Raw genomic sequence first — 72089 nt, forward strand, 5'->3', positions numbered from 1 at the left:
GGCACAATAAACCATCTCATTGAGTTAGGCTGTGCAGGCTGCTTTTTGGTCCTGCATTGTGTCCACCTGGGCCTTGGGTTGGGCACCCCAGTCCAGAGCATGGCAGCCCTTCTAAAAGCCATTTGCTACATGCAATTTCCTCAAAAGATTATGTGATTTATATAGTTCCACTTTATTAGGGGATGGAGCCCCTATCCCTGATTATTTTTAATCAGCAGTAAGCATTATGTAACTAACTGTGCTAAAAGGGCTAGCAGGGATAGAGAAGTATATGCATAATAGCACTTGGCCTCATAGAGTCTGTTGAAGAAATAAAACTAATCAATCTATAGCAATGAGAAAACAATTGATTCATCCCCTCAGATGCTGGTTTTAAGTACAATAGCCATGCATAAAAGAATGGTAATGAGAAACTGCCTCAGAGAGAAAGTAAAATTTGAGCTAGACATCACACGCTGTGAAAGTTGAATATTCCAGGTAAAATACAGGATAAGCAAAGGCAGGAAGGTGCAAAAAGCATGGCACATATATAATTTAGGGAGAAGTGGTATGATACGCCAAGTGCAGTTTATGGAGTAGTTGGAAGTAAGTTTTGGTCGGGGAAGGTGAGAATGGGGATTCAGGTGACCTGGAGAGATGGGCAGAGGAATCTGGATTTGATGCAAACCCAATCAAAGTCATTTGGGGATTGGAAATGGGGAATAACATAATGAAAGTGGAGACTTAAACAAGGTGGGTTGCAAGGTAGACAAGAAGGTGAGCAATGACTAGAGTTTCAATTGGGGTAGCATACTGGAAAAAAAACAATAGGAATCTCATGCATATTTTAAGGAACTAATAATAAGACTTTAATTCAATAGTACAAACATTTATTGAATATATCTATGTACAAAACACTATTAAAAGTATTGCAGAAAACCTTAAAAGAAACAAGGCTGTTTCATTAGCTTAAAATCTAAAATGGGGGTTACAGGTATATTGCAGTGAGTACAGTACTTAGCCAGATAGGTCCATACATGCTTCTTGAAAAAGTCCTAATGGTATTCAGAAGGGATAGATATTTATTTTATCTGGATAATTAGGCAAAGTTTCATAAAGACTCACTAGACTATGAAAAAATGAAGATCAGGAAAAACTAGAAACATTATGGACATGGCGTACTTGAGAAATGGAGGCAGAATTGGAAGTTGGGTTATAAGACTGGTTCAGGGTGGGGGATGGGGGATGTAGATAGGACAGGAAAACGTGGGAGGTACAAAATTAGGGAAGGTCTAATCTTAGGAGAAAATTTGGACTTTCTCAGGAAGGCAATGGGGAGTCATAAAAGGTTTTTGAGCAGAGAAAGTTTTGATAAAATTTATGCATGGTAATAATGACCCCGACTGTGCATTAGAGACGGGTTTGGGAAAGGGCTTGGAAGAGTGGCTGGTGATGAGGACGTCATCTTGAAGTAAAATGAACTGGGAACCATAAAAATAGTCACAATAAAATAAACAATTTAAGAATTCTTGCAGATGTAGAACCTTAAAGGCCTGTGTATTAACTGGACATAAAATTGAGTGGCAAGAATGAGGCATTTAACTAAGATTTCTTGTTTGTGTGAGTGGGTGGTAACATTTGAACTGAAATAGTGAATATGGAACTAAAGCAGTTTTGAGAAGTATGATATGAATTCTATTTTGAGCATACTGAGTTTGAGGTGCTCATAGGCCATCATTATGGAATATCCAAAAGGAACATAAAATATTTGCTTGAAACCTGTAGGAAAAGTCAAGACTACAGCTTGTAAATGAGTTTTGTCCACAGAGGGGTGTGAAGATTGAATCTCTGGCATTTAATGAGATTGTTTCAGAATGAGAACATACAAAATATGGCTAAGAATTAAACTTTAGCCTAGGGGATAAAAATATGTATGGGCAGAAAGGAGGAGAAAGCACTGAAGGAGTGGTATTACTAAAGCCAGGTGTTGAGAGGCTATGTAGATGAAGAGCTGGTCACATGCACTGCTGAGTTAGGATTATGACTAAGAAATACCATTGGATTTAGCAATCAGGAAACCCATGGCAACTTTATTGGGGTGTCATTTTAAGTAAACGTGTGAGAGTGAAAGTCAAATTGTACCAAGTGACAAAAAAGGGAAGCAAAGCAAGAAAGCCATTGAGGGTACAATTATTCTTTCGAAGTTTTGAGCATTGAAAAAGAGAAAGGAACCATGCTAACTTGCAAGTGCAATAGAATTGGAAGAAAGAACTCAGAGCAATTTTATATGAATAGGGGAAGAAATCACTGGGGGGAAAAAGAGATTGAAGATTTAAAAAATGTGGAGATAATTGATGAAAGAGAAATAGGTAAATATACTATCAAAGCAAGCTGACAGGTTAGCTTCAGTAAGAAATAAAACACTATTTTCCCCTCTCAGACATTGTTAGACTAAACTCATTTAATTTTTTAACAAGGTTATTGGACTCTTAAAGTTATATAAATTGTGTATAGGGAACCCGTTGTTAGGGGCTCAGCTAGCTGCATGCTGTCTGTGACCCACAGTTTGAGCCCAATTAATTCAGTTTTATATTTTATGAATTGACCCCATTGTCTCAGGCTTGGCTTCTCTTCCTCAAATAACAGTCTATCGGACAATCTGTCGGACTGTATGGTTGGCTTTCTATTTTATTTTAGTACTTGTGAACCAGCTCTAAGATCACCTTGAACTCCATAGTCTTCATGCCAGCTACTTTCCCCAGCAAAGATCTCCATGACCTCTCTCTGGGCCCAGTTTGTCTTGGAGGAAACAGCAGAGCCTTGGAGTCAATGCTGAAATGCACTGTTTGAGAACTGAAGAGTGCAAGCACAGGCTGATGAGCCTGGCACAAAAATCCCTCTAACTTTGAATGTTGGAGTTCTTTCGCGAAAGAGGTCTGATTAAAAGAGGAAAGGTTTGTCTTCAGATCTGTTGAAATTGATGTGATCATGGAGCATCCAAGCACAGATATGCTTTAGGTGGTTGTAACTATGGCATTGGTACCCAGATAAGAAGGCTGCAATTCCTTCTCTATTATAAAAATTGACCCTATTATCCACCCCTAAAATTAACTCACAAATATAATGCATATATCTATGTGACTTGGGGTGAACTTCCTCCCTTTCTTTCTGCCTCCCTCCCCACTCTCTCTCCCTCCTCTCTCTCTATATGAAGATGATGCGAATAAAACCAAGGGTAATACGTACCCGCTACATACTTATGTATGTACACATATATGTATGTACAGAAATACATATACTACATAAGTGTATATGCATATATATAAGTATGTAGATAGGTATATATTATCTTCAATTCCATCTACATCCTTCTCAATATCTTATTTTTACATGGATGTGTCCCTTTCATATGTGACCAAATTAGCCTAAGCCTCCAAAGGGTAAGCATCATGTGTCTGCATAATTCTCTCCAAGCAAAGAGTATTAAGTGCTCAATTAATTGTTTCTGACAATGGTGGTGACTTGCTTCCAAAACAATTTTATTCAGGTTTAGTCTTACTGTATTTGGTTTCAATAAACAAGTTCTCAATAGGTCACAGCTTCCTGCTAAAGGGCTGTGGCTTAGGGTGTGCTGCTGCACCCGGTCTGCAGCAGGCAGGGTGAGCACAGCCTCTCAAAAGGTTGTGGGAGGCTCTAAGCTTACCTTGTAAGACCCAACTTTTTATCTCTAGGGGAAGTCATTTTAAAATAACGAAAGCCATAAAACATCCCTGGGCTTTTCTTTATTGCCTGCATATCCACTTACTGCTGAAAGTGTAAGTCATTAGGAAGATTCACTCCACCAGAGGACGGTGGAGAACTGACTGAAATGGAGCGAAACCATAGGGTGAACTGGAGGTTTTCTATTCGGACAAGTGTTGAACTAGTACATTTGAGAGGCCTGTGGGAGTGAGCAGATTTGATACACCCTTTGAAAGGGGGGCATCCAGGAAGTCCTTCTGATGTGGGAACTGCAGCTTTCGCCCCTTGTTCCCCTTTTAAGGAGTTAGACTGATATCAGCCAAGTGTAATAATGACGACAAACTATGATATCTGGTTATGCTGATTCACCAACGCAGCTCAAGTCCTTCCTGTAATACTGACTGGTCTGAGCCACTGAGTCTCAAAACAAACCTTGTATCCCGCCCCCCAGGCAATGTCCTCTGCTGACCAAGTGCCTCCTGCAGCAGTGGTTAAGAGCTTGGCTTCTGTGATCAAATGGCTTTTATATTGCCTGTGTTCAACACCACTCCAGCCCCCATGGGCTCTGTGACCTTGGGAAGGTTATTTGGCTTCTGAGTCTTTATTTCTTCTTCTGTAAAATCATGTGTGGAATTTCTTCTGTTTTTCCCTATACCTCTACCTACTACCCTTCTCCAATCCTTTACCAACCAGGAGGCAAACCACTACAGATAGAATTGAAATTTATTGTCTAAAATGGGACACATGAGAGTCAAAAAGGAGGGGACTGTTTATGTCAGAAAAAAGATGTAAACTGATATGGTTCCATGCAAACCCAAAAATGTGGTCATCATAAAATGGGCTATGTTGGTGGGCTCATTTCCCCTCCAACACTGCCTTTTAATTGTCTGCCAAGAGTGTAGAAGAAAAGAAGAGAGTGATACCAGGGTATTTACTTCCCTGATTTTCTCTTTGTGATATTGCCAAGGGCTGGCTATGTCCATTAACCAAAGGTCACCAGAGTTATCAGATGGATTTCTCCATGCACCTTTTCCCTGGTTTCAGTAACTGCTTCCTTCTCTCAGCCCTTGAGACGTAGGGGTGGTAACTGTATCTTCTGTGAATAGCCTCAGGGTACCTCGCTATCAGTAACTTGTCATTTCCCTACACCACACCCAGAACTTTGTAAATAGATCCTTTATCAAGCTCCCCTAGGATGATCTCAATGAGCTATTTATTTATCACAGGACCTTGAGTGATGCAAATCCACATTGAAGTTGTGCTTATCTCCTAGAGTTCATGATTGAGGTAACCCATGAAACATGCATAATAGCAAGTAATCCTGAAAAAGCAGCAATTACAAATTATAAATTGTACTTTGCAAAACATTTTTGCATAATTCAGGTCATTTGGTCCTCAAAATGTGTATGACAGGAGGGTAGCATTATGTTCACATTTAATAGTTAAGGAAATTAAAGCTAATCAAGTTAAATGACTAGTCTAAGATTATGGCTCCAAATAACAGATTAGAGAGACTTGAACCCAGGCCTTTTGAGTCCTAACCTGTGTTCTTCCTACTGCACTACATTGTGATAATGTTTTAATCAAGAAAGTCTCATTGGATAGTTCTTTAACCTTCTCAGATGTAATTGTGAGATACCATCATAAGCACTGAGCATATGGATTTGCTGTTCATTTTTAACATTCCAAAAGAAATCATGATTAACTTGTTGGGACAGAAGGAATGCGAGATGGCAGCAAAGAGGAAGAGAAACTACTGCAGTGGTAAACTCCAAATGGCCCCTGTCCTCACTAGCCTGTTCTCATAAATTTGAAGTCATGGTTACATTTATGCTGTGCCTCTGAGTGATCAACTTACATATTGCCCAAAGGCCTGTCGAATGCTTCTGGAAATCCTCCAAGAGTGCCCCACAATCTGTCCATTAGCTGAAGTCACTCAAAGCCTCTGCCCAGTTTCTCCTCCTCTGCTCTTGCTCCCTTTTTTGACATCACTGTCTTTAAAACAGCTTAAAGATGTACTGGCCAGTGTTGCTCCATGGTTAGAGCTTTGGCCCACACACTGAAGGGTCGCAGAGTGGTGGTTTCGATTCCTGTTCAAGGGCATGTACCTGGGTTGCAGGTACGATCCCCGGCACTGGTGCAGGAGGCAACCAATCTATGTTTTTCTCTCACATCGATGTTTCTTTCTCTCTCTCTCCCTCCCTTCCACTCTAAAAAATCAATGGGAAAGATAAATATCCTCAGCTGAAGGTTAACAAAAAAATAAAACAGCTTAAAAAGCCTTAATATGCTTCTCAGGATCAACCTCACCATCTTTCCCCCAAAACCAAGTGATTGTTATGGACTAAAGGCACAAAGTAGAATTTAGAAACCCCACCACGCTCCTGCTATTTATTGACTTGGTGTTTAGCTGTGGGCAAGTTACTTAACCTTGCTATGTCTTAGGTTCCTCATCTGGAAACAAAAAAGAATTAAAAATACTCTCCTCATGGCAGAGTTATGTGGATTAACTAATTAATGATTGAAACGTTCCATATAAAGGCTAAGTAGTCTTACTATTCTTGCAGCAGGAGACTAGTGATGTGTGTTCAGTGGTGCTGCAGGCGTCCTTTTGTTACTCAGCCCTCTGTGAGTGCCCCTACCTGCCCCCAACCTCACCTGGGCCACAGCCTGCATGTGACCTCAGGAACAATGTTGTGAAATGCAGGCCTCATGCCCACCCATCCCAGCACATCCATCGTCAGAAAGCAGTGTCAGCTACTCATCTGACAAGGGTCACCACTAGACAACAGCCCCCTGGAGCACCATTTGTGTGTGTATCCATTCCTAGATAGCCCCGTTCTCTGAGAGAATGTCATAGAAATAGGCTGGTTTGCTATCTGCTCCCAAATGTATAGTTGGTGTGTATACGATGTGCATGCACACACACACACACACACACACACACACACACACACACACACACAGCAAGAGACATATACACAGACTTCCTACGATACTTGTATGTCCAAACTGGCACCTTATAACTCACAGAAACAACTATATGTACTTATTAGGGAAGCGATAGAGTAGTTAACCTCAAAGACCTGAAACTCCTAATATTGAGATTGGGAATGTATCACATAATTCTTTTGGTAGATTTATGTTTTGCTTAGACTACTGTTAAAGTTCGCTTGCTTTCCTTGAGCACATATCCACTGTCAGGTGGCCAGCCCTCTCATTTCCACGTCTCTGCTCAATCTATTCACTCTGCTGCAAACCCTTTCCTCGCTGCTTTCTCCTGCTCCTCTACATTGTAATCCTTTTTTTGGAAATAGAGCTCAAGTAGCCTCTCCAGAATTCCATCCCTGACTCTCACAGACTTCAGTATTTCCCACCTCAATGTGGCTTGAACACTGGAGTACCATTCATTTGGTCCTTAATATTTTCCACCTATATTGCTGTTTGCCTTTTGAAAATGTATCCCAGATGTTAACAAGGGTCTCTTGGCAGTTTTAGAGCTAAATAGCATCCATTTTAAACTCCATTTAAAACCTAATGGAAATTCCAAACCATCCTCAGGATTTCCTCAAAGTCCTTTAGGGGTTACATTTCAAATGGTCACTGCTGACTATGGGTTTATACCCCTTTTCAAATATTTCAGGTTATAGATCATTTTACTGCTGCAGAGTACTGTCTTTGTTCTGTTTTGGTTACACCTACATAGAAAATTCAGCCCCTTCTCAGTTTCCACAGAGCCTCCGTTGCTCAATGAAAGCATTCTTAATGCAGTAGCCATCACTGATGAATTGAGAACAATGGAGGAGGGATCCACTTCCCAGCAACACAAACAGCTACAAATTGAATGTGGGAGATCCCTCTTCCCTAGGCATCTGACCTTTAGGAACTTTTTGTTGACTCTTCATGCCCCCAGCCTCACACCCTCTATCTGGGGTCTCTCTTCCCCCATCACTCTTTTCTCCCTTCCTTTTTTTACAACAGAATGTGTTTTCTATAATTTTCTCATGCATGATTTTTGTTATTTGGCTCCTGGAGAGTTTTGTCACCAGGGTCTTATCTTCTATCCCCAAACTTCAAGATATTTTTCCCCAAAAGATAGCTCCTTCTCAAGGAAAATGTAGGCCAACTGCTAATGCCATGATTCCACGCTGCTAAATGCCCTCCCTATCTAGTTACACGATTGGCCCTTCTAGGCCAGATCTTCCATCCTATTTTAATATTCCTAGTGCTCAGTACAACCTGGGGTCTGTTAGGACTGACTGATGATGGTGATGTCCCACTGTGTGCAAAGCTCTGTGCCTGGTATGGGGACTACAGAGGGGACTCTCAGGTGGATTCTGCCTTCAAGAAGCTTATGGTCTAATAAAAGAGTTAAGAATGTAGGTGTAATGATGATGATGATGATGATATTGGTGGCCACTAACAAGAGAATCAAGGAAGCAGGAAAGAAACTGCCTTGGAGTTGGGAAGAATCAAAGGTTGCCTTGGATAGATAAATAATTACATGAATGTTTGCACATTGATAATTAGGAATAAATTATACTTGGAAACAGATGTATCGAACTGTCTTCACAGTGTAGGGTTTCTCATCATGAAAATCTGTTGCCCAAATATTAATTAAGCAATTGATTTTCTTTTATAAAGTTTACCATTTGCCATCACTTTTAAGTTTTTATATTTTAAATCAATATTTTTTAAAATTATTTTAAATAGATATACAATTTAAAAAGAAGATTACAGACTACTACTAAGTATCATTCTGCTTAAGAAATAAAATATTGCCCTGCTGGGCATGGCTCAGCAGTTGAGCATCGACCTATGATCCAGGAGATTGAGGTTTGATTCCCGGTCAGGGCACATGCCCGGGTTGCGGGCTCGATCCCCAGTCAGGGGCATGCAGGAGGCAGCCGATCAAAGACTCTCTCATCATTGATGTTTCTATCCCTCTCTCCCTCTCCCTTCCTCTCTCTGAAATCAATCAAGATATATTTTAAAAATAATAATAAAAAAATATTAACAATACACTTGAAGCCCTTGGTATCTCTACCCTAGCATAGTCTTTTTTCTCCCTATCAGAGATAACTAATTTGTAATACTTTTCTTTTTTTGTTTTCTCAAATTTCACTATAATAAAAACTTGTACCACAGGCCTTTCTGGAGACAGACTTGTGGTTTCAAATTCTCAGAGCCTTTGTTTAACCCCTATTACTCAGGCCAGGATGGATTCCTAGTTGTCTTTCTTTGCAGTGGGCAGATTTTTTATTAGTCCACACTTTTATGGAAGGCGGGACCCTTTCATGGTTCTGGCTTTACAGTGATTTAATCATTCCCACTGCCCACTACCTGTGGGTTGGAAGCCTGCCTCACGTGCTGGGACTAATGGAGGCTTGACGCATAAACCCCAGAGTTATTCTCCCTCCCCATCCCCAGCTCCCTTTCTCCCCACGGGGAGGCAGAAGCTTCATCTTTCATTTACATTTCTGATTTCTCTCGGCCTTCATTTCTAGCCTCTGTGAATCTTTCTTACGAGCTTAGCTCTAAATTTATCTTTATTCAGGGTTTTTCGGTCATAGTGTCAAAAATGTAACTGTCCCTGTAGATTTTTTCAGTTCAATGGTCCACTTTGTAACTCCAGATTGGAACAGCTTTGTTGTCATTCACCAAGCTGCCGCCTCTAGCCTTCTAGACATTCTCTGCTGCACAGGGCACATTCCCACCTTGCTCCTCTCTCTACCCTGAACACTGTTTTCCAGAAACGGGCTTCTTATGATGCGTTAGCTCTCAATTCAAGTCTTTTTTCATCACAGAGGCCCTGGTTGACCACTCTATCCAAACTGGTCTATCAGTGAGATATCCCTATCATCTTATTTTACTGTCTTTACAATACAATTCTCTGTTTGAAATGATCTTTTCATTTTTTTCTATTTATTCATGGAGTGTCATTTCCACCTGCCATAACGTGAGATCCTGGAGAAGTCACCGGGACTGATTCACTGTGGTATCACCGTGCATAGCCATCCTGTCTCATCCACAGTCCCACACGCGAACTAACCCCACTAGTTCTCAACCTTGACTGCACATTAGAATTAACTGGGCATTTTTAAAACCCTCATGCCCAGACTGAACTTCAGACCAACTAAATCAGAATTAAAATTGGGTGGGGCATGAGCATCAATATTTTTTTTAAAAATGTTTTTATTAATTTGAGAGAGAGAGGAAGGGATAGGGAGAGGCAGAGCGGGGGGGGGGGGGGGAGAGAAATAGAAACATCAATGTGACAGAGAAACATCCGTCAGCTGCCTCCTGCACATCCCCTACTGGGGATCAAGCTCGAAACCCAAATATGTGCACTGACCGGGAATCAAACAGGCAACCTCTTGGTGCTTGGGATGACTTAAGCGTCAATATTTTTATAGTTCCGCAGGTGATTCCCAAGTGCAGCTGAAGTCAGTAGTTGCTGCTCTACCACATTCCCACCAAATGCTTAACTGCCCTGAGCTTGGATGTTCTTGCCCTTGAAGCTCCAAGAGGGGAAGCACTGTGACGCTTTCCCACATCATTATATTCCCAGCATTTAGCTCAGAGCCAGAGGACTGGTGCGCACTAAACAGTGGGCTCCAAAAGCAGTACACGGAACTTGAAGGGTACTGATCAATAAAAAGAGTTTTCTTTTCCTTACTTTTGATTCCCATATAAGGGTCGTTTCCTACACACACTCCTGGAAATCTCCCTGCCCCATTAACTGTCCTCTTTATCCGAGAAGGTAGATGGCTACTCTGAGTGATGCATGTGGGGTGAGAAAAGGGGCATGACTGGCTCAGCTCTGACTTTCCTCCTCTCAGGAGTGAGAGCAGAGAACACACGGAATTACACACCCTCCCTCCTCGGGGAGCATCACCCTTGCGGGGAGGCCTCCCTGTCCAGTGCTGCCTGGGACACGAAATCTGCCTTATTCTGATGCTGGCCTTCACAGTAAGAGCATCCTACCTGTTGAACTTCATCTTTAGTAAGGTTAATGCTTTGATCTTTACCTGCCATGCCTTTGTTGTTCTTACCCCAAACCTCAGAACTCCAGTGGGAAGGGAGGGTGCTACCTATTAGGGGCCCCCTCAGAATTCCAAATATAGTCAGTCCTTACTTAACATGCAACTTTAAGCAAAATAATGGAAAATGAAACCAGTTTACCATAAGCTAATTGATATAAACAGCAGTTAAGTTCCTATGGCATCTCGTCAGTGTTATAACAAAACGATGTTTAATGAAATGATGTGACTCCGAGATCTGCTGTACTCATAATTGAACTGATTCTGCCACATGAGACATTATAATCTCTAGTATTCATAATACACTTTCGGCATAAAAGAAAAAGCCCCCTTCTTCCTAACAACCTCTTGAATATTTAACAATGACTGCAATCCCCCTCCCAAGTTTTTTTCTTTATACAGGTATATTATTCCAGATTCTTCAATAACATGTTTTGGGGTGACTCTCACAATCTAATCTCACAAGGCATTTTGCTTTATTTCTCTTTTTCTTAAACTGCACTGCCCAGCAATGAATCCTACTGAAATGAAAAAGAGATGTTTATTTATTCTTGAATAAACCTGCCTTAAAAAATTAGATTGAAAAAGTTGAAAAAGCTAAGTATGTATGTACATCTCCATTTTTTGTGTCTGTTATGTTTATATGTTCATTTACTTTCCTAAATAAAATGGAAAGGATCAATCTATTATCTCATACAGAACTGATGATTCAAAAGTGGTTTTTCCATTTTATATTGATGGAATCATTTATGAATCATTCAATCGAAGTTAAAAGAACAAACACATGAGAAATTTTTTCAAGCCCACATTCACAAGAAACAGTTTGAAATAGAAAGCATAAAAATATGTTTGCAGGCTCTCCATATTTTTTAAAGTAGATACATTATAGATGATAGATGATAGACAGACATACTGAGCTATATTACGTCCATACATGCATATCCTTCTATAAGAATTAAATTTACTAGATTAGAAATATAAGCATATTCAACTATGTGAGCTTAGTGAATAGAAGCAAAATAATGAAGTAACTCAATAATTCTCTGCTTCTAAAGAAAGCAAAACAACAACAACAAAACACTAAAACGGGCAAATGATTATACCTTGCAGCAAAAGATCACTTAAGCCGGGTGAGTCTATTTACTTCTTGAGCACTTGCCAACTGTGAGCCCGCGGTTTTGACAGCAGTGCCTGATTAGATGGGGAAGATCAGCAGAGACAAAGAGAAGGAGCTGCTGCTATACTATCATTTCTTGAGTCATGGGGAGGGGCTCAAGCAGGAAATAACTGAAATTTTCATTAAATGTTGCCGCTAATAAATCTTCCTATTCATGAGTGTCCCTCTCAGTACCTAATGGTAGCTGAGATTTGGCAAACAAAATTATGTTACTGAAATACACAGCGATTTCCCAACATTGGAATTCAACGTAGCCCAGCAGAACGACGAATTGTAGGCCCAGAGAGAAGTACTGCTGAGTCCAGCCATGAAATTTTACACAGGAAAGGAATGCACATCTGTTCTTAAATGACAATAAACCAGAAAGATAGAAGATTGATTCAGGAACCTCTGCAAATGTTATAGCTGTTAAAGTACATGAGGACTTAGAGGCATTGCCTTCGATAAGTGTAGACACCAGGCTAGGAATCTATTCAGCAGAAAAACAAGCTAACAAGCAGTTCATGCTACCTGAATTGTGCTATCTAAACATAAAAAGAAGGGGCTGGGAATGTGGGGGTGGCTCACTTTGAAAGATTTTGAATCTAGCCCTGTCCGGGTAACTCAGTTGGTTAGAGTCGTTCTGAGGTTGTGCGTTTGATCCTCAGTCAGGGCACATACAAGAAGCAACCGATGAATCCATAAATAAGTGGAGCAACAACTCTCTCTCTTTCCCTCTCTTTCTCTCTCTCTCTCCCTCTCCCCCTTCCTCTCTCTGACAGATTCTGAATCTGCTTCCATAAACATCTTTGAGTGCTGTCTGCCGGGACTCAGGCAAGGTGTTTCACGTCTTTTCTTTCTTGTGACTCACAACTGAGTAATTCTGAAAATATCTGCAAGTAAAATGGTTCTTCCTAATGATAGAGTCAGGAGAGAGAACACACATGTCCTAGTAAACATTAACAACTGCAAATATATATTCTCTACCACTTAGACTGAAATGCCTGAAATTAACATTAGTGAAAGCAAGTCATCTACACAATAAAATATTAAGTAGTTATTAATTAAAATAAAAACAAAGACTCTTGTCTCATGGCCATGATACCGGTGTCAAAATGTAACACAGCAGTGTGTAAAATATAACCTTATTTTTATAAGTATGGGTTTTATTTGCGTGTACCATTTTTTACCTAAAAATAATCAGTCAGGATATACATAAAAATGTTTATAGTGATTATATCCGAGTGATGGATAATTTTAATGTCGTTCCTTATATTTTTCTAAAATGTTTTATTTCTTTCAAGATTTAAGACATGATTATATTTTTTAACACACACAAAAAAAATGGGTAGAGGTAGATCATGAAGAGACTGAAGTCAGAGGAAGTGGCTGAACTGGTATTTAAATCCAGGAATGATGCTTTGAGGCCCCTGTATATTCTACTCTAATACAGGTGACTCCAAAAAATCAAAAGTACAATAGGAAGGAAAAAACAAGTGTGACAACAATAGAAAGCTAGGAAAAAAGGAATAGAAATAAGGAAGGAAGTCTAGTAGCAGAACTCAAAACTTAATTCTTCAGCCATTTACATCTCTCCCTTTTGTTGTCATTAGCCAAAAAGAAAAGTAATGTTCAGGTTAATCGGTATCACAGGTTCATTTGACAGCTATTACTTCTGTACTGTCTAAATTATTACAAAAGTATGCCTCTGTGGTAAAATACAGTGGGGTAAACATCGGGGTGTGTGTGTGTATCTTCCTTAAAGTCATTCTTATGTAGACTAAATAAACTTGAGATCAACAGAGCAAAATACATATGTATAGGTTTTGAAGATAGTCACAACTTCGAAAACTTATTAAAATGTATTATATATTTCTAGTGTGGCTTTTAAAAATGGAGTTAAATGTATTGATATTCATACAATTTTGTTAAAATGGTAACAAATCACTCCCATTTCCTCTCTACATATGTATACGAAGATAAAAACATACGTTCTGTAAGTCCTTTGTCTTTAGGTCTATTTTGCTTCCATCATCCTCAGATGCTCTTATACTGTACTTGCTAAGCTGTTTTAAGTCAGAGCCCATGCAAATGTTCAGGAACTCTAATTCCCTGTCTGAAAAAAAAATGTGCTTGTCCTCAACAGTTTCTGCAGATTGTCAGTTAAGGAGAAGCCAACTAATATTTTTTGATGGAGACATGAAATTCTTAAATTTATTATAACAAAAAAAGTATCTTCCTTCTAGTACAGGGTACTACTGATTACAGTAGAGTTCCGTGTAAAAGTAGCTTGTGGGCTACCAATAACTACCCAGGGAATAAAAACACAGAAAGCTATTTTTTAATGTAACCTGTGTATAGTAAGTCTGTAGTCTAAAGATAACTCTATTTTCCAAGTTCTTACCTATTGTTATTTTAGATATGGGTGATACTAAAATTTTTTACCAGATAAATAACATGCAGACAGTTTAACATCTAGAAGCCAGGGTGTCCAAAGTGGGATGTAAGCAGTATTTAGAAAGAAAATATGAGAAAGCATAGGTTGTTGTTGTTTTTTTAAAAAATATATCTTTATTGATTTCAGAGAAAGGAAGGGAGAGGGAGAGAGAGATAGAAACATCAATGATGAGAGAGTCGTCATTGATCAGCTGCCTCCTGCATGCCCCTGACTGGGGATCGAGCCCACAACCTTGGCATTTGCCCAGATTGGGAATCGAACAGCCATCTCCTGGATCCTAGATCGATGCTCAACCACTGAGCCACGCCCAGTCGGGCAAAAGCATAGGTATTTTTAAAATCTTCATTATTCAATTCTCATTTTTATAACATTTTATAAAGTTCATGATGTGTTTATTACCTGTATTAAATATATATTATGTATATTTAAAAATAAATATCAATATATTTGGGGAGTTCGAGAGCATTCAAGTTTGTAAACCATTGCTCTTAGAAAATAAGACATGTAGAGAAGAGGAGAATAAATAGTTCAGCCACCCTGGTCTAATAGGCTTTAAGTAGGTAGAAAAATTACCTGGGAAATAAAACAAATAAATCACTCAGAAAAAAAGCTACATCAATGCAGGACAGAGATTTTCCCAAAATAACTGAATGAAGGAAATGGCAAATTGCAACACTAATAAAAAATTTTAAATTCAGGCAGGGGAATCATTAAGCTAACTGATTGGCCTATTTTTCTATTTGGAGCAGTTCAAAATCCCTTACCTAATGGAAATGGAATTGTGAGAAAAAGGTTACAGAATTTTTAGAAAGTAAGTTATAATATATTTGGTCAATTATTTTGCCTTGTTGCCTTGACTGAGAAGTCAGCATAGACATTACCACAAAGTTTAAAACTCCAGACAGGACATTGTAGACATTAATACCACCTCACAAATTGTGGCTGAGTCTGTGTCCCTCCCTCCCAACTGCGTTTAAAAGGGTAACTACTTCTCCAAAAGGCAAAGTTCATATTGTTGAGAAAAGTAGAGGAAGCAGAGCAGGAGGAGCGCCCTCCTGCAAGAACAACTAGAGATAGTAGTGTCACCCTGGTCATGTTAAGGGCCCTGTTGAGAAAGGAAGAGGGGATGCCATGAAGAAGGCCTTGGGCATCGGGGAGCTAAGGATGGGCTTTCACCCTCAGTCACACCACCCAGAAAGTAGCAAAATTAAAGAAGCAGAAGTTTGCTTGCAAAGTATGAAGTCTTCCAGATGGAGAATTCTGAGGCAGGCCATCTAGGTCTAGGCCCTAGGAAGACAGAAACACCAGTCAAGTTAGTAGAAATATAGATGCAAAATATTAATGTCAGAAACCCAAGCAAACTGCATTTGGAAACTCTCCAATATGGAAGGAATGCCCCAAACCCACCGGCCTCAGTGAGGCTGAAAAGTCAAATTCTATACTCACATGCTGACAAGTGTTTTCTCTTCAAGTCAACGTCTTAGGCTTTAACAGCTGAGACCAAGTCATTTTAAAAATACAATAAAAGCCAGAGCTATAAAGACTGTGGAAACTTACTTAACAGCGTGAGCTAAAGATAACCAGGAATTTGCCACAGGGAACTATTTAATGCTTTTGATGGAGCTGCCGCATATAGAGCCTAAGGTAATTGATGTACAGAAAGAACAAGCTAATAAATACCAGTTCTAGAATTTCTATGATTTAAGGGGGATGGGAGTGTTAAGTTGATGGATAAGTCCCACAGTTCTTTTCTTTTATAAGGTCTGCTAAGCCAAGCTGGCAATCATATTTCAGATTCATTCATACGGTCCCTGTAGATGAATTAAAAGCAAGTGTCATGTGTCTGGACACTCACCAAAATTAGAGCAAAGTTTGTGTACACGCACTCGGTGTTAAGAAATGCATTAAACTATGACTTCTGGTGAATCCATTTAGAGTGTTTTTTCTATGCCTGGAAATGTGGACTGTTTCTAACCTGCAGATTTACAACAGCCTTCAGTAAATTCTGCCTAATAGAAACAATAACAGGAGGGAAGGGCTGAGGGAGTAGGGAGATGAGAATGAGTGTTACTAACCTCTTGGGGCCTTGTGTTTTCTTATTTTACATTCTGTTTTTTGAATTCTGTTTTGTGAGTGTGTGTTCGTTTTTATTTTAGATGAGGAAGTTGTTTAAGACAGACTTGCACATGCTGTGACTCTGAAATTGAGGGCATAAACTCACTAAATCAAAAACACCCTGAATCAGATCAGCCATGCATTGATTCGCTATCCTGCATAAGACACCACCCCAAAACTACGTGACTTGAAACAATAATACTTTATTATTTCTGGTGATTGTAGAAATCAGCAAGGATGTGATGTTGATCTGGGCTGACCTTGATGGATTGCCACTGGTATTCCTTGTATCTACAGTCAGGCAGAGGCTGGGGACTTTGGGATGCCCCCGGCAAGGATGACTTACCTTAACTCAAAATTGTTTTTCATTTCCTAGCAGACTGTCTCAGGCTGGGTATCATGGTAGTGGCAAGGTTCAGAGAGAAAACGACAGTGCAGGGCTCAATGTCTCTTGAAGCCAAGACTGGGAACTGGCCCACCATGACTTCACCAACATTCTATGGGTCAAAGCAGTCAAGGTTCGGATTCAACCAGGACTTGAATCATAGCCCAGATTGAAGAAGTGGGGGGAAAGAGCCTCTACGGGAGCAGCTGCAAATTCTTTCACGAGAAATGTAACTATAGGGAAGGGTAAAAAATGGGGTAAATTTTTACAATCTATCTGTAAAAAAAACACAATGAAGACATATCAACCCATCTGTATATCAGTTGTACTAACATTTGATAACAAGAAGGATGAGATGGTGTTAATCTTGTCTTGAACATATCTAGGCGCATTGAGGAGCTGATGATTAAGGGCAGATGTCCTGGGTCTAGATTGCTTAGATTTGAATCCTGGCTCTACAATTTAATATCTGTGTAATATTGGGGAAATGTCTTATCTTCCAGTGCTTAAATAGTGTCATCTGTAGAATGGGAATGATAGCAGTACCTTCATCAAAGTGCTGGTGGGAATATTAAAGAATGTATACAGCCTGGCACACAGTCATTTCATAAATGTATGATATTTTATTATTATTGGCATTTGTAGGAAAATACTAACAAAGATGTAAATTGCAAGAATGGAGAAGTCCAGTGGATTTCTAGCTGGGATTGCAAGTGATCAATAATTTCTGAAGGAAAATACAGTGCCAAGCGCATACTAGCTATGCAGCCTAGGTTTTATCTGTCGCTAAGTTATTTCACTGAAATCTTGCTGATCCTTCTAACAAGTAAATCAGCAGACTATATAAATGCTCTGTACTTCACTTTTTGAAAAATAAATGGGATTCTGAATTCACTTTAGTTCACTTTTTTAAAAGCCTTTATCAAAGCAATCTATAATTACAGCAGCACTCTCCAGATAGGACCAACAAGAAACATTTTAAAGCAGGTCTTTCATGGAATTAGAAAGGAATGTTCCCATACCTTCTTCTCCCAACCTCACTTCCAATCTTTTTGCCCAGTAACCAGTAGAGCCATAAAGGAACCAGATCAAAAGTTCTGCAATTTCAAGTTAATGTATCACAAAAAGGACATATTCTTCCCATGGGTAGAAAAAAGGAGGCAAAGCCAGCCTCCTAATCACAGATCACAGCCAGGGAGCATGTATCAAGCACCTATCGCCTGGAAAGAAGGATGGCAGTGCTTCTGTGAGATGAAAATAGAGGAGGAATCTAGGAAAAGAAGGATGCCAAGTCACCAGAGAAACCAGTTATGCTTCCAGGGAGCCAAAACATAAGCATATGCCTGTGTGCCCAGGGCTCAGAAGAAATCAGTATTGATAGAAAACCAGGATTCAGATCTAAAAGAAATCATCTTCTTTGTATATCCTGTCTGCAGTTTTGATTTTTTTTTTTTTTTTTAATCTCAATAGAATTTGCATGAACTGTTTCAACTCATTCTCCTTGCACAGATACAGCACATTTACCAGCGTGCTGACATTCTAGTGGGAGTAGAATTTGATATATGCCCTTTGGGCTTCTTCAGTAGAATAGACCACTCTCATAAACTTTACTTTTGAGCTTCAGGGAAGAAGAAGCTAATATATTTTAAGCACTTGCTATGTAGCAAGAAACTGCCAAATGTTTTCAACTATGATCTGCCACTTAATTCTCACCATAACCCTACGAGATATTAACCCCATTTTACAGATGAGAAGACAAGCTCAAGGGGCCATGTGACTTGACCTACACCACAAAGCTAGCATTCCACTGGAGCCAAACCAGAGCGAGCACTTGCCAATTAATTGTGAAAGGTAAACATCAAGCTGGCGGGTCACCCCTCTCACTCCATCACTTTTTATCACCTTTTGTGATACGTCCTGAAAACCTTCACCGCATCCATCTCCATTCACACAGCATAAATGCCCCAGACAGAAAGATCTAGCAAAGTTCTCAAATCAGTTACCAAAACACCACACACACACACACACACACACACAATGAAATTCAGAAGTTGGAAGGAAAAAAGGGGTGAAGATGAAGGTCTGTGCATGACAGAGATTTGAATGTAAGTGAAACTTGGCTTGTGTCTTCTGTGCTCATAACCCTGTGTCTTTCAGAGACCTATGTTCAGTTTCTGGTTTACTGCCCTGTACTGGGCAGTGCCTCAGAAAAGGAAGCATGATAGACCAAAATGAGCCCTATTAATCCTTCAATCTCAGGAATAGACAGTGCACCAATTACAAGGAGTTGCAAATATATAAACTTGACTATCTTGTGGACTCAAAGGGAGATTAGCCCTTTGATTTTAAATTTTCCTTTAAGGCACGGATATCTTGTAAATTGAATTTGATCTTTTTATGACTTTTAAGGAAATTCAGGTGGTTTAATTCTGATTGCCAAGTCTGTACCTCTGGAAGTGGAGCCTCTGTAGAGAGACTGAGAATTTTACAAGACTCATTTCTTAGGTGACCAGTGGATTATGAGATGAGCAAGAGTAGGCTAAAGGCAGATACAAATGCAACTTTGTATTTACTATGAGGGTCAGATGTGTTAGTTCTCCAAAAAGTTCTGGGAAGTCTCTGAGTCTCATGAGTAGGATGTAGGAACGAAGCATGATGCTAAATGTTCAATATAGGTTATCTCATTTAAATTGATTTTGTGTTTTATGCTCATGTTCACAAGTAGCTGCTCATGAAGGTGGTTTGGAAAAGCATGTGTGCTTGTATTTGCCCGTTTGGCCTCAAAAACTGAGCTGAGAGCAAAGTAGGGTGGTACTGTGGTGGCTGGTAAGAGCTCTATGACTGTATGTCATGGTTTGTCAACACGGACACTTGAGAGAACAGAGAGCCTGTGGCCTTGTCTTTTGGTGACTTGTCTATACATGGAAAAAGACAAGAAGTCATAGGATGAAGAAGTAGAGGTTATTGATGAAGGCAAAGTTTGGTAGTGATCTGAGTTGAGACTGAAGTCAAATAACATACTTATGGTTCAGTGTTTTTATTTCTTATTTTTCTGAGAGGAATAAAGGATACCCACATCTGTTAGTCTAAAAACTAATTGAAATTACTTACTGAAGTAAAGGTTGGAAAGCAGAGCAAATGTTTTTAAAGAAAGACACATGAACAGAAACCTGCTTACAGAGAGAACTTCAGTTTCTTGTGAGACAAAGGCCAAGCCTAGGCCAGCGTAGGTCTCCAATTGTTTGATTCTCTAGTCGCTTGGTCAGCTTTCTCTCCCAGAAGATCAAATGTTTGTAGTAGAGTTGGATTGATTGTAACCATTTTGGGGAGGAAATTCAGATTCACTGCCAAATTGTGCCCAGGAACACATTGCCACTGAACTCATTTCACCAAGCAAAGCAAGCTATAGATCAGATACCACACGGACTCTTGCAGGCCTCCTCATGATGGAAAAAGCCTCATACACTAAACATTAGGTTTTTCCCAATCAGTCGACATTACTCACGTTAGCAAAGACTTCTCACAGTTCAACGATTCTCTTGTTAATCAGGAAAGAAGTATCTATATTTATTTAATGGCTGGTCTCTTCAGCAGGTGTTATTTCGAGATGATTTCATTTTTATATTGCATGAACTTTAAGCAATGGCTATCTGAAATATTTATTTTCAATCCTGTTCAGTGTTAGTGGGGGATATCAAATTGACAGGCTCGGAGAACAAACAAGGAGATATCTCAACAGAATAAAGTTGCAAATATTCCTTTAGTTTATGGTCTTCAAAGCTACCCAGTGACCCTGGTTTCTTCTGGAGAGAAGATTGCACAAGCAAGTTAGTTTGTGCTACAGGTTGGACAAATGTCATTATTTTGGACGAGGGAATTCTTGGGGCTCACGGGATTGCCAAGGAATCCTTAGCTTCATCTCCATCCTTTGCTTTACAATAGGGGGCTATTAAAGATCACTTGTTGCCCCAAACATGTTTGTATTTCCTTTCCATCTCTCTAAATCCTGGCGATCCTTGAAGGCGTAGAATCCATTTCACATCCTCTGTGAAGATTTGCCTGAGCACTCCAACCCATGGCAATTATATTTTCTTCCAAACTCCTCTGGCTCTAGGAGGAAAAACATAATAGTGATTAAATCATGGTGTAGACCTGCGCTCCAGCTGTGATTCATACTTGCCATGTGTTGTTGGGAAGGTTATCCCTCACCTATAATTCCTGATTTCCTCACCTATAATTCTGGTTTAATGGTACTTTACCTCATTGCATGATTATGAGGATTAAATTAAAGGTGTCATGAGTAAAGACCTGACCCATAAGCTCTCAAGCAATTTATCATATTCTAACAATATGTTAGAAGTACTGTATGTTTTATATATTCTCTACCTGAAGGAGATTCTAAACTCCATCAGAATCATGTGTCTTATTTACTTGTGTTTATACCCTCTCCTACCTATCTTAGTGCTTTGCAAATCTGAACTGCCCAGGCAGTGCAGACTGTTGGCTTGATATTTTAATAGATGTAAGTGGTTTGGGCAGAGAGAATGGGGCTATATCCTAGAGATAGATACAGTCTGCAAACATGCACTCCCATTTTGGTTGGTATATGTGGCCAAGGTATGGTACGTACAGTGGAGAGAAAATAACCTCAGCAGTTTGAGTGGTCCTTGCCTCAGCTGTGACAGAGGGGGGGATGAGAAAAGGCAAATGGCATAGATGAAAGGGTCTAGAATGCCTTTAAGAAGCAGTTTAACATGCAGATTTTTCTGGTTTATTCAAGTCAATGAAAGCTGGACGAATATTTGCTCCCAGAATGCTCAGAGTGTAAACCTGGGGATCTCTTGGGATCTGAGGTGGAGTAGAGACCTGCAGGTTGCCTTAGACTTGAGTGATTCATGCCAGAGCCTAGAGGAGAGATGCTTCTGTTAATGTGTAGCTGGAGGAGCATTTGGCAAGGGGCAGTAATGTACTACCATGGCGATTATAAGACCAGCAAGTTTCAAGGAGTAAGACATTTGGCCCTACAACCAGTGGCTATGGTAGCATCCCTTTGTTATATCTGGGAATGTGACCAACAAAAGCATAGAAGATATTTGTTTGGCAAAACATCCTAGATTGGACAGAGATTGATTACTTAACTGATGCTGAAATACAGCCAGCCCCATATTTGGGCATCATGAATTACTCAGTCTTATATTGAACTCTTCACAATTTTTCTATCCCACCTTGTACACTCACACTGAGCTAATACCTCTCCCTGCTGCCTTTCAGAGTGATTCCCTCTTCTGTGGACTGGCTGTATCATACCACTCATTCCACAAACAATGCCTTGTGCACCTTCTGGGAACCAAGTATGATATTAGGTAATAGAGTTACTTAGATAAAGCACACAGCCTCTGCTCCCAGAAAACAGGGAGGTCTTCCAGGCAAGACAAACAAGAAAAGAGTCACAAGCATAATAAAATGCAATGATACAGCTATGCATAAAGCACTGTGGGCAGAGGCGCACCTAATCCAGACAGCTGCAGGGAACAGAGGTCAGAGAAGCCTCCTCAGACGAGTCCCTCTGCACTGAGTTTTGTAAGATGAGGAAGGCAGAAAGAATACCAAGGCAGGAGTAGTAAGGGCATACTCCAGTCAGAAATTCATTGGCTATAACTATAGCTCAGAGCATAAGAGAAGAGCTGAGCAGACACAGGAGCCAGACCGTGAATGCCATGTGTGCCATGCTACAGGGAATGGGCTTGATTCTGTTCTCAGAAATTCTAAGGCATAAAAATGGACAAAAGTGATTAGATGTGCCAGCAAAAGGCTAGAAAGAAGCTGGAAGGAAATAACAGGGGAGGAGAGAATCTAGGAGAAAGAAATTTTGTTTGATCATGATAAGTAACATTGTGATTAACAACTTGGGAAAGGTTCAGATGAAGACAAATAGTGGGGAGTTAGGTGTTGCTCCTGGTACTCAGGAGCTAAACGTAGAAGCTGGGGAGACATCGGTAATTAAAACCACAGAAGTGGATTTTACCACTCAAAGAGTGTGTAGGATGAGAACAGCAGAGATCAAAATTCTGGGGCAAGCATTTCAAAAGGGCACTTGATAGATATTTAAAAAGAATGGCCAGAGAGGCAAGCAGAGAGTCATAAGAAATGTTTATGGGAGCCAAGTAGATAGTTTTCTGAGATGAGAAAGTAATCAACAGAAACAAATGTGACTTGGCTAAAGATTGACTTTCAGTTTGATGTTTTAAGCCTCATCACAATTCTCTAATAAAATACTTCCAATTTGATTGTTAACAGTTGCCTTGCCCCACCTCGATTAGAATTTCAGATTTTCTGTGACTCAAAGGGGAGGTAGAATCGCCAGAGCATAAGCAGGTATTAATTGACCTGCAGCTTCTTTTTAATATGAGAGACAGCTGGCAGCAACAATAAAGTTACAGGGACAGTATATTAGAGACTTGATCCAACTTGAAATGGTCCCCCGCTTAGTGTTTATCCTGAGAGTTGGCTCAGCCCTTTTTACTGCTGATGGGGAGAAATATTCATAGCATTTTTTCAGTCCCCCAGACTGCAGATTCCTCATCTCAACACTTAACTGCCCAACAGCTGCTCATTCTGTGCCCAATTCAGGAAGATTTATTTTCAGTGACCATGAAAATGACAGACTAACCATGTCTCAAGAGGATTGGTTCTTTCAGAACAACTTCCACCTTAGTCTGGCAAACCTGAGAAAACTGTCACGTTTGTCCCAAAGACATGTCAAATGTCAGGTATTAGACATTTTATTAAATAATATGTATAATGACAATTCATTAGTTTCATACAAAAAAAGAAAAATATGACATATATTTCTGTAATTTCCCTTAGAGACATCTGATAGTCTCTGATAGTATTTTGGGAATATTAGTTATCTATTGCTATATAACAAACCACCTTTAAGTTGAGTAGATTGAAACAACAGTAAATATTATTTTCTGTGATTCAGTGGGTTGATGTGGTATTTTCTACGTACACTTCACCTGAACTCACTCATGGAGTTGCATTCAGCTGTTGGGTTGGCTGAGACCGAAACTTCGAAGTGGCCTCACACTCACCTGGCAGTTGATGCTGGCTGTGGGCTGGGCACCTGGGTTCTCCTCCACACCATCTCTCATTCTCCTGCAGGGTAGGCCGGCTTCCTTGCATGACCATCTCGGGCTAGCTGTGCAAGAATGTGAAAGTGGGTGGAAGCAGCAAGGCCTAGAAAGCCACACAGAGTCACTTCCACTGCATTTTATTTTCCAGGCAGGTCCCAAGCCCGCCCCAGATTCCAAGGTGGAGAAATAGACTCCATCTCTTGCTGGGAGAGCTGCACAATGTTCTTCTTCATTACCTTGTGCTTGTGTGTGTTTAGTATTACTTATACAGAGTTATCGTACTGAAGATGCAATATTAGCATGAAAACGAAAAGCGAGTTCTCTGAAATCATAGTAAGTGAATTAGAATCCCAGTCCTCCCAGATCCACCAGCTCTACTGCTACTTATCTCAGTGGGCTATATGAGTATTTGATGGCATCTTATAAAGTGCTTAAAAGAGTATCTGGTATATGAAAAACACTCTAATTATTAGCCTTTTTTGTTTATTAGTATTTTCAGTGTCTTGTTTTTCTATTCCACATTATAATATAAATATTTTTGTATGTTATTATAGATTTTTGGGTGTCCCAAAAAATGTATATACACTTTAACAGCAGATAGCTCAATTTTGAAAATGAAATGTATTTTAATAAACACTGCCTTTATAATTATTCAAAGTGTGTGTATATATTTTTTGGGACACCCTATATAATTTAAATTTCTACCTAGCAGTTCTTTATGTGGCTATGCCATAATTTTCTTAATCATCTCCTTTATAGTATATTTAGTCTAATTCCCATTATTAGCTATTATATATGGAATGCAATAATAATTTTTAGGTATAAAGCTAGTTGTATTTTGGGAGTATACACAGGCCTATGTGAATTTACCTATATTTTTTGTGGTTATTTCCATAGCACAGATTGTCAGGATTGGACTTACTGGTAATGAATTTTTTAAGGCTTATACATATTACCAAATTCCCTCTCAGAAGTGCACAACAGTTTACTCCCCACTGACAAGGTCTGAGAGTTGTCGCTTCAGATGTGGTGTTACCTCCAGAAGGAGCCCATGAGAAATCTGGACTATTCATTCCATTTTCTCCTCCCAGTGAAAAGAGATTAAAGTTCAGCAGAAAAGCAGCCTTAGCTGCCATTCAGAAATGTTAGGGAAAATATGTGGGGGATAGAAGTAGACATATCTAGTGAAAATAGAAAACACAATATTCACATTTTAAAAAATAGTTGCCATCTGTCCTTTCAACAATGAACTAAAAGATACACACTTAAAGTAGTAGTTAAAATTGCTATTTTTATTTAGTTGGCTAGTTTGATTTTCTTTATGATAATGTGTAAATAATGGGAAAAGAGTAATGCCAGACATCAGAATTTCCGCAGCAGCCAAAATGCCCAGTTAAACCCTATGCAAAGCAGAAGAGGATAATGGGTGGACGTGACATTTACAGAGAGTTTTTGTTCCCATCATTAGATGCATGATTCCAACACAATGACAATAAGTCCTTATCTTCCAATCATATTTTAATAGAGCAAATTTGCTATACTCATGAACATGAGTAGACTCTTGGCAGTGCAGGTTATTTTAATGGACACATCACTTTAAGTTAAACCTTCTCCATCTGTTCAGCTCTCTAATTACCAATGCATAAAGTACATAATTCACAATTACATCATAAAAATAAAATCTACATTATATCAACTTATGTCAGAGCTTTTCAATCTACGCTATTTGGCACCTGTTGTGGTATTAATATTTGCTCCCTTACAACAAATCAGAGGCAAACACATCACTTTCTCAATTATAAAAATCTGAAAAAAAGTACATACTTGCAAGAGAAAAAGGAATTATCTAACATACCGTTTCTTTTTATAGTCATGTCATATTGTTTAGTATCACTTACTTTCTGCTTTAATCAGTCAGTCCAGCAAGGTTCAATCCCTCTCTGAGCTGGGCCTTTACAACTTTCATTGGAGAGAGTGAAAACTAAAGTCACAAAAACTGAATATTTTTACATACTTCAATGGTAAAGTTATTTCTTAGCTCACTTTAGAAATACAAATGATATAATTGAAAATATACAGAGAAAATAAATTGTATATCATATATTAATATATATTAGTATATTCATATATTATGTTATATTATATTATATATTATATTATTATATTTATTATATTATGTTAATTATAATATTATATTATATTATATTATATTATATTATATTATATTTTATATTATATTATGTTTCCTCATCCCAGGGAGGATTGGATTAGTCAGGAAATCCATTAGAAAAAAAGCACAGGAGGACACTGAAGAGAGAAGTGAGAAGAGTGGGAATATGGTAGATGGGCTAGTTCATCCACTTGCCTCCCCCATCCCCTCTTTCACCTTAGAGTGTGGAGATTGAGGGATGTATTGAATTCCCTGAAGACCATGCCCCTGGCTGCTCTGCATTGCTCTGGGATTCCATATGCTTAGCTGTTATCTTTGCCTAGGTTTGGCTGGGATATAGTCCTTCAATTTTTAGAATTGCTAGCATCTGTTTGCCTTTGCCTATCTGGTTCATTCAAGGACAAGGTACTTTGTGTCCCCTTGTGTAGTGTCACCATAGTGACACACTCCCCTGAAGGCCTAATGAAGGCCTTGTTTCTGGTGACAATCACATAAAACTTGGACAAAGAGTTGGAGAGTGCTGAGTGATTCAGACAGCAGGAAGGAGAACTCCAGTTCAAGGAAGCCAGAAGCTTTCCTTTTGCTGTAAATTAGAGTGATACCACTTAAGTAAATAAGGCAAGGGAATGTGACTTAGGTGCTGGCTTCTATGCCAGTATAAACACTGTTAATTTTTTATTGTTATTAATTCTCCTGAACAAATCACTCAGGAGATATTGGCACCTTGTAGATGTACAGAGTATCCTGTTAATCAGACATGCAGCAAATTAGTTGATTCATCTATTTCTCCATAATATTTTACACACATCTCCTACAACACTCATCAACTAATATTATTTCTTTACATGTTTGTCTTTCCAATAAGACCGGGAGAACCCTTAGGTTAGTGTTACTGGCTGAATGTGTCTATTGCATCAATACTCTTAGCCAGTATTTAGGAAAGAATGAGAACTGAGTCCATTGTAAACATCTCCTCATCTTTCACAGTATTATGCTTCAAAAGGTAAGGGAATTCTATTCGTAGTATTGATTTTATTAGGTTCAGTTCTGCTGATTTCTATAATGTTTGTTCTGAGTACTCAAAGTGCTTTATAGTATCTTTCAAAAGAGCTTTGGAAAAATAAAAAACAAATGATCTGTGAACCTTTGCACATGTTTTACATTTAATGTAGTGACTAGCAAAGCTATGATTAAAGGTGAAGTTTCCCAAATCTTTTCCCGGGTCCAGACTGATTCCCAAACAATTCAAGATGAGGTGACCTCAGACTGTCTTCTCTCATGCTATGAAAAAAACTTTCAGAATCTTGTTTCTGAAATCTTCATTGTAGATATACAATGTGATATCAACAGTATTTGGGAATAACACTGAAAGAAGTTACATTTTAAGAAATTCCTGATTGTACATTAAGTATATATTGCAAAATGCCCTCTTATCTTCTGTGGTAAATAAAATGTTGACTCCTAGCATTATTAGCGGGCATTATTTTAATTCATAGTTTATAGCAGAAATGACAAACTGGGTTCTAGTTACAAAAAGAATAGTAAACTCAGAATTATTTAATAAAATACTATCCAAAACATGATGCCTGCCTGTGAAAGGATTAGTGTAACCTTGTAGCAATCAAATTCACTGCTGTTGTTATAAGCAGTGAATTTGATTGCTGACTTGGAAACTTTTGCTAGGTACCCACTCCATAGAAATTTAGCTCAGACAACTCCAGCTGGCATTTCAGCTTCAGGAACATGGCCACAACCCAGTTTCTGCTAGCACCCACCATGTCCCTAAACATATATTCTATTAAAACAGAGCTACTTGCTGTTTTCTAACTACATTCTCTTTACTCACAGTGTTCCCTCTGAACATCTACTTAGGCCTTTCCTCCTTGCTTGCAGCCCTAATCTCCATCTCTCAAAATCCACTCATTCTCTAATAAGCCCTGTTTAAATATCAACTGTCCTTGAAAACTTCCTCCCCATGGACATAATCTCTCACTCCACTGATTCCTTGGGGCTCTTTATGATGAAATAATTATTTTATTCTCTCTACTAATTAATAAATCCCTTGACTATAGAGACAGTACCATAATCATTTAAATCTTCTATGGCTCCCAACATGGTGCCTGGCACATACAGGTGCTAGAGAAATTCTTACTGAATAGATAGAGCTCCTTGAAGCTGGGGAACATATTGGAGTTCCTTTATAGTCTCAGCGTCTTAGCATAGTGTCAGCCCAAAGTTGGTGCTTAGGAAACATCAGTTGAATGAATTGAATAATAGAAAAATGAATGCAGACATTCTACTTGCCCTTTTCACCAACACCAGAAGAAAACACCCGAGAATCTATTTTTAAAAATTGTGTGGTTCCTTTAAAAAGAATCCTTGCCATCCCAGAAGGTTAGCAGTGTCACTCAGTGCAGAACACAGAGCAATCATATCAATATTAATAGGCTCAGTGAAGTGCCACTGGCTCCAGTGCGATTGTGACACTCTGCAACCTAATAAAATAAAAACTAATTCTAAAAATAATTTACCTCCTGGAGACCTTAAAATGGATTTTTCTAATGAATGGAAGAAAACTAGCATGGATCTTTCCTTTTTTTACCAGTGAATCCAATGTTATAGCATACCTAAGTCTAAAATGGCATTTTATAAAGTGCCATCACCACCTTTTGGAGAACAAAAAGCACACTCTTCATCCATGTTTACAGTTTCAGACATTTTAGCAGCCAATTAAGAGATGAGACTTTTCCATGCTTCTATGCCTCTGGATCCATTTTGTTCTTCAGTGTAATCAAAGAACTTATATGTTTATAAGCATAATCCATGGACATGGGCATTGGTCTGGGGAAGGCCTGAGAGTGGGGTGGAGGGGATCAATGGGGGTAAAAAGGGGACATTGTAATATTTTCAACAATAAAGATACAAATAAATAAAAATAAATAAAATAAAAAGGGATGCTAGGGTGAGGGAAATGAAGAAAGACAAAGGAATCAGGCTTTGTTTTCATTTAGTCTGTTTTAGCTTCACTTGGTAGAAGTGATCATTCAATAGGCAGATTACTATGTGGAAGATTATAGAATGGTATAAGTATAACAAAATATGGGGCTGTTAACAGGCATAGAGATCACGTATTTTTATTCACAAAGCTCTTCATCATTAGAGTAAAATCAGAATAAATTGTTGCTGAATGAATGGATGGAGAGAGAAAGGAAGGTGCTGATTCTCAAGTCTCATTGGCCAGCAACCAGGCCCAAGAGCAGTTCAGAGGCTGGTGCATTTACTTCCTACATTACTTGAAGGCTGCTCCTGGGAATTTTCCTGATCTGGCACGTGCGTGCGTGCGTGTGTGTGTGTGAGAAAGAGAAAAAGTAACAACCCACAGTCAAGCAGAGATACGGGAGTGGGGTGAGGGTGAAGGAGAGAAGGCCATTGCTTAATACCCATCTGTTAAGCAATCCCAGATCAGATTCTAGAGAAATAAATAGGCACGACTGATATGTAAGCATGATGGGAAACACCCTTAATCCTTCATATTTTAATCATTTTTTCCCTGAAGGGATGGTGTTGAACCAGATCCTTTAAAATACTTTCTTCCTGTTCTATTTTCTGAATTGAAATTATTCCTATCTCACACATGTTATGATTCTTTCATCTCATGAAGTTACTAAGAAGCCCCGTATTATGCTCTAAAAATACACCTTTTCATGGAATCATAGAATATTGTCTCTGGAAAGCACTTTGAACATAATAGCACTGCCCTTCCTTTTATGCTGAGGAAACTAAAACCCAGAGGGGTGAAATTCTCAAGGCCCTAGCAAGTTAGGGAAACTCCAGAAATAAGAATCTAAATCCCTGCCTGTTCAGCTCATTGTTTTCTATTGTGCTTTGTTGAATTTTTTTTTTTTTTTTCTTGCATCACTCTGGCTCTAAATCAATTCATCCTAACGTACAAGAATGTATTGGTTAGTGTAATCAAGGGAGAAAACCTAAATATTTAAGTAAACATATAAATGTGCCCTATATTTCTGGAAGACTTCTAAGAACTTTTCATTCATTCATTCAGTAAAAATTTCTTGAGTACCTACTTGCTACCAGGGATAGAAGAGGGGAGAAAACAGACTCCATTTTCACCATGTAAAGTTTACAAGTACATACATTCATTTACTTGCACGTACATAGAATACATATAACCTGACTCACACAGTAAGTGAGGGAAAGAGTAAGGAACATGTTTGCAGGCTGCAAGATTTTTAAATGTCTGCCGTCCACATCTGACCCTTAAATGTGCTTGACTTCAGGGGTCAGTCCCCTAGGGAAGGAAAATCACCAGTTCTCCTCACCAAAAAGGGACAGCCGATTAGAATCCAGGAGGCTGCTGCGCACCATGCGTATGCTTCCTCCCCCTGACTCACCTTCTCATTCTGCCCTTTGTCCTGTTCACCATAATTGTATCTATTTTCCCACCCACCTTGCAGTGTTGTGCTGATCTGACGTCCATGCAAACAGACTGCTTTCAGCTCCAGGTTGAAGAGTTCACTAATGGAGGCCCAGACACCTGTAGAAACTTTGTTTTTCAGAGCCATAAAAAGACTGCCTTTAAGTCCATGATTAATTTCCTCTGCAAGGAAATGTGTTAGTCTCAGTGAGTGCCCCTGCTGCTAAATTAACTTCTGACCCTTTCTGTGTCCTTCCCAATGACTCTTTGAAAGTTTCAGATTTCCTCAATGAAATCAATAACTTGAGAATGAAATCACATCACCACAGGCCACCTTTGAAGACTCTATTGAGGGCAGCGCGCAGCGTGGGTCAGACAGCCCCTCATGACTTTGCCATTTGAAACCTCGGTGCGGAGCTGGCCTTGGCAGCATTCTGCCCGAGCTCTTTATTGAATATGCGTCTCTTTTGATCTGCTTCTAATTTACCTTGTTCTTTGTGCTCCCTCCTGCTCTACCCGGGATCGATGGGTGTTTATTGTGCCCCTGGTTGTATCACTAATTGCTTGACTAGGAGCCTCTTGAATGTGGTAGCTTTGTTTCTTCTCTACAAAATATCTTTTGCTTTCTCCATTTCATATATTAATGTCTCCACAGCACTCAGAACTAAGTGGTGGATCCCAAAGACGATTGGATACTTGGGGAAATTGAGCTATAGTTATGACAAATAGAGATTAACTGGTTTTGTCCCTGAAATGGCTTCTGAGAGAGGCATTGACCTGGTCCTTACGTTTTTGCCTGGTTCTCCAGCAGACTACTGGATTCGACTCGCTCCTCTGCTCCTCTGCTAGTCATGCAGAAAATCTTGGCTTCTCCTTGTCCTCTCCTCACCAGTAGTCTTTAATCACCTTAGACTCAGGCTGTTTCCAAAACTCCCGGTAGCCTCCTGAAACTTGCATTTCTTTTGTGGCTTTGTGCTGTTCCTGTGTACTGATGATCATCTTCATTAATGGGTGTTGGTCCATTTATGAATTAATCACATCAGATTGAGGAATACGCTCAGATGAAATCTGATGGCTTCCACATTTCCCTGATGAAATATTCATAGCACGAAGGTTTCACCTTTATAAATCATGGTTACTCTATTGATTTTTTCCCACATTTTCCAAACAAGCTCATAAATTTTTTAAAATGTGGATCAGAGAAAACAATATGAATGAATAGATGGATGTACTTTTCAATTACATGCATTTCTGGTTTTACTACTGCCTTCAGCTTATATTAGAAGAATGAGATACCATATAGAAAGGGGATCATCTAAACCTAATGGATGTGGAGGCTGATTGCTTAATAAAAAATTATTGATCATGATGGCTTAGTTTAAATGGAAAGATTAATTTAAATTAAAATTATTCAGTTACTAGGATCCCGATACTGAAGAGTATTACTGATGAATTTGTACGCATTCTTAATTACTGGCATGCATGTTTACTTGACTTTCTTCTTTTTAATCCTTGTTGGAGATGACACATGCAAAATGAATAGGGAAGGAAAATGTTTCGGTTATGTGTTGGTACATAACAAACCTCTCCAAAACCTAGTGGCTGAAAACCACAGCAATTTATTTTTGATTCTGTGAGTTCAATAGGTTTAGCTAGGTGGTTCTTTTGCTTCATGGGAGGTTAACTATGCTCACTTACTACTAGCATTCACTCAACTGTATGGCCCATATGGCCTCTCCACGTGCCCAGCTACTCACTGCAGGGTGGTCTCTTACATGGTAGCCTGAACCTTTCTCATGGCAGTTGGTTTCTGAAAGGTTAAGGTCAGTGGTGTAAATTTATTTTAAGGAAAAGGGAATGGGAGATGGGGATATTCAAAAGGAAGGGCTACACAGCACTGAGTTAAAGAGTATTGGGTCCATGATGGCAGCAAAAATATACCTGGGGCACTGAAACAAGGAAGAACATAGAAGGACAGGAGAACCTAGGCTAGGCTATTTTGCTCACTGAGAAGTCAGAGAGAGAAGGGGGCCTTGGAAACAGGTTCAGGGGGTTAGCCAGGGACGAGCTGTGGCTGTCCATTGCTCCACTGGTTGCAAGTCTCATAGAAGCCCCTCAAAGGGAAGAAAGAAGAAGGTGCTGGTGCTCCTGGCGGGGTCCTTTGTCCTGAGCCTGTTTTCCCAGCTTTGCCCCTTGCTAGGCATCCGGGGCTTTCTGCCCAGGTGAGTCTCTGTAGTCGGGTTTCTTCACCTGGGTTTCTATACCTGCCCCATCTTACAGTGTCTAAGAGGAAGAAGCAGGAACTATCAAGCTTCTTAAGATCTTACTTTTTTTCAAAACTCAAAAGGATGAAAAATATACTCTAGTTCTTGATGGGTGGACTGGAATCAATGTATAAGGAAGGAAAAGTTGCTGTTGGCCATCTTTGGAAACTAACATAGAAAGTATACCATACTCTTCTTACAGGTAGATATCTCCCAAATTATTTACATTTGCTGAGCAAGCCATAAAAATGTTTTTGTTGGAAAATTATTCTTCCAGGAATGAAGGACCTCTTGGGATATGATCGAAATAAAAGTGGGGTATGTGGTGGCAAAAGCACATTGTTACCTGTGTGTATTTCTCTTTTATTATCTACTAACAATCAACTCAAATGCTAGGTCATGCACAAGATACCAATAAGTGAAATTAAACTTGGTTCTATTTATAAAACAGGCAAAAGAGTCTGTGCAAGTGGTATGCGTGTATGTTTGTTTGTGTGGGTACTCTCCAGAAAGCCTCAAGTAAGGCTATATTGCATCAAATGCAACTATGTGACTAATTGGAAGCCAGAACCTTGCTTTTGTACCATGACTGGAAGGAATAGTATTTAGTTATGTAGAAAAATTTTAAAAAATATTTCAATGTACCCACGGCTTCCAAATATATTTACAAAACAAGTTACTTTATCATCCAAGGGTTTAAAATATAAGTAAGAAAAGTTGGTCTTTGGTAACCCCAGTTTCTTCTTTCTGCATCATTATAACCCCGAGTCCCATTACAGTTGCCCAAAGCTCTCAATTGCTTCTCTCACCCATTTTTACTCCATCAACAAATCATCTCATAAACTTGTTCTCACTAAGATGTGAAGGACTAAACGTTTGAATATACTATCCCTCCAGAATAATTTGCATTTAACACAAGACCACGGCTTATGGTATCAATGCATTTCTTTTGTGTTTGGGCATCAAGTTGCAGACGTAAAGTTGTACGTTGGAGTTTCTGATTTCTAGAAGACAAATCAAGTATAGCTCTAGGTCATTTGGTTACCTCTCACCCTCACCGTCCTTTGTTGAGTTCTAAGGAAATGCAAAGTAATGGCAATGACATAAGCAAAATATAATTAGAAAAGCAATCTGTTGGAAAAAGAAATGATAATGCTTTTCAAAATGAAGCACTGTACCATGTAGAGAATTTGGGCACTATCCATTGTTTTAGAGGATCCATGCCATGGTTCCTCACCATTAGCCTTGATATTGGAAGAAAGTCATTTCCATTTTTTTCTTGACCTCCAAACTAACTAAACTCTTTGCAGCACCAAATAATGCTGCTCAGAGGAGTTTTTAGGGCTTAATAATGTAATGCTTTGAAATGAATTACAAGGAAGAAGTTGCATATATTATTGCAAGCATTCTTTTATTTTTGTTTGTAAATGGCATTCTTTGATATTTTGGATAAGAAAAAAAAAGTCAGTCATCATGAATAAATCATTAGTGAGAGACGATTGAATTATGTGCTGTCATCTCTATCTTTCCAGCCTTGACAAGCACAGTGTGTGGCTGCCATTAAGAGAAAATGTGTCATGGTACAAGCTATTCTAAGCACTAGTGAATGGCAAAAGTAGACGGATGGGATGGTGGTGTGCTCATGGTAGCCATACTGGTGCTGGGGGCAAATGGGCCCAGGACAGGAACTGTGGTTCTAGAAAACTTGTAGGAATGTGTGGAAATCCTGGAGGTACCACTGGTATAACAAAAGAGCAGCAGCTGTAAGAATGCTGCTGACATTTGCATAAATTTGTGATTTTTGTCTTTGCTGAAAGTAAATCCATGTAAATCTACTGTGGTAGGCAATTCACATAGATTACTACACTTAATTCTCATGACAGCGCAATGAGGTCAATATTATTATGAGACATATGTTATAAATTAGTTCAAAATAACCATGAATAAACAAAGAATTTGCCCAAGATATTCACACAACAAATTAGAGAGGTGGGATTAAATCAGACAAATTAAACTTCAGACTCAAATATGATGATTTAAGTATAATTTAAATATAGTAAGTGTCATCCTTTTTGGTGTATAGTTTTTTAAAATATAAATTTTTATGATTTTAGAGAGAGAGGAAAGGAGAGGAGGGAGAGAGAGAGACATTGATGTGAGAGAGAAACTGATCAGCTGCCTTCTGTATGCATCCCAATGGGGGGTCAAACCCACAACCTGGGGATGTGCCCTGACCAGGAATTGAACCGGCCACCTTTTGGTGCATAGGACTACACTCAACCAATTGAGACACACCAGCCAGGGCTAGTGTATAGTTTTATGAGTTTGGGCACATACATACAATCATGTAACTATTACCACACTCAAGATATGGAGCAGTTCATCACCTTTTCAAATTCCTTCATGCCCCTTTGTAGTCAACCCCCAACCCCTCTTCCTGCCCCAGCCCCTGGCAACCACTGATCTGTCTCCTACAGTTTTCACTTTTCCAGAATGTAATGTCAATGGAATCATAAAGCATGCAGCCTTTTGAGTCTGGCTTCTTTTATTTAACACAAGCACTGAGATTCATTCATGTTGTTGCCGGAATTAGCAGTTCATCTATTTTTATTGCCAGTATTATCCCATTCCATGGATGTACCACTGTATGTTTATCCATTCATCCACTGAAGGACATTTGAGTTGTTTCAATTTTTCAGATCCCAGTATCTTAACCGTGATAAAATACTGCCTTTACTCAACCAGATATCTTTTCTAATTATCATAGCCAATGTCCCTAATGATATCTTTGTTTATGTATTTTCTCTCGGGTTTCCTGAGAACTGCTGTGTAGAGGTAGAAAGAAACACCAAATCTGTTCTGTCTCAAGCACAATTCCACAGAGTCAAGTTCTCTCTCGTGCAGAAATGCCATTAAATTTTCATTATAACAGTCATGCAGTACCTGTCACATAGCAAGTGCTTAAAACTATATGAGCTGAATGAAGAAACAAATGAATACCAAATAAATTATCCAAATTAATTTTCTAGCACAGGAGGTAGAAGAAAGGGTAATAAAATCAAGATTGGTAATTCAGCCTTGGTGTGGAAATATATAGAGTTTAAAAAATGATGTATAATGTACCAAGAAACATTAATATAGGATTCTAGAAGTCCATAGTTTATTTCCCTACACTGTGCCAATTACCATTATTTGAAAAGTGGAAAAAATGTAATGATTGTTGATCTAATTTCACAACATCAAATAACTACCTTGACTGTATCTTTTCCCAGTTTTAAATATTTATGTAATTAACTGGTGATTTAATTGAATTGACCAACTCAGCCATTGCTTTGATATTGGTGTTTTTCTAAAAATTTGTTTTCTTATGATAACATAGCTTCAGAACATTTCTACTCAAGCTGAATTCAGGTTTCCAAAATCCTATTCCTTTTAATAAGGCAATTTACTTACTAAATTCAATCTATTTCAGTTAAAAAACACTTTTGACTAAATTCAACTTCGTGACACAATTTTCTTTGCATTTTCTTCTCTGCAAATGATATAATCAACAGAGCGAATGCAATGAAAAAACACAGGAATTGGAGTCAGAAAAATTTGGTTCCATTCCATGTTTTGTCATTATCAGCAGTGTGACTTGTGGCTTATCTTTAAAACCCTTTGAGCTCTATTTCTTTATCTAGTAGATTAAGATACTTCCTGTCCCTTCTGCCTGGGAATATTGTGAAGGTCACAAAAAGATTATGTATATGAATACCCGTTGTATTCTGTGTATGAGCAAGTGTGTTACCAATGTCCAGGATGATTCTGGTACTGCTAAGATATTCCTTGCATAAGTCTTTCCTGACCATCAAGTCCATCCCCACACACTTTTAACCAGGGCTTATGGGTGTTCTTGGCTTTTCTAAATGAGCAAACGTTTCTCAAAGGGCAGTTGACATGGAGCTTAATAAAGTCTTGTAGCATTGATGAGCTTCTTCCTTGTGACATGAGAAAGCCCCTTACCTCAGTGACCATATAAACTGCTGCCCAGGTGATGAGTGGGACTCCCTGAAATAATTAGCTCTGCAGACATCAGTAGAGTTTGTGTGTTCAGCTCAGTTCCCAACTAGTTTTCTGCACAGGCTACACTGAGAGCTGGACAATGTTGACCTTAACTTCTCTTCAAATGCCCCATCCCACCCGTGTCAGGCGAGATACCCTCTGATGTCACACCCCTCCCCCCTCCTCAATCTCCAGCACAGGTTACCCTACTTTAGCCTCTCTGAAGCCATGGGTGGGTGGCCTGTGTGTCTTTCTATAATTAGACCGTCACTTTTTGTTTTCAAAAATATGTTTTGAAACAATCTGGATATCTCTAACTGATTAGGAGAAAAGTCCTATACAATGTGCTAGGAAAAGGGAAAGCATAAAGATGGTGATTTCAAGACATCAAGTGGAAGTGTAAAGCTCTATACTAATAAAAATTATTCTTATTGAATATGTCCTTTCCAACTTTGACAGTTAAGTTTCTGACAACTCTGATGATAGGGGAATTATACATAAAAAATATGAGAACTTGAGAGAAAAATAAGGTACAGGGATTGAGTGAACTGATGAAAGCCTTTGAAAATATTTTTACCTCAACTGAAATAATAGATATTAAATAAAGAATAGTCCAGTGATAATTTATACATCTAAAATTCACAGGAATTGGGACTACAACTGATTCCTACTGCCATTTTTGTCCACTGGTAACTTTACAACATTTTTTTGCTGTAAGAGTTTTTATTAGAGGCTTATAAATTTGTTTTGCTTGGTAGCAGATCATATACATACTGTGGCATATGGTATTGACTCATTCAACTCTGCTCTAGTCCCTTTGCGCTATGCCCTTTTGCATGACTGCCTTATGGCTTAGATTCTGAAAGTTCTTCGTTTCCACCAAGCAGATGCACCCATGAGGGAACTGGCAGGCAGAGGTGAGATGGGACACCTTTGCTAGTGGGCAGAGCCATGGAAACATTTTGCTTTTCAGCAACAACAGAAACAAAGCTCTACTTACCCAGTCCATGACTTGGTGGGTGGTGGTGTTTGGTGGGATATCTACTGTACAGGCATGGCTCGTGGCTGTGATGTCGTGGTTCTAGACCCAGTTGTTTCTGCAGGAGCTCCTTAATCCTCCAGTGGCAGCACAGGGAGTGTAAGCGAGAGCCCGCAGTTGAGGCAATGGTTTCCTGGTCCCTCACTTCCCGATCATGCCTCACCTTCCCTATTGTGGCAGCAGCAGCAGCCCCTTCAGTGGGTTAGTTCTGCAGTGTTGCTTTCATATTTGTTCTTGGAACCTCTTAGAGCCTCCTCCTCAGCTCTTCTACATTTCTTAAAGTAACTAACTCAGTGATTAACTCACTTCCATATCTGAACCCTAATCTAAAAACTAAAATGTTTTGTGTGATTTTTCTCCAATTTAGATACCTTTTCTCATTTATGATTTGAAATTATTGACTCTTTCCTCCGGGCTTCTATAACCCATCCAAGGGCACAGAGTAACTTATAAATCTGACATGGAAATGGATTGATGCACTCTTTCTTTAATGAGTTCACTTTTATTTCTCAAATGCTATCCTCACAGATAGGGTTACTTAAATCAATCTGCTCTGTTCATCAGAATGCCAAGCCAGAGAATAATGAAACTTTGCAGAATTGGCCTAATTGTCACCTGCCCCATCTCCAAAATGTTCAGTCTCCACTATATAAGGGGGCACCTGAAATGAATTCTAAAAGTAAAATCATTCTCAATCATTCTCAATGCTTCCAAATCTTCCAAGTCTGCACTGCAGAAATTTCACCTACTTTTTCATCTTTTTATTTTTCCTTCTAATCACCTCCAACTAAAGTGGTTTGATATTAGAGACTATGCAAGACTAAATTTTTATAAATCTGGAAAAGCTACATGGAGATAAATAAATATATCAAAATATATTTATTTTCATCTTTTGGAGAAAATATTACAGAAGCATTTGTGAAAATAATTTTTTTAAAACTTAAATTGATTCCAAGTCCATTTCTTGATTTTTAACTCCTAAAAATGAAACTAATGTATTTTGTTTTATGTTTTCTCTTAATTCATTTCCAATTTTATTTAAACAAAATTTGAAGAAATATTTCCCTCTCATTTATTTTATCAATGTCCTTGAATTTTACTGATACAATTAAAAGGTCATTACATGTGTTTATTATTTTATAACATTATTTTGCCTACTTTGCCTCATTTTAGGAAGGTCTCTTAGGAACAAAAGAGGGGGGAAGAGGGAAAAGGGATGAGGGAAGAGGAGGAAAAAAATCCTTTTATCTTTCCCAAAAGAGTAAAATAATACTTACAGGCACAGAAATCACAAATTGTTGGCTAAAGACTAGTAAAAACATTCCACCTACAGCCACTGCCCTTGAGAATGCACTCCATGTCTGGTGTTTAATAGTCTGGCATTTTAAGTGGTACATTGAAGCTTATAAAATATATTTGGTAGTTTGTTTTGGATTAACTTTGACTACTTTTTTCTATACCTAGATTTGGAAAATAGTGAAAGGGGAAGGGGTTGGCTGGAAAAAGAGTGGGAGGAAAAGCTGAAACAAATACAGGCAAAGCAAAGGATTTCCGCAGAGAGCCATTGGCCTGGCTTCAGCCGTGTAGCTCCTATGTACTGAGCCTGTCTCCAAGTACGTGCATAGGTTGACTCTACTAGTTAGGGAGTTGTCTTCACTGCTGAAAGGCTAATCCGTGATTCTCAGATGAGCCTTATGAGGCCAAGATTGGGCCTTGGATGACTGAGATAAAATAGATACTTACCCATGCCACAAATATCCTTATCTCTTAGAAATGCTGTGGGAATTTAAGGGGGTAATGTTTGCAAAGCATTTTACAGTCTAAAAAAGGTTCAAATCTCTGTAATAATAAAAATGTTGTTGTTATAAATCCTGGACTAGACACAGATATAGAAGTTTCAACCTCAGCCAGATTTGGGATTTCAGTGTACTTTAGATCCACCAGATAAAGAAAACACTAGCCCTTCTATGATGCTGATGCGTAATTTTTTCAGATATTAAGCTTAAACCCAGGGAAAAGGGGGGACGGACACTGAATCATGACCAACAAGAAATATAACCAAAAATAGGATACCAGACAAAATGGGAATATAAAACCCTTAAACGTTTTAGAAATTGACTTAAGAAAGTGCACACAACCCGGCTAGGTGTGGCTCAGTGGTTGAGCATCGACCTAGGATCCAGGAGATGGCAGTTCGCTCGATTCCCAGCCAGGGCACATGCCCAGGTTATAGGCTTGATCCCCAGAAAGGGGCGTGCAGGAGGCAGCCAATCAATTACTCTCTCATTATTGATGTTTCTATCTCTCTCTCCCTCTCCTTTCCTCTCTCTGAAATCAATAAAGATATATTTAAAAAAAAGAAAAAGAAAGTGTACACAGGCTCTCTATGGGGGGAAAATGCATCTCTATTAAAGGACATAGAAGAACTGATTTTAAAAGGTTATTGCATACTCCTGAAAGGGATACTTTGATAATATATAGTAGATGTTCTAATGACTCTGTAAGTTACATGTAATTCCAAAGACATTTCAGCTTGTTATTTTTTGAGCAATCTAATAAAGTTATTCTAAATGTGTATGGAAAGGGGAAAAGTCACCTTTGAAAAAGTAAAGCAAAAGGAAGACTTGTCCTATCAATTACTAAAACATATTACAAAGCCTTAGTTGTAAAAATTGTCCTGGCATTGGTGCAAGGACAAGCAAATAGGTTTCTGGAACAGAAAAGAGAACTCAGTGATCAAAGTACATATATACAGAAATATAATACATGATTGAGTTGCACCACAAACCTAGGAAAAGGACTGTTCAGAAAACTGGCAATCTCTCTCAATAGATGATGGATGATAGATGATGATAGATGATAGATAGATAGATAGATAGATAGATAGATAGATAGATAGATAGATGATTGATAGTTATTCTCAAACTGGACTGCAGGATTTTAAAATTAAGGATTTAGGATTATGACCTAAATGTGAACAATAATATTATAAAGATCATAGAAGATAAAGTAGGATGATTTTAAAAACAAAAGAAATTATTCTTTTTATCACACTAAAATCAAAGATTTCTAATCAATGAAGAACAGCAGGACAAAATTAATTTGAAAATAACAAACTTGAAGAAGTTACTTATAATAAGGAGCTTACATATACTACATAAAAAACAAATAAGCAAACCTTCCTGAAAATCAGTAACAGAAACTAAAACTAAATCGAAAATGTACTAAAGACATAAAAAAGCAGGTAATTCACAAATAAGGATATGAAGAGATACTCTAATTCATCAGTAAATTAGATTTACTAAATTTACCATTCTGAACAATGCCAAGCATTACTGCAACCTTCTCTGTTCTCAGAGAAGCATATTCACATACTGGTGGTGGGATGCAGCCTGGTGAAGTCCTTCTGAAAACCACTGTAGCCAAAATGAATCAAAAGCCAGGTAGTATTCCTTATGAACCAGTTGCCCCCACCTATCCTGTGCATGTATCAGAGAGGAAAGCCGGACAGATTTGTGTAAGATTATCTAAGTGTGCCTTTTTTTTTTTTTTTTAGTTAGTGGGGACTTGGAGGCAATCAAGTTGTCTATAGCTGGGGGACTGGTTAAGTAAAACATGGTGGATTCCCCTACAGAATACTGTGGAGTACTTAGAAACAACCAACTAACTGTACACACAGCAACATGCTTAGATCTTTAAAAACAGTGCTGAGTGAATCAAGGAAGTACATTAAAAATATATGTAACTCAGATTTTATAAGAACATACATAAGCGAAAGAATACATATCAAATGTGCTTGAATAGTTAGTTGCCTATTTGTTGATGACATGGGAAATGGGAGCAAGGGTTGCGGATGCAAGGAAGGAAGGAAGGAAGGAAGGAAGGAAGGAAGGAAGGAAGGAAGGAAGGAAGGAAGGAAGGAAGGAAGGAAGGAAGGAAGGGAGGAGGGGAGGGAGGGAGGAAGGGAGGGAGGAGGGAGGGAGGGAGGAGGGAGGGAGGGAGGGAGGGAGGAGGGAGGGAGGGAGGGAGGGAGGGAGGGAGGGAGGGGGGAGGGAGGGAGGAGGGAGGGAGGGAGGGAGGAGGGAGGAGGGAGGGAGGAGGGAGGGAGGGAGGGAGGGAGGGAGGGAGGGAGGGAGGGAGGGAGGAGGGAGGGAGGGAGGGAGGGAGGGAGGGAGGGAGGGAGGAAGGAAGGAAGGAAGGAAGGAAGGAAGGAAGGAAGGGAGGAGGGGAGGGAGGGAGGAAGGGAGGGAGGAGGGAGGGAGGGAGGGAGGGAGGGAGGGAGGGAGGGAGGGAGGGAGGGAGGAGGGAGGGAGGGAGGGAGGAAGGGAGGAGGGAGGGAGGGAGGGAGGGAGGGAGGAGGGAGGGAGGGAGGGAGGGAGGGAGGGAGGGAGGGAGGGAGGGAGGGAGGAGGGAGGGAGGGAGGGAGGAAGGGAGGAGGGAGGAAGAAGGGAGGAAGGAGGGAGGGAGGAAGGAAGGAGGAAGGAAGGAAGGAAGGAAGGAAGGAAGGAAGGAAGGAAGGAAGGAAGGAGGGGAGGGAGGAAGGAAGGAAGGAGGGGAGGGAGGAAGGGAGGAGGGGAGGGAGGGAGGAAGGGAGGGGGGGAGGGAGGAGGGGAGGAGGGAGGGAGGGAGGGAGGGAGGGAGGAGGGAGGGAGGGAGGGAGGGAGGGAGGAAGGAAGGGAGGGAGGGAGGGAGGGAGGGAGGGAGGGAGGAAGGAAGGGAGGAAGGAAGGGAGGGAGGGAGGGAGGGAGGGAGGGAGGAGGGAGGGAGGGAGGGAGGGAGGGAGGGAGGAGGGAGGGAGGGAGGAAGGAAGGAGGGAGGAAGAAGGGAGGAAGGAGGGAGGGAGGAAGGAAGGAGGAAGGAAGGAAGGAAGGAAGGAAGGAAGGAAGGAAGGAAGGAAGGAAGGAAGGAAGGAGGGGAGGGAGGAAGGGAGGAGGGGAGGGAGGGAGGAAGGGAGGGAGGGAGGGAGGAAGGGAGGAGGGGAGGGAGGGAGGGAGGGAGGGAGGGAGGGAGGAGGGAGGGAGGGAGGGAGGAAGGAAGGGAGGAAGGAAGGGAGGGAGGGAGGGAGGAAGGAAGGGAGGGAGGGAGGAAGGAAGGAGGGAAGAAGAAGGGAGGAAGGAGGGAGGGAGGAAGGAAGGAGGAAGGAAGGAAGGAAGGAAGGAAGGAAGGAAGGAAGGAAGGAAGGAAGGAAGGAAGGAAGGAAGGAAGGAGGGAAGGAGGGAGGGAGGGAGGGAGGGAGGGATAAAAGGCAGGCCTTGCATGGACCCGTGATGACCTAGTGCCATGACTTCTTCAACTCTCTGTAAAAAAGTTAAACAAGCAAAACAAAACACACACATACACGGAAACAGAAGCAATAAAAGCAACTCTCAAGAAATGCAAAGATCTTGGGTATTCATCCTTTCTATTTCTACCAGGCACCCTAACTTGCCCATTTCCCCCTAATATCTCCCATACTTCAGAAGCTCCAGGAGCTCAACCTACCCACAGAGGGTACAACAGGAAGGAAGGGAACTTAACTCTTCCCAGATGCTTTCTTAAACCCACCTTAGCAAAGACCATTCCACCCCAGGCCCCTTTGTATCTGTTCCCCTCCTTCAGTTCGGAAAGGGATTAGTGAGATGGAGCAGGAGGGTAGAACAAACAGGATGTTTTCATTTATTAAACTGTGTGTGTTTTCCCCTGGCGAAGTGGTTATGGAGCCAGGCCAGGACGATCCTGGTGGGAGCCTGGTTCTAGGGGCTGAAAGCACTTCAATGCCTCCTACTCTGCCATAATAAACACTTCACATCACCCTCTCAATGTTGGTGATGATGAAAAACAGCATACCCTTGTAGAAACAAAGGGGAATTTTGCCTTGGAGGGTCATCCAAAATGTTGCTTGGAAAGTAAACCTAACAAGCACATTCTCTGACTAAGTTTATTTATAGCTCTGCAGCTATCAATAACAAAGACAATTAAATTAGCTAGGTCAAAAGTCCATTTGAACTGAAGAACCCTATTATAAAATTAAAGTTTGTGGAAAGCGGCCCTCACCAGCCCTTCTCACAGGAAATTGATGGAGAGGCTCTTTGGGTTTGTTGCAATTCAGCAAGGATTAATAGCTCTCACGCTGGAGGATATTACTTAGAGAGCACAGAGTTTAAAATACTTCACCCATGTAGATGAGCACTGGTTTCATTGTTTCATCTTAGATATTGTGGGGTTTTTAAAAGAATCAATAGAGAGGAGCTTAGAAAGGGGGAAATAACTGTTCTCAGAAAAGCATATTCTGACTGCTCCAAGATGGTATGTAATTTGCTCCACCAAAGCCAGAACAGTCAATAAGTCAAGATGTGGCTTTAGCTGCGCCTCAGAATAAACACTGGGTTTTTTCATTAACTGATCAAATACAGAGTTCAAATGGAACTGCAACGTTCTTTTGTGTGGGTAAAAATAATGGATTACAACAAATATCTCGGGGTTTTGGAGGCCACCCTAAGCATAGAGGTTAGCAAGATATTTTCTTTGTCAATCTCGGATCACCCTGGCAGACTCACAATGCAGCCTGCATTTCATTAGGCCTCTTTTCTGACTCAAGAAAAACAAACAAACAAAAACCGGGTCCCTTAAGCCCAGCAGCTGTCAACGTAGCTTGTCGAGTGCATTCTAGCGGGTTTCTGCTTCTCTGAGGTTGGTGGTCCAGCACCCTTCGTACAGATCCCTCCCTCATATTTCTCCCTCTCCCTTTTCTTCTCTCTCTCCCCCTGATTTTCATTCTCTTAATTAATAAGCTGACTTTTGGTGGGCATTTTCTTTTGTTAACAGTTTAAATTCCTAATGAAGTAACTTTATATCTAACCCAGATCTCTCTCCTTGACGCTAAACCAGTATTGCCACTTGCCTCATGGAACTTCTACTCAGCTATCTCATATTCAACAATTCCAGTACAGGTTAAATTCTCAGTCTATTGAAGCATGCCCTTTTTTATATTCTCGATTATTCATTTTCTGTGCACACACTGTCCAAATCTGGAACCATGGGAGAATCACCTATACCTGTGCTAGTTTCTCACAGCCTTTCTCAAGCAGCTCGTCTCCATGCCCAAAGGAGGCAGCCTGGATTCATACCCAACCTCCAGCATTCTGTGTCCTCTGACAAGTTACATAAAACCTCTAGCCACGTTTTCCTCATCTGTAAAATAGCCGTCATGATACCTACTTCACAATGTTTTAGGGGCAAAACGAGATACCCCATGTAAGGCACATGCACAGCGCCTACCAAGTAGTCATCATCTACAAATACGAGCTAGTTTTACTTTCCTCCACATTGTCTTTTTAAAATGTTTCACCCTCTCTGCTATTGCCTTACCTAAAAGTAGCTTCCTATATGGCCTCTGCCTACCAGAAAAATCCCCCTCTTGTCACTTGACTGCCTTGCAGATGGTGTAATGCTAATGCTTTAAAACCCTAGCTGTGTTACCATTATCTTTAAACTGAAGTATAAACTTTGTTTGTTGTTGTTAATCCTCACTCGAGAATATTTTTTCATTGGTTTTTAGAGAGAGGAAGGGATGGATGGATGGAAGGAGAGAGAGGAAGAGAAAGACCGATTGGTTGCCTCCTGCACTTGCGCCAATAGGGCCGGGGATCAAACCCGGGCAGGTGCCCTTGACCGGGATTCGAACCTGTGACCCTTTGGTGTGCCGGCCAACACCTAACCACTGAGCCACACTGGCCAGGGCTGAAGTACAAACTTTGTATAAAGGTGACTAAGACACCTCATACTGGCCCCACCCATTACCTGGTCTTGTCTCCCACTTTTTTCCCAATTAGCTCCAGACACACAGAACCTCAGGTAGTGCCAACAGCAGGCTACGTTTCTCTGTCCTTCCCTGTCGTTCCTCTTTGCTCTTCCCGTGATGCTTTTCCTGTACTGCTCTTTCTTCACGTGACATTCTGCATAATCCAGCTCCCTCCACCATCGCCTACTTTGTGGAGCCTTCTTCAGCATCTGTAGGCAGCTTGAGCCCGCCCTTCGTGTTCCCAAGGCCCTTGGCCTTTGCCACGCAGCATCATGAGGGTTTGTTTTCAAGGCGGTTATAAAGGCAGGTTCAGGTTTGTACAAGAAAGGAACGAAGACATTTGTTCTCTAACCTAATGATCCCCTTTTCCTGACATCCCGTCTCGCCTAGGCACATTCTGTCTCCGAGGATCTTCTATGTCTGTTTCTCTCAATAGTCCTAATGTTTCCCCTGTGATTCTACCAGAAATTTCAATGAGGATGTTGGGTTCAGAGATGCTCCTTCGATCGTTCCTCACATGAGCTCCATTTTCCAATATATCACCACTCAGGTTAGCACTTGGAAAACTCTAGCCTCAAAGATAGCACTGTCCACTAATGGTCAAGGGAATTTGGTAAAGTAAATATTCAGAGTTAAGGAAAACATAAATAGAAATTCTTGTTATTCACAGAGGTCGAAATAGTTAACTATTTCTCCTTAATAAGAGTAGGTCTACTGTATGGTACTTTAATTTTCCAGAGCATTTCTGTACACATTTAGGCTTCTCAACAACTCTTGGTGGTAGACAGGGAAAATATTATCTCTACTGATGAAGAAATTGAGGCTGAGGTTAAATGATTTTTCAAGGCTTTTAGAGCTAGTGAATAGCAAGTCCAAGATACCACATCATGCGGTTCATAATGTTCTGTTTTTTTCATATTTTTTCATACTGCCATTCATATATCTCTTCTGCTGGGTGTTATGTTACCATTAGAGCTTTCACAGGAGTTGTATATGTTAGTAAAGATTATGTAAAAACTTCAGGGAACTTTTAAAAATATGTATATGTTTTTATATTGGGTTTTTGTTTTATAATAATAAAAACATGTGCTCATTATAAGAAATTTGTAAAATGAAAGTCCTTAAAAGAAAAAAAGTATAATTGTCCCATGTAGTGACAAAATTAATACTTTGGTTAATTCCTTCAAGGTTTTTTTATGTGATTGATTTATTTGTTTGTTTGTTTTAGATTGTTATGGTCATAATTATGGTAAATATTTTATTCTGCTACTTTCATATATTTTACCTTAAATGTTCTCATATTTTGAGAAATATGAGTTTACCAGCATTATTAATGTATAAAAAGATTCCATTTGATGGCTTTATCAGAATTTAAATAATCCATTATTTTTGGTCAATTTCTGCATTTTTGTTGTTGCCGTTGTTATCCTTTGGTTACTATCTTTTTCTCTTAACCCTGAATACCACATCCCCAGATGAAGATGAAACATTAAATATTCTTATAAACTATGTGTCAGGGCAGCAGAAGTCAAACTTGAGGTTAGTGTAACTGGTTGGCCCCTTATAGAGGTCCGAGCATTTGAATGAGATATCGCACTATTCCAGACAGGATAAGTCAAGCGGGCACTAAGCCTTTGGTTTCACCCACACTCAGAAACCAGTGGGACATGTCACTAAGCCATGCTCTAACCGCTGGGGTTTTGGAGAACCCAGAAGAAACAGCTCGATTTCAGTTTTGATTCTCCAGACCCATCTTCCAAAATGGCATAAGTCCCATAAATCCATAGATTGTTCATTTTGGATTTCTGAATATTAATTAAAAGAGTTAAAGACATTTAAATGTCTTGTCTCTCTCTTTAGGTCCTCCACAAATGGAGATATGGTTCCAATGTTTCTATCAGCATGTGAAAGAGAATAGACAGAGTACCAGACTGGAAGGGACCCCAGGGGATATCTAGTTCAAGGAATTAAAAGTATATAGCAGCTAGACTGCCCAAATTTGAATCCTAGGCTTTTCAGTTATTAGCCATTTGAGCTGAGGCATTCTGTAATCTCCCTGTGTCTCAGTAGTCTAATTTATGAAATGCTAATGATAACAGTGCCTGCTTTACAGGACTGTTATGAGAATTAAATGTGATAATCTATTTCAAGCACCTAGAAGTGTGCCTGACCAGTACTAAAATCCTGAATAAATATTAGCTATTATTTTATCACTTCATTTTATGGAAGCAGGGCCAATAGGACAGTCCAGCTATTTTTACATTAAACCAAGCCTAAAATAAATATATTGACCATTCACTTTATAGACATCCTCAGCTTGGATTGGGAGAAAATGATTGTACCATAGTTTGGCAAAGTTTTGCTTTCTGTTATTAAACTTGCTATCTTCAAATTGAGCTCTTCCCAGAATTTGTAAACCCTTGTGTATTACAGAGGAAATTGAATCGATAAATTTCTGATTCACTAACCCTTAACTCATCAAACCATCATTAGAATTATTTGCTGTCTGGGGAAGCCTTACGTTCCTGTGTGTGTAGAGGTGTGCATGTCTTCTTCTAAACCAATAAATCTTTCCAGCCAGCCATAAATAGCAATGAAATGCCAAAAGAAGGAAGCAGCTCTAAACTTGAAATGGTTGAAAAACAAGTGAGCTTGTTCTGGGCAATTCACATTCTCTTGATCTGACTTAACAGCCCTTGATTTTAAGAGATAAGTCCTTTCATTCCAGAAGATGTGCACTTTCTTCCAACTAATATTTATTGGGTGTCTACTTTGTGCCAGGTTCTACTCTAGCAAAAAGGGAAACATTAAGAACTTTAAGTTCCAAGACGGTTGTCTGTGGACATATCTGAGACTGGGATTCTTCCGACTAGGAAAATGAGGACTTTTTTGAGATAGAGGGGTTCTTCAGTGATCCAACTTCACGCCCGTGATATTTGGCACTGGCTCCTCCAACTCAGTTCTCCATGAGTTTGGCCTTGCCAATCACTCATCAATTTCGATTTCATCTTCTAGACTTCTACTAACCCCTGCATCCATTCTGACCTGCTTTACACTTCTGGTTTTGATATCAGTTCGAACTTGGCACTGCTCAGAGCTCTGACTCTTGAGTTTTAACATGCACCACTGCTGGCAGAACGGATACTCCTAGATTCAGTGCTCGTACATCTGAAATAGAGACTAGAAAGAATTGGCTGCAAGCATGGTAGGCAGAAGTGCGCCAGAAATACCAAGAGAGAAAGGAAGTGGACCATACGGTTTCCCAGCGGATCACAAGCACAGGAGACCCTCAGAACATTCCCAGAACTGGTTGTTAGTGCTTTGCTCAAGTCTAAAGTGGCTGCAAGTCTAAGAATACAGTCAAAATAAGAGGTTTATGATTTTTCTAAGGCTGTGATGGACTAATTTACCCCAGAGTGATGTGGCCTGAGAAATAGCAGTGTTGTTCACAGATGTGCACCTGGGAATCCTTTATATTCATTCGAAGCCTTATTTAGCTTTTCTAAGCCTTAGTTTCTTCAACTGTGAAATTAGGATCTAACTCATAGGATGTTTATAAGAATTAAATGGGTTTTTTTGCATGTGATTCATTTAGAACTTACTAAATATTCAATTAATGTTATCTACTAATGTTATATTTTATTTGCCTTAGAGTAATAGGATGGCTAAATGGATCCCAAATAACAAAGGGGACTCTGGAGGAGGAAAGGCTGTCTGTTTTGTATGTAGGGACATCAGTTGCTTGAATTTTTACTTACTAAGCTGTGGAGATTGGTAGACTCAGCTATCGTTAACTCCCAAGCGGGGAGAAAACATAAACAAACATATAAATAAATAAATGAAATAAATTAAAATGCTGAACCAAACCAGGGAGTCTGATTAGCAGCAGCATTCAGACTGAGGTCAGCCTTTCAACCTGCAGGCGGCTAAGAAACACATCTCTGCTAGCAGTGAATTAAAACATCAAGAAAGAGGCAGAACTCAAACAAGCAGTGCCTAGCGGAACTGTGCTGAAAACCTGACATAAATAATAACATCTCCTTTTAAGGACTTTGAAATAATCAGCACAATGTGCCAAGAAAGATAGAAATTCACTCTCTGCTCACTCTGGATGCAAATATAACATCACTGTGGCTAGGAGGGCTCCTGTTTAAAGGGTGGAGGGGTACAGGGTTCTCATCTGGGGTTCTGGTTTCTTATAAATCTTTTTTTGAGATGGTCTGAGTTCATAATAAACACTTTGATAATATGTGGGAGATAACAGGCCACCCACCAACTCAATGAATTATGGATTTAAAATAACCAGAGCTATGGTATAAGGTTGCAGCAGAGATCCCAAAACAAGCTGTAATTTGGGGGCAAGACATGGTAAGAGAAACACAAGCATTTGAGAATTTGTACTGTGTGGATTTTTAAGTTCTTCAGCAGTCACATTTTTTTCTGAATATACCTATGAACATATCATCTATACTCATATATTTATATGTATATGAATATTTATAAATAATACATGTAAATAAAGTTTCTTATTTATCAAAGTAATACATCTTAAGTGCAGAAATGTGGGACAAAAAATCAAATTGGGGAGAGTGTTTAGAAACAAAATCTCTTTCTGTCCATGTTGAGTGTCAGATGAAGAAAATACTCTAGCTAGTTTAAGCAGAAAGGCATTTAATATAAGGAAGTAGGTGCTCACAGAAACCTTACAGAACCCAGAGGATCAGGCTTGTGCCTGAGTTTCAGAGCAATCCGTGGAACTGGATGGCAGAAGAGCAAATACCTTTGTCATCATTAATCATCTAGGGAATGATTCAGAAGCTAGAGAATTTGAAATCTCCCACTGCATCTCTTGTCTCTGGGACTATTCCACCTCTGCTATGATAAACCTGCCACAAATGCCTAACTCCTGCCCTGGACTTTAACCTCATGCTAGACTCTGGGCCACCTGCTTCTTCAGAAAACCCAACATCTACATCACTGTGCTGCTATAAAAGGAGCAGAAGCAACAAAAGATCAGCTTCACAGAACTCACTTTCTGACTTTGAAATCTCATGCATGTGCTTTTGATTGGTGGGTCTTAACCCATATCCAGAAATTTAGCTGCAACGGAGTCTTGGAAATGCTTTAGACTTGCCAGAAAGGGAGGCATACTAGAAAGATGTGTTGGTTCCAACTTTGGGAGCTTCCCAGAGGGCAAGGAGAGACAAGAAAGAGGCAGCCCACTCCTGACTGGTAAGCACTGATTTTAATAAGCAAGGGAACTTACATATGAGGTTTGTCTTGGGCGGCCACAAGACAAATAGATCTCTGCACATGTCCACCAAAATCTTAAAAGTTTATATAGAGACCTTAATGGGATTCAGTTAAATATACCCTCCATATGGTCTCAGCAGCTCCCACTGGGGCAACAGTAGACAGATTGTACATTTCAAAGACAGGGTCGGGGGTGAGGAGTGTCCGATTGCCTGGGTCTAGCTCAGGGCTCAACTGGTGGTCACCTCCTCTCAATTCACGTCCTCCAGGGTGATAAGGGAATGAATATGGATGGATGTCACAGTGTCAGTCCAGACAGAGGAAACAGCAAGAACAAAGACAGGAAGACATGAAATTACATACCACGTTCAGTAACAGAAAGTAGTTCTTGTGTGGTTTGAACATAGAGTGACTGTTGGAGAACTGTGATCCTCTTAGCCAACACTCAGCAACCCAAGAACAGTATCAGAGGAAAAAGATGTTCTGGAGTTGCCAGGATACAGAACTTTCCAGAAAGGTACATTAACCAGAGAATATTCTAGTTAGCATGTGGTTAAATACGTTTTTGGAATGATTATCCCCACCACAAGTCACATCTTCAGTGTAGTTGAATACTCCCAAATATCTAGGCTCTTAAAAGATTGTTGATTAATTTAAAATAATCCTTGTGGTTAGAAATAATATATCTCTTGCTAATACTCTTCACCAATAGTTTTAATTTTCTTTTTACTTTTTGCATTTGCTTAGATGCTAAATAAATTAGAAATAATTAAATGCTGAAGCTGATCATCTAAACTGAATTCAGAGTTAGAATGTCCTTTTCTTCAGTGCCCATCTTTAGTTCTGCGTTTATTTTATTATATTTTATTTTTGCACAGAAATTGCACTAATTTCCTCCGACTCTCTGCTTGTTTCTGTTCTCCTCAATGTGTCTTCATTCCGTCTGGCTGATTCACTCATTTCCTCCGCAGGGCTTCATTTCCTCATTGTCCATATTCTCTAGGCTCTTTTTGGTTCCAGGTTTTACATTGTAAAAGCCATTAATGATATAGCTCATTTTGTGGCAAGTGCTACATTCTTAAAGCATTTACAAAAACAGCCGACAAATCCTCAGTTGTAATTAGGTCAAATAATTCTAGAAAATGTCTTTTGTTCACTGATTCTATGGACTCATCATGGCCTTTTAGTGCTATTTTTTTTCCTGGCACACAGATAATTACTTCTATTACCATCCTCAAATAACAACACTTTTCTTCTTCAGTCTTTGTCTGGAGCTGCCCATTAGCTCACTGACACCAGAGTTCCTAAAATGTTGTTTTTGTCCATAATTTATTTACCCCGGAAATTTCAGCTGAGTTGCAAGCATCTGGTTTTCAGCTCAGGTCAGCTATTTTCTAATCCAGATCCCTTATCTTCTCAGTTAAGCATGTAGGAAGTTAAGATACATTCTAAACTGTGTGGAGAGGAGCCAATTTGAAAGTATAAATTCATACACTGGGAGATCATTTTTTAAGGTGCTGATTTATGTTGATATAGTTGCTCAATGATCTGCTCCTCTTCAGTTTTCTCAAACTACAACTAGGTATCAGATGGTTTTATTTGAATATTTCCAGAGCAAAGCTCAGTAAACAGACACTTTTTCTTAATCCAGAGACTGTCTATTTCTACAAGTTCAGTTATAGAACAGTTATAGAACAATTCCAATTCTAAAGTTTAATCAAATAAATATCTCAGCCTATTTAACCAGTGTAATCAATTATATTTGGCTACCATGCAGATAGGCTTCCTCTGATCTATGCTACAAAATTGTTCAACAGCTATTATGCTATTCCTATTTCTCAGTGCACTTACTGAGGATGTCATTTATTCCTTGAAGACATAAAAGGCTTGATATGTAACTCTTCTTAAAATACTTTTTAGGATTTAGCAGTCACAGTGGGCATTTGATTTTGTTGTTGTTGCTGTTTTCTACCCAACATATCTTTGCTCATACCCATGGTAACAGTAGCCATGGTTTTGCTTGGATGTCTACCCTACCTATTCAGGCCATAAGATTTTCAGACCACTCAGATCCAGAACTTGGTCTTAATAAATTTAAGCCGATTGCCAGTTCCTATCATTGGCTACAAGGTGTAAATGGAATGAGAACTTACCCCAATCAGGCAAGTGAGATGCAAAGAGATATTTGCTTGGTTTTCGTTTAAAAAAAGGGGGGGAGGGGGTTCCACTTTATTTCCTAGGATCTAATAAAAGAGAAGCTTTCTTTTATTTCCTGGGTTTAAATCATGGCTACTCCATGTATATAACCTTGAGCAAGTTATTTAATCTCTCTGTCCCTCATTGTTCTCATATATAAAATGGTGATATTAATTACTTCTACTTGCAGAATTGTTTTTGAGGATTACATAGGCTAATACCTCTTAATCACTGAAAACAGTGCCTGGCACACAGTAAGCACTATTGGAGAAAATAAATATAGTTCTAGGAAGCGGCATGCTAAGGGACAAGCATTCTTAGGAAGGGGCAGAAGTAATGGAAGGCAGAGAGAAGAGAGAGAAGGTTGGAACTTTAGTGGTAGCATTAGCTCTTCTGAAGCCTCTGCCTGGGCTTTGCAGTTATAAGAGCCACAAATTATGACTTTATTGATTACGCCTATTTGAGGTGAGCTTTCTGATACTTTAAATGCAAACATATATGACAAACAAGTGAAATGTCAGTAGCTTTAATTTTGAAAAAACTAATAAAAATATATTGCTTTGAGGTGTAAATAAGACACAGACCTTGTCTCACATTCAACACATGTTTATTGAGTTCCTATTGCATGTAAGGCGATGTGCAGTCACTCAGGGCATCTTTTGGAAACCTAAATAATTATGGTGCGAGGTAGAATGGTACAAATTCTTTAGACAGGCATAGATAAATTGCCCTGGAAATTCAGAGAAGTCAGTTGTAGGTTGGGCTACTCAGTAAGTCTTCTTGAGACAACACCATCTATAAGACTCATAAAATAATATAACCCTCTTTAAATATTGTTCATCTATTCATTTATTCAGGAAGTATTCATTGAGCACCTACATTATGCCAGACCTTGTGCCAGAAAGTAGAGATGAAATAGTAAACAAAGGTTGACATGATTCCTGCTCTCATGGAGCATGATTTGGAGAGGGAGGTGTCATTGGTCAAAGAATCGCACAATCGTACTACAAATGCAGCTGTAATAAGTGCCATAAAGAAAGTCCACAGAGCTCCAAAAGCATAAGATAAAGGAAATGTGAAGTCTGTAAGCAGATTATTGGCATTTTATTTAGGTGAGGAAACAACATCATGTCAAAGAGACTGACTTGCCAAGATCTCTCAACTCATTGGTATCAGAGCCAGAACTGGAATCCAGTACCCTTGAATTCTTGCCTGCTGCTTTCTCCATATACCAAACATCTTTCTCTTAGATAACATTATGAATTTTTATTTGAAATGATCCTAGACCAGTCGTGGTTCCCAGTAATGATTTTGTTCTCAGAAAACACAGCATCTGTGTCTCATGACCAATTAATATCAATACCATTAAGAAAATTATTTTAGTAACAGTTTTCTTGTGGTAAAGTGGTAATGGCATCCAGCTAGAATAAGCTATTTTGTAGCAGCATAAGACAGGTTAAGCTCTGGGGCGTGGGGTGGGAAGAACATCTGTAATACATCTTCAGTATTAAATTAATGTCATTGCCAGTTGTGCTGGCCAGATTCCTTGTCTTTCCTTAACAGACAAAGAATGAAAACCAATCCAAATTATGCCTACTGGAGGTCACATGTGGCTTAACTGGAACTCTTTAGTTGAAGCACTGACATATGGCAATTTTGTAGAAACAAAAGATCATTATAGAGGCCATGATCGTCGACACAAATAGGATGCAATTAGTACGAGTCACTGCTGGTTTCTGGTTAGAAACATCTTAATAGATAACAAATAATAAAGATCAGTGTATTGAAACAAACTCAGTTTATTAATTCTTGTTGTTTCTGGGGAAGAAAGTAAATTATTTTAATCTTATTTTTCTTCTTTTTTTCAAAGATGCCACCACTCCCCATGGAAAAAGGATCCCTTGTATTCTGTTTGGCTCCTCACTTATGTAAAGAGACGTCTAAAATTTGTCCTTACAGCTTTAGCACCTTCTTTGCAAAATAGATTTTGTGTTTTTTTATTGCATTTTTCATGCTCAAGGTATCACAAAGCAATTTACAGTAATGAGTTTCAAATCTGGATTGACGGTGGCTCGGTAGGCAATCACGCTAGCCATTACATATTCAAGGCTAGCTTACACCCAGCCCTGAAATTAAAATATATCTCTTCACAAGAGGCATATTCTCCTGGGATACGTATATAAGTGATTCTCTCTCTCTCTCCCTCTCTCTCTCTGTCTCTCTCTCTTTCACCAAACCCTCCTCAAAACCCTCTGCCTTAGCACAGAGCACCTGCACTGACAGTGGAGGTGAAAAGATACGATGTGTATCACTCTCACAGAGATATTTGATAAGTAAATAAATGAATTTGGAAAGTGCTTAGAACATTTTGCGGGGGGAAATGTCAACACAAAGAACCAGGTGAACGCAACTCACACTGGGTCTGCATGTCGGTGCCATCAGCAGGCTGAGCTTGCCTCTAAGAGGCCTAAAATTCAATGTCACTTCTCTTGAATGCTCTGTGCCTGGGTGAGTCACCACTCCTAAGCACTCCCAGAGAACTCTCCAAGTCCCCATCATAGCTTGTATCATGCGTACTGTGTTTTCTTTTTCACACTTCTCAGTAGACTATAAATTCTGTAAAAGCAGCAACCTCGCCTAACTTGTTCACTGTTGACCTCACAGTGCTTACTTAGGTTGCCTGACCTGTAGTAGTTGCTAGTTAGTATTAGTGAGAAGGAAGAATAAAGAAAAGATGGAAGGGAAAAGAAGGCAGAGGTAGAAGGGAAGGAGAGAAAGATGTAGAGAGGCAGGAAAGAAAGAGCAGTTTTGTGCACCTTCTGAAATAAGATGTGATTGGTCTGATTCTCTGTGGCCCATCAGAATATTCAGGTTATAACAGACAATGCGCTATATTCCTAATGCAGGAATATCTTCTATCACTACTCTGATAAAAGGTCATTCAACCTGTGCTTGAACCCTACAACTTGCCCAAGGTAGTGCTTGATATTTTTGAAAAACCTTAATTATTAGAGTATTTTCCTCCCAAACTGCACAATCTATCCCCTGCAACTTTTATGTATTTGTCCCAGTGTATACATCTGGTGCTCAACAGAGTAATTTAACTCCTTTTCATACATACATGAGAGCCCTCAGATAATTGAAAGTTCTTCCTTTAGAGAATCCTAGATCTGCCCTGGTCACTACCCTGGTCATTGTTTCTGGACATCCTCCACTTGCTCCTGAGTAATGGCGCCTATCTTTGTAAAGAACACTATTGATGTGCCTTCACCCTGAGCACAAATGGCACTATTCTCTGCATTGATCAGAATCCCCTATTTCTATTTTGGCAACATGTCTTCTTTGCTTCCTTCTATGCATCTGGTCTTCTGAAACTCCAGATCCTTTTAATTAATTTTTGTGAAGCCCATGAATTCTGTGATCTCTATTTTCAATAGAGGCTGTTTTTGTTTCTACTTTGCAGGGGTTTTTTGTTTGTTTGTTTGTTTGTTTACAAACTTTGAATTTCACCTTGATATCTTTTTTCATCATCATGGTTATTTGAGCTTATCATTGGTTATTATTGATTTTAAAAAAAAGTCCTGATCTGGTCTTTTATTCATTCAAATCCGGTTAGTCTTAGAACAAGACAAGATATAAAGAAAACAAAGTGCTAGGCTCTGTGCTCAACTTGAATATACAGAATTAAATAAGATAAACAATCTGCCACAAGAAAAATTAGAGACCACTAGACAAAAAATAAATAAATAAAATCAATGTCTTATGGGGCTATATGTGAGTGCAAGGTACTAAGAAAGTACCAGAAAAAGCCATCAAAACCAGCTATTGGTGTGAGGACAGAAGGCTTCCTATAGGAGGTGACAATTAAGATGAATTTTGAAAGATTTGTGTAGTTAACTAGATGAAAACGAAAGGACAAGGGTATTTCAGACCAAATAAATGACATAGGCAATAGCTTGGAAGCATGAGAGCAAATGACATATTCTCTCATCTCTGCTATTATATTTCCCTTTCACCTTTGTCTCCATTACAAATTTGAAAAGCATGCACTCTATATCATCATCCAAGTTATTGAGGAAATATTTAATACACGCCTATGCTGGCTCTTGCGTGCGATGGTATGGTAAAGAAAGGAAATAGTTCATGTGGGACAAACTGACATTCCAACACTTATAACTTGTATTTCCAGAATTTACCATTTCTAGGTTCCAGACTCCTAAATCAGTGCAAAAGATTTTAGCACAACCAGAAACATAAAATATTCATGCAGCTGGTAAAATAAACATAAAAATAAACAAGAGTAATAAGAGAAAGTTGTCCTAGCAGTCTTTACCTTCCAGGCACTGAACCATTCATTTTCTAGTGGGTGAGAGAAGAATTGCCACCAGCCAGAATTTGTCACACACAAACCACTAAGTCTAGAACTCAAGTTGCTATTAGATTGTCTGTCCGCCATGGGCAAAGCATTAATTTTCACATAGCTCTGACCTATATAATATTATTTAGAGTAACACCAGCTCTGATGAAGATAAAATATAACAAAATAAAATGTTAATGTCTCAACAAAACAGAAGTTTCTCTAATACCCACATAATAGTCTGATAACAGTTCCAAATCATGATGATTCAGGGGCTTAGGACCCATCAATTTTCTGGTTCCAGTCATCCTAATGTGGCTTCCAAGGTCTTCATGCTCATGTTCATGAGATTTGTGCATGGGGAAAGGAAACATGGAGAGAGAACAGTAACTTATTAACCTTTTTGTCCTAAAAGTTAAATGTATTACTTCTGCTCACATCTCATTGGATGAAATTAGGTGTGTGACCACACTGGACTCTCTCTCACTGGCTACCTGTTCTCTGGAAGGGAATGCAGAAGGTTTGGTGTATTACTGTGGACACAAGTTCACCAGTGGTGCCACAGGCTACACAGAGATCTAGTTATTTTTGTGTATTTTAAACACACTCTCTAACAACCAATTCAAATACTTGAATTATTTAAAAATCTTCAACAGAGGAGTATATCAGTGATCAACCCTGCACTCAGCAATTATTTCATTACCTCAAAGAAAAACCTCTCTTATCATTACTAACCTATTACCATTAATTAGTCAATTCTCACCAGAGACAATTTAAAGTATTACTTCAAAATAATTTGTTAATAATTATTAAACTCATGAAAATTACTCCCTGAAACTCTAATCTTTCTTGAGGCATTTGATTTTGCCTCTTAAAACAACAACAACAACAACAACAAAAACAACAACCAGGGATATTCTAATATTTCCCTGAGATATACAATATATACTAAACTTTCTTCCAGCATCATAATCAAAATATTTGGTAAAATGATTTAACAAGCTATTCATACACTAACTATATTATGATCCAATCGGTAATATTCCATATTATTCTAAAGATATCAAGGATATCCTCTTTGTCAAATGTTTTGCTGAAGAGAAACAATTGTATGTATAACTTTATTGTGACGACTCGACTCCTAATCACAATTTAAACAAGCAAGCAAACAAAAAATGTGTCATGCCTTTGTCACTTAGTGAGAAAGTTTTAACCTATACTGTCTCCTGGTAAGAATCAAATTCTGCCAATGTGCTCAGGAATTATTTATTGCATTTCAAACATGATTCTAGAAAGCAAGGAGCTGCACCAGTCTGAGACACTGGAATCCATCAGCCACACAGTTGAAGACCTTTGGGGATCTTGGGAAGCTGTCTTTAAAAAGCCCAGTAAATTGGAACAGCCATGGATTTCAAATTTCCCATTTCTCAGAGTTATTAAGGCATAGCAAGAGAAAAAAGAAAATTATAAGGAAGGGAGGAAAAACAATTTCATACTAGGTATCCCGGGGCAAGGATATGGTAGCATGTCATCATAATTCCTCAGGTTTTTGTCTACCTACTGGCATCCTCAGAGGTTTTATTCCTCACGAAGAAAATAACTTTGTTCACATTCTACAGCACCATTAGAAGAAATGCTTATCTATTTTCAAGGCTGTATTATAAAGAGATATCTCCATAGACCTTTTCTTCTGGGCATCTATCTACCAATATAACAAATGTGATAGGAATTGAACGGACAGTATTTCTATGGTAGCAGCAAAATAGAAAAACGTATAGTTCTTGATACTTTGTCCAGGAGCTTCTGTGGCAGTTTGTAGAGATGCCCTCCATTTCTTGGGCTCATTTTATGATGCCATAAGTATAGGGTTAATATCAGGAGAATGGAAAACCTGGGAAAGTTGTCTTCTTTCAGTTTTTGTTTTTTTTTTTTTACTGTGATTGCTGCTCTTAATTAGAGCTCTTTGGGGTTTGGATCCTTGAATGATTTCACCCAGAGTTTTTCTGTCATAAATACTACTCTGGAAAGCCACAGAGGCAGAACACCTTGGTTTGGGTCCTCCTGACGATTGTTCATTCTCAGTGGGACACACCATTTAATTACTAACTTTAGTGAACCTCAGATGGCTCAGCTGCAAAACAGAGATGATGATATCGATCTACCTTACAGGGCTTGTGCAAAACTTAAATCAGATAAGCTATTAGGAAGTACATAATGTGTTACCCTTCGGAATATCTCCAGAAATAGGGAAATCTTATGTTTTTTATGCCATCTTAAGGTAAAGGAGAGCCCTCCCTGTGAAAGTAAAGGCCAGTAGACAGTTGCAATTATGATCATCGCTGTGGTTACATACCTAATTTCTTTAGAAATGATACTTACATTTTATTTTATTTTTTTGCTATTACTGTGATCCTCCAAAAACAGAGGCAAATTAGATCAATGACCAGAGTTTGGAGCCTGGTGGTGTGGAAAAGCATAAAGGACACACAGCTGGTGTCCAGCAGCTGTCATTTCTGAATTGATACATCGTTATCAGCGCTGGGAAAAATCACACGACATCTACTGACACTGATTAAAGCTGATTTTCCCCCTGAAATGCTCTCTCACATCTATTGCACAGTAATGAGTCATGCCCAATGTCAGCCTTTCACTTTCTGACAGTCTAAGTACACATCCTTGGATAGGCTCCAGGCAGGCTGACATCTGAAATATAATGAACAATGCCATTCTAAATTGCCAGTGAACGTAAAAGTAAATGTGTGAGGAGCCATATGGAACTTGCTATTGCACTGGATGCTACAGTACATTGCTGAGCATTACTTAGCAGTGGGAAATGTGTACTGTAAAAGATGGATGACATAATTCTCAGTGTGACGGCAGCTTGAGCAGGAAAGGCAACTTTTGAAATGCCAATCATATGAAAATGTCCACATGCACTTCCAGACCATAGTAGTACCCTGTCGGTCTCTCTCATCCAGAGCCTATGCAGGAGGAGAGGGGGATCTCTAGGTCTTGTTTCTTTGAGTAAAGTCACCTGACACCCAGGCAATTCTTCCTCTGGGCTGGTCACTAGGCGAAACACTCACAAAGCAGCCCCTCCCCTCAAGAGTCCTATCCTGCCAAGAAGCCAGCTTAAACACATTATTCAATGGGACACCAAAAATATTTAATCTGAGAAATGTACTTGGTGCATTAGAAGTGGAGAGGAGAAAGCTAAGTTTCCTGAGGTGGGATGGAAAGAGGAAGATGAAAAGGTTTGGAGGGGAAAAGTTTTGCAGAGAAAAATAATAGTCAAAGGCTTTGAACACAGACTAGTTCACTAGAGAGAATGAGAGTTCGTGGCTTGGAGCTCACCATCTGCAGAGGTAGGTGGAGTGAAGTGTGGCCTCCGAGCATAACAGCCAGGAGTTTGGATGACTGCAGCTTGGAGAGCGTGTGGGAAGGGGTGAGAACCTAGGCTGGACAGGTGCCACATCACGAACAACAACATTTTGAGAGCTAAAGATAATATATAGTAAATTTAACAGAATTTTGAGGTTTTTCCAAAAATTATTAAGCACAGAGAAATGCTAGTTAGCCCACAAAAATGTACCTTGGCTACAATCACATTGCCCAGTGAGACTTTCTGTCTTTCTAAGTGGTTGCATGTGTCACCGGAGACTCCTATTTCTCAGGGATCCAAGAGGGATAGTCCTACTTTTCCTTTGACACAGAAACCCATGAAATGAATGATTCAGTAGAACATCACCAGAGAAGAGTAGGAAAGTGTCCACCTATCAGGAGTTCAGTTAAATGTTAGGATGCATTTAAAAATTTGATATTCATTGCAGTTAAAATGAATGAGGTAATTCTCTACACAAAGATTTGGAAAGATAATCAGAACACGTTGCTAAGTCAAAAAGTAGATTAAAAAGAAATACATACAAAATATTGTGGGATATGCACCAAAATATTATTATGATTCCAAGAAGTTTGCTTAAGTAAGATCGCGATTTCATTTTTTACTTTATATATTTTTGTTTTGCTTATTTATTTTACAATGAGCTTACATTATTTTACAATTTTCGAACTCTCACAAGAACACAGGAGAACAAACAAGATAGAAAGAAGCAGCAGGAAATGTAAATGTGAGATGTTCACAGAAGCTTTCTACTTGGAATTCTTTGATAACATCATCTCAACCAATCACTTAACAAATCACTTGGCTAATGATTTTTTCATTGACTTGATTTAATGCTTGGCTAAATTAATCCAACTGCCTGGTTGTTTTGGATCCAGAGAAATGAAACCCATGTTTCTTTTGTCCCCATTAGCTTTATTTTCTTTAGGCCTATCTAGGTTTCTCTTACTTTTTCTGTAATAGAACTTCACTAATAGAGGACTGCTCAGTTTTCAAATTTATATTTCAAAAAACATTAAGGGAATTAAGGTGAGGATGGGAGATAGACTCTGATGCATTGTGAATTAGAGTGTTAAGGGGTAGGATGACACCTAGTAAGTAAGAGAGAGGTTTTGAGACTTGAAAATAGGTCTGTCTAGACAGAAACACATAGGCACACAATTTCATAAATATGAAAATTGGTTGTCAAGGGCATCATAATACATTTCAACCTAAGGGATCTCAGTGGTTGAAATGACTTATGAAGGAGAACAGTGCCCATGGAAATACAATAAATAAGCTGCGAAGGATGTGTCCAATCCTGCGCCCCACCCAAGCCCATCACTCCTGGGCCTCTTTTAGGTGCAATATGAAATGATATCTTGAACTGCATTAGAATGGACCATTTATGCACAGATCTTAATATTTCGGTCATGGATTTTAAGGACCAACCTCTCTCCCTACAGAAGCCCCCCCGGCATCTACAGGCTGCACCCTGCGGGACCCAAACTAGATGACCCTATATCTTCGTTTCTCTGATTCTCATGTTTCATTTGTCTCCTTTTAATAGTTGCAGCCAATTTGTGTTTGAAATGGTTAGGTTCACTGCAGAGATTAAAGAGATAATTTTGTTTACTTTTAATTCAAATAAACCCTGGAGACCAGTTAGTTATCTCAGGCCTAGGGCCTTGCTCCAGGAAAGAAACAGGATATGGTTTCCAGACTCCAAAAACTATAAAGCCCAGGTCTGATGCTCTCCCACACTTTCATTTCTCTTCCTCATATTCAACCATTAGTAACCAAGACTCAAAAGTATTGTCAGTGATTAAAACTGTTGAGTTAGAGTGAACACATTTCTTGAGAGGAAGGGATTTGAATTTATATGAAAGAGAAGGAAGCTGGAAAGCCCTCAGGACCCTGGAAACAATACTTTGGACTGTACAGGACACATTTTCAACAGTGACATTGTGGGGCATTATGAGGTCAGACTAATATTAGAGATTAATAAGATCCCAGGTCTCTTTGGCTTTTGAAAGCACTGATCCCAAGCTTGTTGCAGACAATGGGCATGGGGCTGGGGGCATGATGCTTCAAAAAGGACTTGGGGTCTCAAGTCAAATCATAAGGCAAACACATAGAGTGAAATTCCTTGAAAATCTCTTTAGAGAAGGCCACCTTTGAAACCCTCTTTTACTTAAATAAATTCAATAAATTTCCCCTTTCCTCCAGCAATTAGACACGTGTAGGCGTTATCTCTAGAACTAGAAGAAATTGGAGCATCAGATGAAGACATTGGCTTTCACTTGGCATCTATGTTGTATGAAAAGCACATCTCATAGAATCCTAGACTTACTCTTCACACAGGAAGATGCTCTCACTCTGAGAGTGGGCAGTAAATGAAACCCACTGAGAGAGCAGCTGATGCTTCTTCTGGAACACAGCTCATCGAGTATAATGACCAGCAGAACTGCCCCTGAGATTTACCTTTTTAAAAATATATTATTATACAAATGTGAAAATATATACAAAAATAGAAAGAAGAGTATAAGAACCTCTCATCACCCAGCTAAAATAATTACCAACATCCTGCCCATACTACTTAAGTTGATATTCTCACATTTCTCTTTGGATAATATGTGTAGGTGAGTTTTAAAAATTAAAATGTGAACGGTGCAAATTCATCAGCCTGTACTTTAGTCATCGAAAAAAAAAAAACTGTGATCATATTTGAATCATGAGTCTGTGGACTAGGTCATACCAATTTAAGTAATATCTTCCGATCTACATTTATAAAATTTCTTAAAGTCGGGCATAGGCAATGACCCAAGCTGAGTTCCCCAGGATGCTAAGAGCATAAAAGCAGGGTACTCAAAGGGCTCTCCCACGATAGTCATCTTTAAATGAAGGGAAAACTCATAGTAGCAGGTTGATTTCCGCCTTCTCACTGACAGTATCTACTCCATTCTCTGTCACTACAAGGAGTGTAAAGGAGAAGAGAGTGTTATTGTTTCTTCCCTGTCTTTATAAGCCTAATTCATAATGTGGTTTTTGAACGAGGTTAGAGATGCTGTGTCCTTGTCTCAGTGTTCACCTGGACAGTTATCCATGAATAAGGTGAGTTCTTCCTCTTTTTTAAGTTATCCTACCCCTCTCACCAGTCTAAAGCTACTGAAAAAATGTTTCAAGTAGCTTCTAATATATTTTATAAAAAATATTTTGCAAAACACTGGCAGCACAAGGACTTGAATTTCAGAACTTTTCAACATTCCATTGTGTTCTATTTTGAATAGTCAGTGAGCTTTCCTCTTGCTTTGTCAGAATGCATTTCCGCCCTTTAGAAATTGGATTCAATTAATCTCCATGCTGTACTTTTATAATTCAAATATAGGGTTTTTCTAAAAATTTTAAGTGTGTGTTTTTATAATATTAAAATTCTATTTTGAATGGTTTTAACTTTATTCTCCAGGCAGATTGAGACAGGATAGGGATTCCTTACCAGGGAAAGAAGCATCATTATTTCAAACTGATGGCTCTAACTAAGTAGAAAAAATAACAATTATTATAAAGAGGTAAATGCACTGAGCACTCACTGAGCATCTAGAAAACATAACCACTTCACCATTGTTCAAACTGTAACTTGGTACAAATGTCCATACAAATCAATATTGCTGGACTGATAATTCGTGGAGGGTGGGTATATCCTAGCTCAGTCAGCTATGTGTTCTTTCTATGCAGTAAAGAAAATGTTCCTTATAACCAGATGCCCAATGCCTTAAACATGTACTGAAATGGAGAGGAAACAGCCTGGTGTAGGGCCCCTAGCACAGCTGGATCAGAACAGGAAAATCTTCTGCAGCCTGAGATAATGTAGGCAGCCAACAAGCTGGCCAGGTTTGAAGGGAGCAATGCACATCATAACTGGGGAAAATAAAGAAAAACAGCACATGCAGCCTCAATAGGTATAACTTGATTTATTAAATTATCTACTGTCAAACATATTTAAAAGGATAACATGAATAAAAATATAAATTAAAATATTTACATTTTCTTCCCAGTGGAGCATGTTGAGCAACCCCTGTATGATTGGACTTTTGTGTCCCTTGGGGTAAAGAATCCTTCTCTGCTGAAATACAGCACTGCCTCTGGCTTCCTAGACAGTTCATCATTAACCATATTATTGGGTTAAGAAGGCACTGAGATCTATGGCTCAACATAAATATAACTTTTGAGATAGCTAAAAGTTTGTTACTACAGGGGTGGGCAAACCTAGGTTTACAATCATGAGTAAGGGAAACACAGAGTTTACTCTTGTATTATTTATTAATTAATTAGTGCGTTATTTATTATGAACAACTATAAACTTACTTTTGCAAATCCCTGCATTATATTTTCATAAATTTGTTTTGCTGGTCCAAAGTAGCCCTCTGAACAAAGTAGAACCATCACAGATATATGGATTTAAAATGGCCACGAAGAGGACAAGTTTGGGGACCTGGTTATTGTATCAGGGGACCCTGGGTGACTTCTTGGCTGTCAGACAAGAGGATGTAAGTGAAAGAGCATGGAAAGCCCACAGGTTATAGAGCATCAAGCAGCTGTGTCTTGCCTAGGCTCAGTCCTCACCCCTCAGTGCAGTTACCGTGATTTCCCTGCATGCTGTGAGCATCTCTTACAGAAAGAGCCAACATTGCTTCAAGAATTCCTGACTACTCACATCGAATTCCTTTGCCTTCACCTCCCTAAGGCTTGGGTGGAGACTGACATGGAAGGATTAGAGGATCTCAGACATTCCACTCTTTAAAGTGATGGTTGCATTTTTAGTTCTCTCCTCGCAAAGTGAACTTGAATGTTTGAGTTAGAAATACCGTAATAGATTTTTTGATTTTAGTTTGCTTTTTTCCCCATCAGGTTAAAATATCTTTCAAATATTTTCCTCGCATTGGATTTTCTTCATCTCAGACTCTTTCAAACCCAAATTTGGAGCCTTTATTAGTTGATAGTGTCTCCTTACTATTAATCATGTTCTTTGATAGATATTAAATTTGGCTTGATTTATTGAGAGAGTGATACCGATGACCTTAGAATGAATAATCATAATGATATTTAATACTGAATCTTCGTGATCATACTAGTTGCATATTAATAGTCTGATGGATTTGGTGATGCATTTTGAGCTGAAACAGATTTTTCTTTTTGTTTTTCTGGATTTTTGCCTCCCCCCCCCCCCAAAAAAAAAACAACCCACCAAAAGCAAAACAAAAACCAAACAAAAAACACACAACTCCATACAAGTGCTGTGGCAGACCACTAAAACACATCACCAAAACATTCTGACTGATGTCCCTTGTAGGGTAAAAGAGGGTAGGGAATAGATTGGGAGGGCACTGAGGACATTCCTAGGGGAAAAAAGCCACCTCATTTTATTGTTTAATAATCCCTTTCAATGACATTAAACATTATTTGAGCACTTAAAATGTGCTGGGCACCCTGTTAGGCTCTGGATACAGAGATGAATGAAATTTGAAGCTTGCCCTGGAAGGGCTCACATTTTGGCATGAGAGAGACACACAAATATTAGATAAATTCTGAGCGAGGCCATGCAACTCCTGTTAAAGGTACATGGAAAGTGTTGCAAGAGCCCAGAAAAGCATGACCCAACCTAGCCTGGTAGGGAGTGAGGATTTTTCTGGGGCTAGATGGCAGATGAGAAGAGCAGGGCTTCTTGGAGAATGAGACAAAGGCAAGAGTACTAAGGGTGCAGAACCTGAAACCCCATCATGCGTCTCTAAAACACATTCCTTTCCCCTTGGCTCTCCTACAGATCAGCTGTGGAGAAACATAAAGAAAGCAGGAGCTTAACTAGACGTGTGAGGGGTTCTAAGCTTCACAATCAGCTTGTTAGGATAAGTACTGTGTGTGGTTTCCCCCAAGCACCAAAAGATAAGGCCAAAACTGGGTCTAATAGCTTGGAGTCAGTTACTGAAGAAGTTCAGAGAGGAGACAGTGCCACCAGCTTTCCAGGAGTTCCCCCTTTACTCCCATGGGCGGCAGCATAGGGTCTCTCAGCTCAGCTATGTGTGCATCCAAACCTCAGCTCCAACCCAGGCCTGGAAACACTTCAGTGCTGCTTCACTGACTCCTCAACCTGAAAAGTTACATGACTCTTGCTTGGAACTAAGCTCTCTGAATAGCTGCTATTACTAATCTTGGCTTGGGCAAACTTCAGAAGGTGAAATTTGTTATCGGCTAAAATGCCCATCCTAACAATCCTAATTCCTGTTTCATTGGTTCAAACCTCAAATGTAATTCCCTAAAAACTGATTACAGCCTCACTCTACATTTAGTTGACAATTCAGAAAACAAAAACACATATTGTAAGATTTAGTAGAGCTCTCTAGTAAAAACACTTTATTTAATTTTAAGAGGAAATGAATGATACTAAGGACTAGTTATCTCCTGACCTCCTCCCAAACTCTTGCTGCCAAAATGTTTCATTTAGGTCCTCTCTTTTGATGGATCCCAGTGAACTTTGCAAAATATTTATGTCTTATTATTTCAAATAAGATTTGATGTACAAAATGTGGTGGCTCTTCTTTATTGAGTAATAGGCCAGCTAAATGAGTAAACATATGGGAGAGGTAATGAGCTACAAGGGTACAAGGGGTAAATGCATATGGATTACCCAATAGATTTTTAGAAATTTTTATGTAGAGCTCTCCAAGTTCCCACTCTTTATAAAAATAGATGTATTTTTAGCAATTAGATGTATTTAAACTGAGCTGTCTGATGTTTCCATGTTATCCATCAGTGTAATATTACTATTAATTGAACTCCCATTGTTAGTAGAAACTGTAAGAAATCACTAGAAGATGGTCTTCTTGGGGTTTCCATTTGATCAAGTTTTCAACATTTCCTGAAATGGCTAAGCCTCATTAATGGCTACTACTTCTTTCTAAAGAAACGGCCCTAGCTCTTCACCTGGAGCTGATCCGGCTTGGTAATGAATGATGTAAAGGAAACTGCGAGGCATTAGCATCAGAGTTATCATTAGAGACAGGATTATATCATTAAAAATTTACAGCGAGAATGAAGATGAGGGTAACAGAAGAATAAAAGAGGTAACAGGCTGGTTAGAAGGAAACATAAAAAAAATTGGGTGAAATGAAGCCTAAAGTTTCAACTTACTTTCTCAAAAGATTCTGAATTCAATTGATTCCTTATTTTGAGGTCTAGGGTGATATACTCAGATCTGCTCTGAGAATGAAGCCATAAAATTCAATTCATCAAGTATTTATTCATTTGTGTATTTATTTTTTAAATAGTTTTCTTATAAAAATAATAAGTTCTAGTACTTTTCTCAAGTTAATAAAAGACAATTATGAAAACCCTCAGCTAACATCACATTTAATGGTGAAAACAAAATGTTTTCCTCCTAAGATCAAGAATAAGATACTTGCCATTTCTTGTTAAGTATTGTACCGCAAATTCTAGTCAGGAAAATAAGGCATGAAATAGATATAAAAAGCATCCATATTGCCCGGCTGGGCATGGCTCAACAGTTGAGCATCAACTTAGGATCCAGGAGATCGCGGTTCGATTCCCAGTCAGGGCACATGCCCAGGTTGTAGACGCGATCCCCTGTCGGGGGGCGCGCAGGAGGCAGCCAATCAATGGCGACTCTCTCATCATTGATGTTTCTATCTCTCTCTTCCTCTCTCTGAAATCAATAAAGATAAATTTTTAAAAAATTCATATTGGAAATGAAGAATAAAACTATCTCTATTCACAGATAACATGATCCTACATATAAATAATTATAAGGAATCCACTAAAAATCTATGAGAACTAATAAGCCCGGCAACTTTGCAAAATACAAGTGCAATGTACAAAATTCATTTGTATTTCTATTCTCTAGCAATAAAAACTCTGAAAGTAAAATTAAGAAAACAATTGCATTATAATAGCATCAAAAAAGAAAAATACTTAGATACAAATTTAACACAAAAAGCATAAAACCTGAACTCTGAAAACTATAAAACATTTTTGAATAAAATGAAAGAAGATGAGATGAATGGAAAGATATTTCATGTTCATGGGTTAGAAGATTTAATATTGGTAAGATAGCAACACTCTCCAATATCATCTACAGCTTCAGTGCATTCCCTATCAAAATTTCAGCTGGACTTTTTGTAGAGATTATCAGACAGATTCTAAATTGATAAGGAAATGCAAGGGACCAAGAATAACCAAGCAATCTTAAAAACAAAAACAAAAACAAAAAAACAGAGTAAGAGGACTCACACCTCTCAATTCTAAATTTACTACAAAACTACAGGAATTAAGACATAGTGACATCAGCAAAAGGATAGACATACAGATCAATGGGATAGAATTAAGAGTCCAAATATAAAAGTATTTGTGGTCAATTGATTTCAACAATGCTACCAAGATCATTCAATGACAGAAACAAAAAAATAGTCTTTCCAAAGAATGGTGCTGCAACGACTGGGCCACCTGCAGTTGGGCCCCTTCATATACAAAAACTCACTCCAAAATCAATGGAGTGAATGGAGTGAATGTCCAGCTGAAATTTTGATAGGGAATGCACTGAAGCTGTAGATGATATTGGAGAGTGTTGCTATCTTACCAATATTAAATCTTCTAACCCATGAACATGAAATATCTTTCCATTCATCTCATCTTCTTTCATTTTGGATGTTAGACCTATGCAAGACCTAAAACCATAAAACTCTTAAAGAAAAACATAAGTAAGTTCATGGACCTGGGTTAGGCAAAGCTTTCTTAGAGACAACACCAAAAGCACAAGAGAAAAAATAGATGAATTTGACTATCAAAATTATAAATGTTTGAGTAAGATGGTGATACAGGAATTTCTAGCACTCAGCTGCTCCCAGAAACATCAATTTGAACAACTGTCCATGAAAAAAATACCTTCACAAAAGGTAGGATTCCAGATGAGGGATTACAGCACCTGGGAAGAGGAGAGAAATAAGAAAGGACAGCCCTGGCCGGTTTGGCTCAGTGGTCAGAGCGTCGGCCTGCGGACTGAAGGGTCCCAGGTTCAGTTCCAGCCAAGGGCAGGTACCTAGGTTGCAGGCTGGATCCCTGGTCCCCGTCAGGGCTCCTGCCCGAGGCAACCAGTCAGCGTGTCTCTCTCACATTGACGCTTCTCTCTCTCTCTCTCTCCCCCTTCCCCTCTCTCTGAAAGAGCAATGGAAAAAAATATCCTTGGGTGAGGTTTAAAAAAAAATAGAAAAAATAAAAAAAGATAAGAAAAGGCAATGAAGAGGGTAAGAAAGCCATATTTCCACATCGTCCCCTCGCCCTTTCCCCGAGCCCGGCAGCCCAGCAAGGAGAAAGACGCGGCTCGGTGAGGGAAGGGGGGTGAAGTGCGCTCCCCGCCTCACCACAGACCACAGCGCCAGCCCCAGGCGGCTCAGCTCTCACAGCCCCAGGTTCCCAGCCCTCCCAGGGCCGGGCCACGCCCTCTGGGCCTGGATTCCATACGGCCCACCCCATGCCAGGCCAGCTCCTGTGGTCCTAGCCTGCTGGCTTGCCCTGGCACCAGCTGGCCCTCACACACCCAGCCTCAGGGCTGGTCTGCAAGGTGTCTGACTACAAGCCGATTGTTGGCCCCAGGCTCCAAGCTAATGCCCCCCAAATGGCCCCACATATTCTCTAAGGCCAAAACCAAAACAGAGGATCTATTATTATTATTTACTGTTCTTTATACTTTATTCTTTATATTCTCCCCACTTTCTTCATTTTATACCTTTAATCATGCTGTCCCCATAGCTTGAAGCATCTTTCCCAACCCTCAACTGTGCAGAGACAAGTCATATCTACACCTCGAAGTTCATCTTACGTGTTTCCTCTTTCAAAAAGTCTCCATGGTGGGGGCAGGGACTTTCTCAAGGCTGAACAAATCCAGTACTTTATCGTTTCCTTTTTATGGCACTTGCCACCTTGTATTACAGTTATTTGTCTGCTTGTTATATTCCCTTTCTTATATCCTGGTTCCCAGTAAGTGAGGTACTAAGGGGCTTTATTTTAGCCGAGATCGTTCTGTCACTTCTAATATCCTCCTATTGACTGTTCATTTGCGTTTATCCCATGAAGGGATATCTTTGTCATTTCATGTATTTATTCATATTTTCTGTCAGTTGTTCCACTGTACCTCTTATTAATTATGCAACAGCATGCAAATAAGCCCCATGACCTATCAAAAGCAACAGTGGGATGGAGCCAGCTGAACTCTCTCTGGGAAATTTATTTTTGTCTCAAAGAATCCTGTTGAGGTGAGTGATGGAATATCAAAGAGGAACGCAGGCCTAAGGGGAGGGGGGTAGTCCCCTTGTCCCATGCCTAAGACTAGAGCGAGGAATCGCAGGGGTGCTTTTCGTTGGCTGCCTTCTGAACTGAGGAGTGAGTTTTGAAGTATTTGCATACATTGCACAGAAGCAGGAGAGCTTCCAGCTTCTAGCACTGCATCTTCCCAACGAAAATGAATTCATGGAAAAACAGACTGTCTGGTGGTGGCATTTGCATTTCAGATTAACTACACAAACTCCTTCAGCTGATCAGCTGTTGCTGATGGTTCAGGACATCAATACATTGCCAAGGAGGGTTTACTGCAGTTAAACTCCCCTCCCACCCACCTAATCATTACACCTAGATTCAAGGCCGTGATCTCGATTTATAGTGCAGCTTTGGAACTGGGACTAATCTGGCTTCAAATAAAATGTCTGGGTAACTTAAGAGAAGCCTTTATTTCTTTCCATTTACAGTAATATAAAGTTTTCATCCAGCCCCATAAAACTCAAATCCTTGTACTGCTGTGCCAATCCATAGTTCAGAAGACTTGAGTTTCAAAGATTGGAAATGTACCGAGTTAGTTTCCCTGACACTGCAATCGGCTGCTCGCATAACCATTAGGTTTACATCCCAGATGTACTGCATGTTCAAAATCACTTGTGCCCTGTAAATATAATCAGCAAACGTCACTGGGGCATGAAAGAGACCAGCACACTGTAGGCTGAAGAATTTTATTTTACATTGTTGTTCCCTCCCAATGGGGAATAAACGCTGTTAGAAAAGGAAGATTGGCATAAGAATTTTGCCTAATTTCATTTCCTCAT

The sequence above is a fragment of the Miniopterus schreibersii genome, assembly GCF_964146895.1.
Source record: "Miniopterus schreibersii genome assembly, chromosome: 11".
Lineage (NCBI taxonomy): Eukaryota > Metazoa > Chordata > Mammalia > Chiroptera > Miniopteridae > Miniopterus > Miniopterus schreibersii.